Source organism: Oenanthe melanoleuca, chromosome 2 (genome assembly GCF_029582105.1).
Source record: "Oenanthe melanoleuca isolate GR-GAL-2019-014 chromosome 2, OMel1.0, whole genome shotgun sequence".
NCBI lineage: Eukaryota > Metazoa > Chordata > Aves > Passeriformes > Muscicapidae > Oenanthe > Oenanthe melanoleuca.
This window is the reverse complement of record NC_079335.1, coordinates 88,922,764-88,994,695: the sequence shown is the minus strand read 5'-3', so window position 1 is coordinate 88,994,695 and position 71,932 is coordinate 88,922,764. Positions and strand designations below refer to the sequence as shown.

Genomic DNA, 71,932 nt, shown 5'->3' with positions numbered 1-71,932 from the left:
CAGCTTGCTTCTGCCTGCTGTTGAGGCTCTTTGTCTAAACCAGAGCTGTCTGTTTCAAGTGCATCTTCTTGTGCTCATTGAAATTATAACAAGTTAAAACTGTTGCTGCACCTGCTCACTCCTGGGCGTCTGAAGACAATGTGGAAATGAAGTGACTCTTCACACAGAGTTAACTGGTTACATCAAACTGACATACAATGCATTAATGGTTTCAATTGGGATGTAAATGAGAGGAATAGCAGAAGCAGCCCTGCTGTTAAGAGATATGGAATGGGGTGCAGGCTAAGGAACAAAAATTATGCTGTTTCTGAATGTTGATATTTCCTCATCTTTTGTTTCAACAGAACCCATTTATGTTCAGTTGATGCATATCTTGAGATCTTTTGGCACCAAGCACGCAATGTTTACTGTCTGGGCAGGGTACATTTAGAAAACAAGGGTTGGAGGGTGCTGGGAATGGAAGTGTTTTTTCTTCTTCCCCTTCCCCAGCTGGCTGGAGATGGGCCCAAAGAAGGTAGGATAAGACGAGTGGGTGTGTCAATTCAATGTTCTCTACTCATAAACTGTTCTGTTGTGTATTTTTTTCCCTGTGTTTTTGTCTAACTTACAGTTTTCCTGGAGAAGAGCTTAATTTTTATGCTACTGACTTTTATGCTACTGAATCATGTGGTGTTGCATCTTAGGCCTGAATTAATAAAATGACCCAATTTGTGCCTTCTTCTATAAGAAAGAGATAAATAAACTATGAAACCTAGAGGCAAAAATCTCAAGTGAGGTTATCTGTCCAGACACTTATGTGTCACTAAGAAATTAAAAAGCACCAGGGGACTCTTCTGGACTTTGATTTTTTCTTTTTTGTTTTTTGACTTTTAAATTATTAGAATAATTGCTGGCACAGTTACAGTCCTGACTAATCATTATCCCAAACCAGTTCTGAGCATAGTTCAGGAATTGTTGCAGGCCCAGGACCATTCCTAGTAAACCACATGTATGTGGCCATTTTTTTTTGGAGGATATTATGGATTCTTAATTTTGACTGATATCTCCTCCGAGTTCACTCAATGAGTTATATTTTATTAGAATACTACACTTCAGCTCATGGAAAGAAATTTAAATTATAGTTTAATACCAAAAGAGATGGAACATTCCCCACTTTTTGGACAGTTTATTCCTCTAAATCATTTGGGCTGTTTTGAAGTACATGGCTCCAACTTCCAGTCACCGATTGTCATTTTAATTTTCTTTTCAGTACTTTACTTCTTTCTTCAGAAGATACTTATACAGTGTAATCAAACGTGATATTTATAGCAGATTGTGTTTTTCAGGTCTTTGTCCATAAAGCATTTTCTATAGCCCTGTAATAAATACTGCTGCTCTCTCCTGTGTCATTTTCAGCATCCTTTTAAATAATGATGGCTACTGAGGTTTTCATAGGATCAGAGAATGGTTTGGGTAGGAAGAGATTTTGAAGATCATCTAGATTCAACCCCCCTGCCATGGCCAGGGACACCTTCCATTAGACCAGGTTGCTCAGAGCTCCATCAAGCCTGGCTTTGAGCACTTCCAGGGATGGGGCATTGACATTTATTTCGTTCTTATTCTACCTTGATTGCTATATCTTCATTCCTTTTCCATTTATTAAACATTTATTTGAATACTGTCCATTTTTTTTTTTTGTTAATTTGAGTTTTTCCTTTAAAAAGCATTATTAATAAACTCATAGAATCATTAATTTGCAAAACACTTCCAAGATCATCAAGTCCAATCTTCATTCAGCATATATTTTAAGAGCTACTACAAATCAGATGCTTAGTGATGGAATTCAAGCTTCAGCATGGTTATTTTTTGGGGCAGATTTCTGTGGGCATGAATGGTTTCTTTAGATTAAAAAAGCCTCAGTAAGGGAAAGTCCTGAGGCAGTTTCACTATGAACTATAAGAGGAAAATGCCGAAAATGGAGCTATCTGGCAATGGAAATAGTATTTGAAAATGCAGACAGCATTGTGGAGAAATTTTTGCCTTTTATAAAGTATTCATCTAATTCTAAAAAACAATGTATTAGAAAGCAAAACCACTACAATTTTATCTAAAAAACGGTTGGTGATTGTGACTGGTTGTAAATCTAGAGTAAAGCAAAGGTTAAATTTTTTTTCCTCACGTGTTGTGATACACCAAACACTGAACAGAGCCCTCCATGAAGTTCAAGATTCTCAAGTTTCCCTAGGCCAAAGATATATATATAGTTTATAAAGTCAAAATAAACAATTAGCACAACTTTTTAAAAATGGCTAATGTGTTTATATGTGTTATTAGCCCAGCTGGTCAATAATTTGCTGAGAAGCCTGCTAACCATCCAGAAGTTCCTACTGTTATGCCCCTGACTATGGATAATGTACAACATTCAGCACTATTTACAAGAGATTTACACTTTAGCTGTTGAATAGGCCCTTGAAATATTTGCTTGGAGTAATAAGTACTTTCCTGACTATAGTTTCTAGCTTTTCCTGTTCACAGTCTTGAATTCTGACATGAACTTCAAGTGCTAGAAGGCGTCCAGTTTTACTTCTCACCCCTAAATAACTGGGGCTAAATCCTAAGTATTAGAAATTTGCACTGGAAAAGCTGCAAGCAAAACAATCTTCAAGTACAATTAAATACTTAGGGAATAATTGCTGGTCTTTCCTTATAACTATGAAGCAGTAGCTGGGTTTTTCTTGTGCTCAGGCTTCTCAGGCTGAGGAGTCCCAAAGATGATGCCAGAAACTAGAAAGTTATTCAGTCATGCATGGGACAGCCTCTGACACGTGTTGCAGAAGTACAGGATGGTTTGTTTATCTACAGGGCACATCCCTGCCAGCAAAACTACTGCAATTTGCAGATGTTGTACAACAGAGAGTTAGCACCTACTGAAAGGACCACACTTTCCAGAACAGTGTGGTTTTTGGATCCATAGCTTGTTTCAGAATTCTCAGTGAGCCGTAATATCTTGACATCACTAAAACATTTTAGTAACCTAGTAGTTTTATTTTTTTTTTTTTAACATCCCATGGGAATAATAGAATTACCTCTGTGTTTTGCAGTCTTTGCCATCTCCAAAAGTGAAGATGAATGCTACATCTGCAGGAATCTTGAAACAACAAAATTTAGACTTTGTAATATGTTTTTTTTCCTATTTTATGGTACCTATTTTATGTGTGAGAAACCGAAGAAACAGTTTGAGCAAGCAGTCAGCACTTAATTATCTGTACACCCAACCTGAGCTGAATTAGGCAGAGGCAAATTAGAATGGGAGTTGCAACATTGGATCATTATTTACCATATTGTAAATACCAGCACAGTCTAGTTTTAACCTTCCAGAGGTCTAATACAAAATTCTGGGATGCTTTTACCAACCTGTCCTGCCACTTCTATGACCAGAAAAATCTTGCAAGAGGAAGATTTGCCAAGAGGACAACCAACTTTGCTTTTTCTGCCTTCCCCTAGAGTCAAAAACAACAGTGTAGGGACACATTAAAAAGTTGGCTAACCCAATGGAAAGAGGAATCAGGGACTGCTCAGAGTCAATATACCTTCAGCAGTATTAATTCTCTTTTACACTCTGTTGTTTTCATCTGGACTTCTCAGGAGTCAGAGTGCCTTGTGGGGAGAGTCAGGCCAGCACAGTCACTGAGAAAGCTGCTCCAAGGTGGGTGAAGAGAGGGCTTTGGGAGATATGGGAGCTCAGGATGGAAGTCCTGAGTATTGCTGTGTTTCAGATACTGTCCCACTGCCTCTTCCTTTCCCTGGTCCCACAGCATGGGCGAGGAGAAGGTGCTTCCCACTGGAACAGCAGAGCTGCAACCATTCTTAGTCCTCTTCAAGACAAACAAATGGCTGCATCCATCTGTTTGCATGGCAGATATAAACTGCAATCCTCTATGGTTTGAATTTAAACCAAAATTATTACATGCTTGGTTTCAAGAGGTCAGGAAGCTCTCTAAAAATCCAAGCCCAGGCACCTAAAATCTGTAGTGACATTTGAAAAACCCACATAGCTGGAATATGTTGCCCATAGTGGCACTGAGCAGCAATCTATAAGACATTATCTGCAGTCTAGCTGGAGAAGATAAATTCAGATTAATCAGAAGCCTAAATGCTTCCTTACAGGGATAACTCAGACAAGCTGCAGACATTAATGGAAACTAGAGGAGTACAATAACTATGTAATGGTGATCCCCCTCCTTGTGTGCCTTGCCTATGCATGGGGTGGGAAAGGAGACCTTTCATTAACTGTACAGGAGGCTGGCACTGCAGCAGATCCATATCACACCGTGTCACACAGGATGCAATTTGTCAGTTCCTGTGTGGCGAATTGCCATGATATCTGTTTAAGAACGTGCTTGCAGGCAGTCAGCTGGCAAGGGCACTGCACCCTGGCCCATCTGCCACCACAGTAATTGGGTCATCCACTTCACAAGAAGCTGTTTTGCCCGTGTAGTGACAGAAGCAATGACCTCATGTAAAGGAAGCCTGTGCTGGACCAAGGATTCTAACAATGGGGCAGAGGAAAGAAAGTATTCTTATGGAACCAGCAGGAAACAGCAGAGCCCCACTAGGCACGTGTTCAGCTGAGGCTCTGGAGCAGGTCTGATTGCACCCCAGAAATGATGCTGTGGGAAAGCACAGAAAAAGGTTCTGAGTGTTATCAGTACCAAGTGGACTGCACCCTGCCAAAGAGAAGGTTGCCAGGACTAGCTGTCTTCTTGTCCAGCACCACAGATCACCGACTTCAGAACCTTCTGCTAACATCAGGTGCTGTCCACATGAAAAAAATGGTATTGAGAAAGAACTGGAAGGTATTTTTAATTTGTAGGTTGGCATTCTTGTTTTGGAATTTCCTATTTAATAAGAGTTAATAACAGAGTTGGTTTCAGATTTAAAGATAATCAGGATTGTGGTTACAGAGTTATAACTTCTATTTTACCTGTTCACAACAGGAGAATCAGTCCTTCTTCTACATTAACTATTAATTTTTCACTTCTGTCTCTCAGGGCAATTATCCATTAAAACATCTTCAATAGGACTATAACTCTTTTCTATCCCTAGCAATTTTAAAAGCTAGAGAATCTGCCTGCCTTAGACTCTGGTCTGAACAAGAAATACTTGTTACAAAAGGCTGGATTTACACGCCCCCCCTTCTTTAACCCCTAAACCTTTTAATTTTCTGAGACAAGCTCCATTACCATGTATACAGAATGAGTTTTAGAGAGTTCAGGCATCCATGATGCCTTGGCCACTTCCATAGTGTAAAGTTCTGTAAAAGCTTTTTGTAGTGAAACTCAACAGTTTCTCACTAATGCAGACAGGAAAAACATGCAAAGAAAACTGAAAAATTAACCTGAACTTCTCTTTAAATGTAAGGGAAGCAAGTTATGGCTATTATTTTTGGTGCTTTATCTCTACATACAGTACATATTTTCCAAATTAAGTCCAAAGCTAATTTAGTGTAAAGAAAGCTACAGAAGGAGGACAAAAGGAAAGATGAATCATTCTAAAATGAAGCTTGTTCAGACTTCATGACTATCAGGGTCACTTCTGGCCTTATATCCAGTAAATCTCTACCAGCAATATGTGAGGAGTTAAGCTTTCAGCTACATTAGCCATTTCCATCACTTATTTCACACATTTTAAATCCCACAAAGTATTTAAGAGAGTCATCACTTGAACAAGATAACAGTTACTGTAAATCAGTAATGTTTGACTTAACCTGGAAGAGTGCACCACTGCCAATCTACCCATTTCTTAGATGAGCTGTAAAATATGCAGTGGAAAACATTCAGCAAAGACAAGTTCATCACATTTCTGCCAGCTTAGGTAAAAGATTTCTTGCTAGTGGTAAGGGAGTGATTTTGAAATAGGAGCTAAATAGCAGGACTGAGGCAGAGAGGGAAATACTCAAACATCATTCCAACCTTGTTATACATGTAACATCAAGCCCCTCATTTGAAGGACTTTTGTGTACTCTTCTGTTGCACCATTCTGATGGCACTTGGAGGCCCATTTTTCTATGCATCATCTTATCCTTGTGGGAAATGCATGCTGTGCTATGAGATTGGTCTAGCTGGACCACTAATAAAGCTAAACTTTTATTTAGATGCCCAGCTTTATAGTAAGATAGATGTTTACTTTTTATTTTATTTTACTGCTAAGAATTTGTTCACTTTATACTGTAGGCATGGTGCTCTCTCTGAGCAACTGTTAAAGCAGACAGTGGCCAAATTAATTTTAATTGTTCTCCTTAACTATGCCTCCTTTTTAAAATAGAAGTAGCCTCACACTTATGAGACAGCCAGAAGGTGTGCCAACATCTATGATAGCTTTGTAAGGTATCTGCTGACAGATGTGATTGACATGAGACTTCGAATGTGAACATAATTTATCTTTCTTAAAAGTATCCACAATTTATTCTTTGATTATCCTGGCTTAAGGCAGTGACAAGAACTGATCCATCCACTAACAAGTGGCTGCCTTTAAAACAAACATCATCAGTGTTTTACAGATTGATCAGCAGGGGTCCTGCCTTTGCCATAATGAAAATACACCTAAAGATCTCATTGCTAATTGGGTCATGGTCACGTTCTTTCTGATTCAGGAGTTTACTGGGTGCTGAACCCAGACCTTTTCCCCACACATAATCCCAGCAGTAATATGTTTATTATGTTGTTATCACTGTGCCAAGCAGCTGCATTTATGGAGGAAGACCCTGTTTTGCTGAATGTTACACAAGCTCAGAATAAAGCAGGCAGCTCTGGCTGAAGGGGCTAATGATCTAAGTAGGAGGCAGGACTCAAAGCTGGATATAGACCAGCTGGCATAGAAGGCCAAGGAAACAATAAGACAGCACTAATCAGTGAATATGCTGTGATCTCAGCATAACAAGTCTCTGTTGACAAGCTTTCAGTAGAAAAGCATTTCCCCCTCCCCCTTGAAACAATAATAAGAAGAAAAGTTTTAAGAAGTAATTAAAAAGAGGATAGTATTTTAATCTTGCATGGTTATTGGGGTCAACTCCTAATTGTAAAATGGCAAGTTTAGAAGAAAACCCAAGTGTGCTCATTTAAAAATCTAACATAAGGGCTAACGCTTGTCTTGGGGTGGATGAATAGACAATGGGAACCTAGAAAAGGAAGAATGGCATGAGAAGGAGCAAAACAGAATTTGCAAAAATAAGAGTGATGTCATGTTCTAAGAAGTGAATTTGGAAAATACACTTTGCAGTGGCTTTCTGAAAGGACAGGGTCTGATTTGCCAGTGCTGGAGGAAAAGAGTTTTAGTAAGCACAACATGAAACAGTGAGAGGGTGCATGAGATTTTAGCTGAGCAGGTGTTAGCCAGGTCTCTACAGGTATTCCTTCAAGCAGGGTGATCAAGTACCAACTTAAAGAAGAAAAAGGCCAAAAAACGTTAAAAAACCTTTACAACTCAGAATTTCTTGTAATTACATAACTAATATATTAGTAATCTTAAATAACATTAATCAGCTTTAAACCATGCTTATCTCTAATTTCTTTATTTCTTCAGATGTTATTTAGAAAAGTAGTGACTATCCACAGCTAGAACAGTAATGCACACAATCAAACCTCTTTAACCATGTACTGAGGGACAAAGTGTTCAGTTAGCACTAGTATTACTAGATATCTTATTCAGGCTATACATGTTGCTGAGCACTGTTATCTGATACCATTAGTGGACAAAAACTTTGTAGATCTTGGCTCTCTTAATCTATGCACTAGTACTGAATGATTCCTGCAATGTAATTGAATCTTTTCCATGAGACTTTTAAGTACAGTTGAAAGGGCTTGTTTGATTATACCAGTTTCTTTTCTCCTTCTATAAAATTGTAGTACTACACCTACAGCTTTAAAATCTATTAAATATCTTTCTACTAACTCTAAGTCTTGACTGGTTTCAACACTTTTTTTTTTTTTTTTTTTTTTTTACCCACCTACTGTAATTACTTCAAAAAGGATGTCTGGGCAAAAATAAAAAAAGAATTTAAGCTATGTATCAAACTTTCTGGAAAAGTTAAATTTATTTTTCTTTGTGCTATACAATTTCTCCTCTAGATGGTAGCAGAGAACAAAATCTATAGGACCTCTACTGTGAAGACTGGGATGATATTAAATAAAAACCTGCTGCTGGTGAATTATGACTCAGAGAGGCTGAAAAGTCACTCCATAGTAAATTATCTTCATGTTCAGTTTTCATTTGACATAGGTAAGAAGAGTTAGGCTGGATACACCAGTGGTTCCTGGTAAACTGGAGTTTTGAAGGAATTTTATTATCAAAAACCTTAATGTACTATTATTTACCTTTACACAACTGTTATTAAAACCCTTCCTTAAAAACACAAATGTCACCATTTTAATAATACTAGACATTTTCTGTTTTCTTTGTAAAACCTTCTCTTGATTTCCTTAAATGTAGTTGAACTGAAATCTCTTGTCATGTCCAATAGTTACTGGATCCTGAAGTATTTGCATGAACAAAGGCTCATGCAAACTTCTTTTCATATTAGCAATGAATAATTCATATTAAACTTCAGTGTTTACAGTTTCTCATTTTGTACATCAAACAATACCCTTCCAGGTTCTTAGTTTCAAGCTGTATTACACAGGTGTCTACATCTTTAAAAGTTTTGGAATGAAGAGTACTAGACACAAAAAGATCCCATGTAAACCACCTTCTTTTCAATTCACTAGTAAATGACAAAAGAGAATCCTTCTACAGATACATGTGCCTGTCCAATGGCCACTGGTTTTACTCAAACAGCAGGAAGAGAAACTAGGCTGCAAAATTATCTCAAGCCTGGACATGTAATTGTTGGTAGAATGAATCACAAGCTAAAAAGTATGTGCAAGCCTAGTCATTGTCTTCTGTTGTCTTTTATTTCGCACCAACAGATTCAGGTTCTAATTCCCTATTATTTGCAGATATTAAAAATCATTATCCCACGACCTCTGAAGACTCCTTCAGCAGATAACATTCCTTTAGGATAAGGATTAGTGCTCCTTTGCAGCAGAAGAGATCAGCAGCAGCAGCAGGAAGGGGTGGGGAAGCTGCCCAGGTGTGCTCCAGCTGCAGCAGGGCACTCTTCAGACAGCCCTGGCATCCCTCCCTCTGTGAGGATGGTGGCACATTGCCCTGGCCCATCCAGCTCCTGGGCATCCTGCTGCAAGAGGGACTGTGACAGAGGGGATCTTCCACAGAGCTGCCTGCAGAACAGCCCTTTGTGGGCTGCTGGAGATCCTGGAGCTGGTGAAAACAAGCTGTGCTGCTGCTGGCTGACCTCAAGGTGAGCCCTTCTGACCTGATGCTGGAAGAGCTCCTTTCTGGCCTGGAGTCTCCAAAGGCTCACTGGGAGCCCTTGAAGGACTTTCTGCAGTTCCTGCCAGAGCTTCTCATGACAGAGCTCTAGCATAAGTGTATGGCAGCCATGCAGAGGAGCAGCAAGCAGGCACAGCTGGAGGAACAGAAAGCATGAGCATGGATTGCAGCCTGCTGGATGAGCAGGCACTGGGAGGGTTCAGGCACTGCCAAGGGACTGCATCCTTCAAAAATGGTGTTTCTGGTAGCTCACCTTTGCTGGGGTGGATTTGTGTGTTGGGGGAAAATGCATGGACAGCGAGCCTTCTATAACGTGGGCTTGGCTGGAATCAAGTGCTAGGAAGAAATGCTGGGCTTCCTTCCTTCCTTCCTCAAGCACAGGAGCCCTGATGGCTGGCTGAGAGCACCTGCCCAGCTGTGCAGCACAGCTGTGTCTTCGGTTGCAATACAGGATGTGGCCAGAAATGTGTATTCTATCACCATCTGTTGAAGCCGGGTGGGGCAGTGATTCCTCATCTCTGTGGTACATATTATCTGCTGATGGGCCATCTTTAAAGCCAGGTGGGGCAATCATCTTTATCTTTTCCACAATCCACCCTCTCTCCAGGAAGATATCATCTGCTAATGGACCATTCCCACTGTATGACTGATAAAATTACATCATCCCACTGGGAGATGCTCCAGCCAGGGGGAGGAGCCAAGCCTTTCCTACCTAGATAAAAACTGAGATTTTGGACAAGTTATCTGTCTTTCCACTGGATTCCAGAGGAAAGCCAGACCTTTCCACATCATCCCTGGACCTTCAGAAGAAACCTGCACCTTCTACAGGAGCACTGCTTCAGCTGAACCACATCTGCTACTGCAGGACTGTAGCCACCATTTAATGGGACTGCTACCAACACCCTGACTGACTGACAGGGTGTCAGGTTGTATTCTGACTCTGTCAGTGTTTTGGGACTGTTCTTTGTAATACTGTATTTCTATTTTAATTTTCCTAGTAAAGAACTGTTATTCCTAATTCCCATATCTTTGCCTTAGAGCCCCTTAATTTCAAAATTATAATAATTTGGAGGGAAGGAGTTTACATTCTCCATTTCAAAGAGAAGCTTCTGCCTTTTATTGGCAGACACCTGTCTTTCAAACCGAGACAAGATACTAGCTGCCTCCTGCCCCAGCCCAGCTCTGGGGTCAGCTTGGTGAACCTTGTGCTGCTGTTCTCTCAGTGTGGCTGAGAAGGCACAAGCAGCCACCCTCTTCCTCAGCCAGCTGCTGGCCTTCTCTCGGCACACTGGCCACAACACCTGCAAAATGCCTCCAGAAACTCTGATGCAAACCAGCCCAAGGATCTCCTCTGCAGAGCAGAGACAGGAGTGGGACAATCTCTTCCTGCTCCAGGCTGTCCCTTGCCTCCTGCAGACTCCAGCACTTCTGCTTTAGGCATCTCCAACCAGCCCAGAGACCATGGTTAAGCTGTCTGGGATGTGCAGGAGAACTAGGGAGCCTGTCAGAAGAAAGAAGGCAAAGAGAGGCAGCTTTGGTTAAATCAAGAGCTGACTGCAGTTGATCCTACCTCTCCCTATCTCATCCCACTGTGGGGTAGAAAGTTTTGTAGGCTCCTCACAAGAAAACAATAAGCCAAAAAAAAGGAAGATAAGTGAGTCCTGGACAGAGGAGAGGGAATGGCATCCAGCAAGGAAAAAGAGAAGGAGGAGGCTGAAACTAAGCACAGAGGTCCAGAATAGGAAGGGGCTCAGTTGAGTGCCAGGCTCTGCTGCCCATTTTCCCTGCTCTAAGTCAGTTCAGCTTGCTGGGCAGGGACAGCAGGGGTAGTGCTGCACAGTGTTTGGGAAGAACTCCATGGCAGCTCCCCAGGGGACTCCACTGAGTCCTGTGCCTTGGCACTGGGGCACTGTGCATCTCTGCATGTGCATGGATTCCTAAGGACATTATTTCCCATGGGATGAGGTGCTAGAGGCAGTCTGTCACAATGTCAGCACCAGCTCTCTCTTCTGGGCTGTAAAAGATTCCTTGTCAACCATGTTTTCCAGAGAAAGGGGATCCAAGGCATGCCATTCCTACCTCTGGAGGTTTATCTGTGCCTTCTGTCTCTGTTGTTGCAATCTCCTGTCCCTGGCTGAACCTCTGTGACCCCCAGGCTCCTGCACCTGATGTCCACCAAAATAAAAGGGGCTTTTCTCTCTCTCTGTTTTACTTTCTCTTTGCCTTATAATTTGTGCCTGTTGCCTCTGGTGCCCTCAGTGGGGACTCTGGAGAATAGCCTGGCTCCCTCATCTTCATTTCCTCCCAGCACATTTGGAAAGAAATATATATTTTAGTTTTTTATTTATGTTCCTAGAGAGATCCATATTGACAACATTTCACAGTGACAGAGGAAAGGTTTTCCCTGGGGAAGAGATGGCAGTGAATGGCTGAGAGGGAAGAAATCCTCACCACCTTTTGGTGATAGGTGGAAAGTTCTGCATCAGAGAGGAATTCTCCATCTTCCAGAGCATAGCACAGGTGGCTGTACCACAAGTGCTTTAAAAACCTGGCTGGTGCTTTTTTACACACCTGGAAGCCTGGAACTTAGCAGCACCACTTTTCTGGAAACCACCAGTGTTGAGGCTGTAACCTGGGAGGAGAGGAATTTAGCCTCAGACCAACTTTTTCATAACTTATTTTGGAGTACGGAGAAAGTAAATCCTTGGAAAATTCTTCTACAGAGGGAACTTGGATTAAGAGCTTTTCTTCACCTGCTGCACATCAGTGCTGGTACAAAAGCTGGGGTCCAGTTTGTAGAAGAGAATATCCAATCAAACTACTGTTAAAGACTTTTTAAGGCAGTGGTTTATACATTGAAATTCATTGACACTATTCAGAGAGTTCACAGTATAAATAGTATGCATAAAACTTGTGCCTTTGAAAATCTGTTAACCATAACATGAAACTATATGTTCTTGATATACAGAACTTGTTTTACAGAGAATTAGTTTCCTTCTAGTTTATTCCAAAGAACAGGTTTTTGAAACCTTTTTACAATTAAAGAGTGGAAGCTCTCAACTAATAAAACATTAATTTTTAATGAAATTTTGTTCCCACTGAGGACAAGAGAAAAGCAGGGATTCATTTACAAAATTGCAAATATTAGTGCTAAGTATCATCACAGGTGTAGCTGACAGCAAGAAAAATACAAACATTTAAAGGCATTCCTGTTAACTGCAGAGGTTAGAGCTTGTTGGAAGTCTGCCCACTACTTCAAAAAACCCCTTTGTTTAAGTCATATGTTCCCTGCACAGTAATTAATACTAAAGACTTTTCAATGTTTTGGTATCACCTGTGGTAGCAAAGATTGTACTTTCTGTCTTGAATATTCCAAATCCAGTCCACTTCCTTACGACCTGCATAGCCCCTGGTTGGTTTTAGGCCACTATTTCCATTTTACTTTGTGGCTTCAAGAATTCTGAGCTTGGTTCAGCAAAGCATCAAAGTGTTCTTGTAGCATAGTAAGATAGAGCCCCCTTTTCATGAGGTTAGTATTAGATTTAGGTATATTTTCTTGTATAATTATAGCAAATTTCAGCTACAACCAATAATATTTTCCCATGGCTAACATTATAAGAAGATTAAACTATTAATATGCACATGATTTATGTGCAGTGTGTGTGAGCACACACAAAAAGCAAATGCCTTCAGTTTCAGCACTCACACCCATCTCTAAGTTGATGGATACAAATGTGCACATGCACGAGGATCTGCAGAGAGCAGATGGCTCCACTGTCTATTGCTGTGTCCACAGCACTTATTTTGATTAAAACTTAGATTGAAGGCTGTCAGCCACCCAAAACAAAACATCTTTGAGTGCATCCCATTCAATCATCCTGATTGCAACTACTTTATAAACACACCCTTCCTGCAGATACTTCATTTGGTATTTACATTTATTATCTAGTGGTTGTTTTAATGTACATTTGGGGTAATCAATCAAAATAGCCCAGCAACAATCCTCTCCCTGTGATCAGAATCAAGTGATCAGAATACTCACACTTACTCTTTTATTCTTCTGCACACAGTTTTATTTCACTGTACTTTAGATGAAACTGAGTGGGGATTATATTTTCCTTATTTTCACCCATCTGTTTCCACAAATCAAATTTATTTTGGCTCTGACATGTCGAGGCACCAAATCATTAGTTAAAATTCAATGAAATCTGCAGTCCTGTGGGATTTAAACCTATGCTTTAATGCTTTGTTGAAATTAGGAATCTCTTTAAGGAGACATGTAGAAGTTTGGTAATTTTCCCAGGAATTGCCAGTGAACAGATAAAACTCACATCATTTCCTGAGTATTGCCTGAACAGTACACACATACCAATAACCCAGGCCCAACCTGAATTGTGACATTAAAAAACTCCCTGAGCAAGTTTAAATGTGCCCTTAGTCTTACATTTATAACTATGTATCAGCTAAATTGTCAACATATTTTCTTTCACGGTTGCAATAGGAAAACTTCCCAAAAGAAACATCTTTTTGGGATCTTTCCAAGTTTTAGTCATGGGAGAATCCTATCAGCTGCAAAATTGCCAGGTTTATAAAGTTAGTCACCCAAAAATAGATTTACTATCAAACAGACCTTGATATGTAAGAGAGTGCAGGAATATCTGTATGCTAGTTCTCTTTAATACCAAATTAATTAAAAAATAAAACTAAAACATGAAAATAGCTGCATATAACTTTAATAACATTAGATAAGCTTAACAAAATAATGTATTTATCTAGTAAAACTGAGTTAAGCCATCAAACACAGCAAATTCAGACAGAGAAAATGTTAGCAAGACCACCTGTATGTTTCTTGCCTAATTTCTAATTTTAATTCAGAATTATTTGTTACTCATTAACAATTGATTTCACTAAAAACAGGAACCTGATATAAAATTCATGTTGTCAGTGTTGTTAAGGTGAATGATAAAATTGTTATACCTCTATTTCCAAACGGTCTGATTTGCTTTTCTGGAGAAATATATCCTGTCTTTCTTGCAAGGAAACAGAGGCGGAAACATTTTAAAAGTTAAGTAACACTCACAGTGATTTCACATTCCCATGAAAGGAAATTATAATATTGGACTGTACTAGAATTTAGTGTAAGCTCTTAAATTACTCTTATTGGTGTTTGTGAGCATGGAAGACACACAGAAAACTATAGTCATTGTACAGAAGTTATGCATCACAAATCTATTCATGTTTTCTAAACATTAAGAGTGATCCTGTCAAAAAAATATATTTGTATTTTCAGATACAAGAAGGGGTAAGGTTTCACATCTGAAGACATTAAATAATCACAGAATCACAGGAAATGCTTCCCCCTGATTTACTGGATGTATAAAATAACAGAAATAAAGGATGAGCATAAAGGTTGAATTGGAAGTTAATGCAGAGAAACCTGTCCTGTTGAACACCTTAAGTTTTTGGAAAGGGAGACAAGAAGACCAAGTTAACAAGACATGAAGTAATTCAGCATATTCAGAGCTTTGTTATTGAGCTGCAACAGATTTAACAATGCTGTATGTAGTGCAATTTAAAGAGTGTGAACATTTAATATTGGTAAATGCAAGCAGGAAAAAGCAAATCTTGATCATATATATGCCATTAAATTACCTATTACCTCTGAGAAAATAGACTTTGCAGTCACTATGGATGATATTAGAGATTCTTGGTAAAGGAATGAAGAACAAAATATTTCATTGCTGCAAAACTTCAGTCTCTTCCTTTCAAAGAAAACAGAAAAGAGTGGAAAGGAAGGACAAAGACACCAATAACTTCCACATAATGAGATATTAACTAGAGTCCTCAGTGAGGACAAGAGGCAACTCAGGGTATACGAAGTTATGAAAAGCATGGGGAGGTGATTAAGCAATGATTACTTGTTTATTTCTCAGAGCACAAGAACAAGACAGCCCTCAATGAAATTACAAGGCAGCTGCTTTAAAACAAACCAAGGCAAGTACTTTTTCATGCAGCACATAATTAAACAGCAGAACCCAAGGGATACTGTGGCGGTCAGAGAGATAAGTTAATTCAAAATGTATTAGAAATGTAAGATAGGACTATGAGTGGCTATTAAACATGATATTCCAGATGAAATTTCCTTCTTGGAAGTCCTCATGGCTGGCTGCAGTACAAGGTAAAAGGATTGCTCTGTTCCTTTGTATCTGTTGCCAGCTTTGCTCTAGCTCCCTTCACTGGGCTCCTTGTGCTAACCCACTTTAGAGTTGCCATCTCCTTCCTTCTTGTGCTCTTGTGCCTGACTTTCTCCATCTGCCTTTCCCTCCTTCCAGCTGTTTTCCAGATCAGCTGTTTCCAGCACTGCACCAAGCCCAGATGGCTGAGCACTGAATACAGGGACATGCAGTTCCTGTGCCTGGAGCTGTGTGATATCCCAGTCCTGCTCTCATAGTGGCAGAAATAGGTGGAGTCCAGTCACACAGAGGAAATATGCTGATGGTCTTCAGAAATATTATGTGCTGACCCCCTGAGTCCACATGGATTATGTGTGGCTTTCCCCCCAGAACTCTGGTAGTTGATGACTCTTGGGCAGTTTCACAAACACAGCGAAAGGCATTTCCTTGATTCCAAAAAAACTACCATGTCTAAACTTGAAGTCACCCTCCCAGAGGTACTAGGTTTCCAGTGAAAAGAGCTTTGATATTATCTGTGCTGTGTGTGTCATAAATCACTTTTATTCTGTTCCCAAAAGCAGATCAATGTTTTTAGCCAAAGCTCAACAAGCAGCCTGCTTTGTGGCAGACACAGCCCATGGAAAGTTCCATCCGGACATTTTCAGGCTGGCAAATACTAAACTGGAAAGAGCAACTTATAATGGAAAACGTTAAGAACTCTCATGCGTGGCTATCCAGTTCTTCCAGATCTCTTACTTTCTCCACTTAAAGTACATGTGTGCATGTATGTATGAATGTATGTGAAAATATACACAAACTGGCACCACTAAAATGATGCTAAAAGAATGTTGTTTTTGTAAATCTTCCCCACTGAACAACCTTTGCCTGGGTTTTCCAGCACAGCACTCCCTTGCTCGGCATGAGCAGGGCATTTGAACATGGCACAATACCATTTCAAGCCACTATTGCAGTTTCAGCTACCACACTTGGCAATTACTCGAAGAAAAGAAAACGACCGGCCTATTGAAGAGTGTAACCGAGCCCGCAAGGACCCTTTGGGATATTCCAGGTTCCGAGCATGGCAGCAGCTGTGACTGAGCAGAAAGCTTGCAGCGCTGACCGAGCTCTCCTTGCAACACAATACCACATTGTCCGGGGCGAGCGCAAGAACACTCCTCCTGCAGATAAGACCAGTTGGCAGAAGTACCTTTTTAATGGCCACATCTCACTCGCAAGAGGAACACATCCCTTAAAAATTACTACTCATTTTCCCATTTTTCTGTAGAAATAAATAAGTAAATAAATACTTCTTCCTGGGACTGTTTTGGCCGCGACACCCCCAGCTCTGCCCTGCTTGGGGAAGCTGGATTTGCGGGTGCTGGACTAGTGTGTGCTTTCGGCAGGAGCCCGGGGCTGGGAGACTCCGCTGCGGCAGCGGCTGTCCGTGCGGGCCGGGCGGAGCCGAGCCGAGCCGGGCCGGGCCGAGCCAAGCCGAGCCGAGCCGGGCCGAGCCGGGCCGAGCCGAGCCGAGCCGGGTCACCGCGCCAGGGCACCGCGCCCGCGGGCGGCGAGAGGCGGCAGCCGCCGCCCGGGGGACGGCGAGGGCTCCCCGCCGCCCGCCCCCGGAGCCCGTCCCGCCCCGCCCCGGCGGGCGGCGGCCCCGCCCCGCGGAGGGCCCGGAGCGGGAGCGGGAGCGGGAGCGGGAGCGGGAGGGGCGCGCAGGTGGCGGCGGGGCCGTGCGGCGGCGGGACGGGGGGATGCGGCATGGCCGAGCCGCCCGGAGCCCCGCACCGCACCACGGGCTCCACCCTGCTGCACCCGCTGAGCGCGCTGCTGGGCATCCCGCTGGACCAGGTGAGGCTGCGAGCCGGGCCCGGGCGGCGTCCCCGCTGCCAGCCGCGCTGCCCGGGGCTCGGAGCGGAGCGGGGGGAGCGCGGGCGGGCGGGGGTCGCGCTGCTGCCGCCGGGAAGCGCTTCGTTCTTCCCGGCGCTGTTCCTGCTCTCGCAAGAAGCCGCTGCTGGATGCTGCTGGATGCTGTCAGCGCGGTGCTGGGCTGACTGCGGCAGCGTTTGGAATGCTGCAGGAGCTCGGGTGCTGGCCCACCTCTGGAGCTGCCTGGGGAGATGCGGGGTGCGCTGTAGGGGATCCTTACGTTCAGGCGCTGCTTTCGTGGTTACGGGACTGTAGAAGGGAAGCTCAGAAGTCACTTCCAGCCTAGTCCAAGTGCCTGATGGAATTGCGAAGTGCATATATGGAGATAGGCAGAACACACAGACACACACAAGTGTTCTTTTGGGAGGGAGAGTTTGCATTGAATCTTTAACAGCATCATAGATTTTTGACTGAGGTGGTATTTTCTAATTGTTTATCGTCTCCTAGTTAACTCTATCCCTAAACGTTGCTCTCCCCCACCCCCTGCCTTTTATTGTCTCTCAAGCCTGCATGCACCTGCTGCCTCCCTGCATTCTTTCAGCGACAAGGAAGTTGAGTCTGGAAGTCTGTGCTGACCAGAAAAAGGTTCTACCAAGCTATTGGGAAGTTGAGCCAGCGTGCTCTAAGAAACCAGGGCAGCAGAGGTGTGCTTGGTAAAAAATCAACAGAACATTGAGGTTTATTTGCCTTCTTCTGTTTGCAGAGTGAGTGGTGCTATGTGTCATTTTTTACTACTGTTTGTTTTCAAAGCTGAGTAAGGAATATGTCATTTCGTAGATTAAACTTCTTCATCTAGCTATGCTAGTTTTCCCTTTTTTGACAGAAAACAGGTTTTGATGCAAGAAGGGAGATCTGTTGCTCAACACTAAAACAGTCAAACAATAAGGGCCTATAATTATCTGTGAGCTATTAGTTTAGTAGAAGACAAGTGAATAGTGATAGCCTTTTTTTTGAGGTATTCCATGCCATGACTGATGAATACAGAAACACCAAAGAAACCAGGAATAGCAAACATTTACTGTTCCAGCTTGTTTGTGGTGCCACAGCATTAGTCTGACTCAGTTCCCAAACAATGAAGGCTTGACAGACAGCAGTTTTTCTTTCTAAGCTTTCAAAATCTTCCTCTCCATTCAGCTGAGGTGATACAATGATGGTCTTGTCTGTGGAGAAGATTCTTCTCATGCTCTTCTGGACCTGATGATGCTTCACTGCATCTGGTTATGTGCTGTGTTTGTCCCTGGGCTCTGGTCTTGTAGGTACTGGTGGTGGGCACTTCTGTGTGTGGTGATTTATGTCTTGAGCCCACAGCAGTGAGCTCTGGGGTCAGCAGTGTGGCTGGGCTGTGCAAGTGTGTGTGCAGGTGTAGGTGCTGTCCCTGCCCATGACCCCGCTGGCTCCAGTGGCACGGGGCAGTGATGGGCCAGGAGGAACCTCCCCTTACTGGGGTTCATCACAGGACTGCAGCACAGCTGCAATGAAATAGAGCTTTCCTCACCTGAAAATCCCCCTGTTTAATTGTCCCTGTGAGATTATGCCATCAATACTTTTTAAAAATTTCCCCCACTGCTCTTGCCCCACTGCAGTGCTGCACCAAGCCAAGCATCAGGGATTTCTGCTGTGCTGGAATAGGATGTACCCAGACTGTGGGTATGCATGGAAGCACTGTGCCACCACTGTTCCCTCAAATCACATGAGTCTCAACTCTGATCTGCAGTGCTCAGAAGCAAAGTAAAACCTTTTCCACATGGCTCTTCTACCAGGTGGATTGCTTACCTTCCTCATAAGAATGAGTGTTTTGCTGAAGCAAGGAGGAGTTCAGTCACTTGCTCCTCTGCACAGAATGGAGCTCTGTGTATGAAAGACAAGTTTGCCAGAACTGAATCCCCAGGGACTGGTTTTACATGAGCTGCTTACTGCAGTGCTGTCAGGGTCTCTGTGCCTTCTGCTCAGTGCCCAGGCTGCAGCAGGGGGATATCCCCAGTTTGCCCCTCTGTGTCCACATCACTGTGCTCAGCCTGCTGGATGGTGGCAGCCCCCATCTCCCTCTGGTCCATGCAGCTGGCAGCTCCCTGTGGCTGGTCCTGAACCTTCAAAAATGCCAGGAAGTGCCTGGAGAGCGAGGGGCAAAGGTGGAGTTTAGACCCTCCAGGTCACTGTGGTATGTGAAAGCCAAATGTGTCTGTGTTAAGTGAACAGAGGACTTGTCCCTTATTTTATAGAGATGGTTTTCCATGAGAACAGTGCTATGAGAGAGATGTCACTCTGTGTAAAAGGCCAGAAAAAAAGGTTGAGCTGAAGGTCTGAGAAATGAAGGTTGTGATCATTGCCCTTTCATTGCTGGGTACTAATGGTACTTGGAAAATGTTTTGTCATCTCAGAAGCAGCTGTTGTGTCACTCACTGTGGGAAGCACAGATGACTATGAAAATGTCGTTTTTCACATTGGTGGTTTTCTAAAGTGAAAAATTGCAGCTTGGGTTTGAAAGCATTCCAGAATTACAGAGGATGGAGTTCCTATCTGCACTGTGTACCTGGCAGACTGCTCACATTCTGTTTAGGAAACAGTGCACTGCATGAGGACAAAGCAATGTTTTCTGCTTTAGACACCTTTAGCTTTCTGCTAAAACAATCCTGATGTGTCAGCATGTATCTGCATGTCTCTTCAATGGATGATTGATCTTTGAATTTAGCATGGAAATATTATTTTTTAAGAAGTGCTATATGTGGTAACAAGATTAATGATCTTGAAAGAGGATGAAAAGACTCTCTGTCTTAAATTAATTCTCATATCTCAGGAAAGCAGACTTTGAAGTTCAGCTGACTTGTGTTCTAAAAATATCTGTCTAGGTCAATGATACACCTTCAGCAGCATTTACAAAAGAATTTTGGGGTGTTTTTTTTTACTTCCATATCATGTATTCCCCAAATCACTGATGCTGGAATGTCATCCCTCCAGTTTACTTATACAGTGACTTTTGGCAAATTATACACTTTTTTGTTATATATGCCCAAAATCACCAATTTTGGGATATAATTCTCTACCATAAATCAGTGAGATTTGGGAAGTTAAACATTAAGCTCTTAATAGTGTAATTTATGTAAACAAAGAATGTGCATGGAAAAATGCTGTGAAGAAATAAGTATACTATTTCAAGCTATATTAAAAGTAAATTTAATGGTGTTGTTTATTCATATGCAGTTTTACCACGTTTTCCTAAGCTCTAGGCATCTCTAGAAGTAACTCAGGCTCAGAGGGTTAAGACACATGATTAAACAGTTTCACTTCTCAAGGTTATTTTGTAGTACCCTTGTTATGCCAGGTTACCTTTTGTTTTAGAAGTAGCAACCCTAGTGCAAATGGTCAACTGCTGTACAAAAAACCCTTACATTTTAACAGGCCTTGTTACCCTGAGCTGTTGTCAGACAGTACCAAAATTGTTAACTTGAGGGAAAGGTGTTCAGAGGAAATTCCCTCAAAAAACTGTATGAGCATCTTCTCGAGTTTATATCAGAGGGATTTTAATTTCAGTGTTTTCCTTGATGAGGCCAGCCATGTTTCCCCAAAGAGGGAAAAACAAAAGTTCACTTGAACTTAATTTTGGCTTTGTCTGCTGGTGGGAATGAAAAACTCCTCATTTTAATTCTTTCATTGTAGGTTATCTGCATATTTGTATTTTGGCAGCAGTTTAAATAAAAGACCAACTGTGGAGGGATTCCAGGACATGCCTCTGAATCTTGGGATAGTTGGGGTATTAAAGATGTCTTTCCACCATTCCTTAAGTTTCAATAACTCTCTGTGCAAAGCATTTTGGTGGACTGGTTTAAAAAGGAGAAAGAAGAAGTTTTTTAACCTTTACAAAAATCAACATGTATTCTGATCCCAATATCAGGATGGTTTTCTTGGCTTTTTTTCATTAACGTTTAATTTTATTTTATTTTTTGCTTTCTGACTTCAGTTTTACTTCTCTGCTTTCTGATTAAACTAGTCAGATCTGTTAGTCCCCAAGTCTCTTTGCATGACTTTTCTTATCCACTTTTTGGGCAGTGCAGAGTCAAATAAAAAACTAGCTTTCTAGGAACTTAACAGACTTTAGTCAGAGAACTTTGAGGATCCTTTAATGATTTTCAATAGAGACATTAGGAAATGTAATGCTGAGAAAAAAAGGGTAATTTGTTACAGACCAAAGTGAGATAACTGAAGATGGAAGTTCATTAAAGATTTAAGTGGGGCTAGTATCAGGTTTTTAACTGAAAAAAGCTGCTCTGAAGCACTGGCAACAACCATCATGGTTGGTATGAACTGTGCTACATTTCAATTTCCTAATGCCATCATTTTACAATTGAAAATTCTGCATTTCCATTTTGAATTGCAGCAGTATTTATTACATTAAATGCCTCCCTGCCTAACACACTCAACTGCAAAAAAATAAAGCCATGTAAGTTTTAGTTATCTGAGGAGCAATAAGAAAAAATGAAGTTTGAATTCAACACATTTATAGAGAAATATTACTTCTATTGCCAAAACCGACTTTAATTTTGATATTTTCTGACTTTCTAGTAGCTAGATTTTGTAAAACTGTTTTCCTTAAAAGAGACCATTAGCTTTTTATTATAATGTCATGAAGGACAGGGCATGATCTAAAGAATAGAAGAAGAATCTTGCTGACCATTATTTGGGTCTCCAGCTAAACAGATGCTTGTGAACAAGGCAGTAAATGTGAACATTTACTTGTAAATGTTCATATTTACAGTAAATCCAGTCTCTAACTTGTTTCACTCACTTGTGCAAGGTCCAGGATTCTGTATCCTCCTGGTACAGTCCTGGGACAGAGGTATGGTATTTTTCTTCCAAAGATTAAGGCTGTCTCCAAAGCATTTTTTCCTGTTCTGGTTAACTATCACTAACAATTGCAATAAATACATGTTCTCCTCTGCTTTGGAAACATTTGCTGCCTTTTCCAACGTGTTCTCACTGTGTTTGGCACTGTAGTCTTGAACCTTATGGCTGATGTCTTGATACTATGAGTGTAAATATTTCCACATCCCTCATGCCTTGAAAACAAAGCCTGTCCTATTAAGTTTTTTATTTGGCCAGGGACAAAAGTGCAACTGGAATCAGCTGCTTACAATTTTCCCCCTTTTAAGCACTTTCCTTCTCATCTGTGTTAAACAAGATCTGGAAAAATAAACGCTGAAGGGCTGCATAAAGTTCCCTGAAACCTTCTCTGCACATTAATCAAGCCAGCACTGATTTTGTGGTGCTCTGCAGCTATTTTAAGAAAATCTGAAGTAGTGATGAAGAGTCTTGGGCTGCAGCCTAGGGGTCTAGGCACTGAGCACAGAGCTGGCTCTGTGTTTTTGGGGAGCCCCTGATGCTTAGGGCTTTGCTGTGCATTTGCCAGCCTGGCACGGTGTTTAATGCTCTGGCTGCTCCTTGGCTCCTGTTACAGCTCACAAGGATGGACAGTGCTGGAGGCAGGCTTGCCAGACTGCAAAGTGGTGCTGCTAGTCCCTGGGCAGGGCAGGCTGCAGCACTGGGCTTAGCATTACTGCAGGAATCCAACCTTTTGTACTTGGCCAAAATCAAATAACATGATCTTTATAACGTGTCAATGGGCCACGTTTTATTTTGGAGTGAAAAAATCCCTCTCTATGTGATTTAGTAGTTACAGACAACCTTGAGGGTACCAAACCTCATCTCCTGGATGCTTGGATAGTCTAGTCAGGGTTGTTAAGGATATCTTCCTGAAACTTAGTCCTGCTCTTAAAGGACAGCCAGATGCAAAAATTTCTACAGTTTACTAACAGTGGTGAGAATGTTTATGTTAATATGTAGTTTGTGTGCCTTGGGAAGGAATCGCTTGACTGGCCCCCTTTGGCACGCTTTGGACACAAAGTGGCCCTGGAGCATCCCCCCAGGGTTCCTTTCTGAGAGTGTGAAGCCAAAGGGAGCTGCAGTGAGGGCACACAGCGCTGGAGTTCAGCTCCTCTGAACCAGGACCCTCTGGACAGCGAGTCACAGCAATGAGCACCTCACTTTGCTCTTCAGTTCTGCTCCAGCTCAGCACTTGCTGAGATGGACAGAGTGGAATTCTTCTTCAGAGTGCAGTGCTGGTCAGGCTTGTTGGGTCACTTCTGAATAGGTGGAACCCAGCCCTATGTGCACAGGGCTCAGCTGGGTCAGCCAGGGCTGCCTCTGCCAACAGAGAGAACAGCCCATGGAGAGAAGGAGCCAAGGGAAACCCTTTGGGTGGTCCTTTCCCAGAGCAGGATTGCATCAGTCTCCCTTCTTGTGACCTTCACTGGGAATGTTTCTTTTCACCAGTCCCCTTAAAGCATTTTAAACAGCTTTTGCAAAATTACAGGTAAGCACAGACACAAAAACAAAAGCACACATTCTGACATAAATGGTTTTTTCTGTGGTTTTTTGGATGGAGCCTACTTAAAGTATGTTGCATCCTTAATGGAGTCGAGTGGAAATAATTTTTCTCTTGTGTTTTGGGCTTCCCTCATGATAAGAAAAAAAAAAAAATCTTAATGATGTGAAGAAAAAACCCTTGTAAACATGTTTTTGAATAAAATATGTTGAAGCATTCACAAATTTCCAAAGAATTTGTTCTCAGTCATTCCTCTAAGTGTTAGCAAAATATCCAAATAGAAGGCAATTTAAAAAAACCAAAATCCGAAGTATTAACTAGACAGTTTTTCCAGCCAGGAATTATTTTAATTCTTTTCTTCAACAGGAAATTGTACTCAATATTCTGAAAACTTTGAGGAAAGTTAATCAATCAGTCTGTAGTGTGAGTGTTGCCATGCTATCTGGTCTGAGGCAAAACAAATACTAAACATCAGAGCAATTCTTCATTTCCCTCTTTCTGGTTGCTTTGTCCTTGTGAGATTTGATCACTCTTAGCATTTACTTGGTGTTCACCTGGTGACAGACTGGCTGGATAAATGGGAGTTTTGCCTCATGTTATACCCTGCAGTCTAGTGGGTGAGAAGCTGTCTCAAAACATGTGAACTGCCTACCTAGGTGACTTAAGCAAAAAGCAAATAGACCCGAGTGTGTATCTGGCTGCTAAATCCCAGACAAAGACCTGGCCACCCTCTGGAATAGCAAGTTTAAAATTTTTTTATCAGGGAGAGATTATATTCTCTGCTCTTCAAGTTGTGTGTCAGGCTGGGATGGAAAAGTGAGACAAGAAAATCCTCTTTTAAATAATTTCTTTGGATTATGTGCAGAATATTAGAAAAACTACATAACAATTTCAGGCCAAGAAACAGACTTCAAATGCTGAGAGTCATGAACTGGGTGAGTGTTTGCTGCTTCCATAGGCCCTGGTCTTGTGACAAAGTTCTAATTGGACTAGAACAATTTCTTCATTTGTGGTTTCAAGTGCAATTTGGCCCTGCTATGCAGATAGGGTAGGAATGGGGAAGGCAAAACCTAAAACAGTTGAGAACCCCTTGCTTTCAACATTTCTTGAATGACTCCTCTACTTGTTTTCATGTTCATATTTTGGTTTTGAGTAAAATGTTTTCTTTTTAAAGGACCACTGAGTAGAAAAGTTTTGAATTCTAACTCTAACATCTTAAATGACATTATAAACTGGTGAAAGTAGCTTTTTTCCTGTTACCAGTGTTATAGAGAATACAGTATTGACTGTTTATCTCATGTGTGCACACACTGAGGGCAGGTTCAAATCTCTGGCATTAAGTATTTATATCAGCAAATTCCAGCTGATAGATCAATAATTTATCTGTTTCAGAGAGAGTTTTATAATTACTCTGTTCACTCACAAGTGGAGTTTAAGTAGTCTGACATTTACACTTCTCATGTGTCAAGGTTTCTCAGGATATTTTGCCAGCTATGCTGTATTGAATGTGAAGACAGCATAGACAAATGGAGACAGTGGCTGAGAAGCTAAAGTTCATTTTTTAAAAATAAAATTCATTTTTTGATGGCAGCATTAGGCATCCAGTTGTAGTTGTAGGCACTGTTAGGACCCACAGCTGTCTATGCCTTGGTGTGTATATTTGAGCTCATGCTAATTCTCTAGAGGCAAATGATTGTGGTCTGTAGTTGCCACAGCAACAATAACACTGCACTCAGAGCAGGGATGGGTTTTCCCTACTTTGTACAAGTGTGTTGAAAGTGTAGGCATATTGCTGTGAGACACTGTGAAATATGATAGACTCTTGAGAGAGAAAACACTTGTTTGTTTTCTGTTCAGAGAATATAATTTTAATTTTGTGCTACCTTTATTGCCACTTCTCTGATAGGGTGTAATTTCCCAATTTGTAAACCTAACATTGCAGAGAGGAAAATGGGCTCAGCAGTTTGGAAGGGGGAAGTTTCAGAGGTGTTCTGCTGATGCTAATCAGTAAATAAAATGAGGATTAGAACAAAGAATGGTCAGGGCAGAGTGACATAACTGTATTTCTGTTCCATCGTGGTTGGTTTTGTCAATGAAAAGATGATTGTAGCTGTTCTTTGCCATGAACCAGAATGAAAATTTGAACGAGATAAAACAGAAAAAAATACAGGGTAAGCTTATTTTCTTAAACCTGCTAAAGCTAAGTGAAGGAACTGAGAGGTTTGCTTTAGAAACGTGACTTTAAGAGGGGTCATGGTGAAAATGTGTGGCCATATTACTCAAAGCCCCACTGGCCTGGAACACCTCCAGGGACAGGGAGTTCACAACCTTTCTGGTCAAGCAAAGAAGGGACTTACTCTCTTCTGTCTCCCAGGATTTCTTCACATTCAGAGAAACATGTGATAGGCTGCAGATTCAACAGTGATTAAAATTAAGGTGTTTTTCATGTAATCCAGACCTGCCTGTGAAACTCTTTCAGCAGGAGACTGAACTTGGCCAGAGCCAGAGTGGACTTGAATGTTTATATGAAAGGCGAGCTTCTAGGATAAATGTAGCTTAAAAGATAAAGCTTTTGGAAGTACCTGTTCTTTTTCTGGCTCCTTTCAGGGCTTGTTCCCTCTGCAGGAACTGGTTTCTGTCAGCCCTGCCTCTGGTGCTGCTGCTGCCTTTAGGATCCCAAAGTCCAAAGCATGGCTACTTCCATTATGGGCATCCCCTCCCAGACCTTGACTCCATGCTGGATTTATCACTTGAGTTTCTTCACGTGGTGATAATGTAGCAGGAAGCACCAGAGCTCTGCAGGGAAGATTAGCCAACGCCCAGGAGAGGTCATTTCTCCCACATCCCACTTTCAGGCAGCCCCAGCTGCAGCTGTCCTTCTGTTTATTAGTTTAAATAAAAAGTAACTGGCTTCTTATATGGTTTGCAATGTATTCCCCTGTTGGGTTATCCTCTTACTTTTCTGTTCTGATTTTTAACTGCTGGGGGATTTTCTGTCCATATGCTGAGCATTTCCTCTCTGTTCAGTTCATGCTGCTTGTCTTTAATGCAGTATTTGATAGTTTAGTGATCTGCATATATTTTTTAAATAGGTTATGCCACCAGGTGTCTTGTGAAGTCTGCCTTCATCCTTGGATAGGGTTATGACATCCTGATCTGTAGTCTCTTATCTATCTGTTTATCAGTCATACATTTCTATGTGCACCATTACCTCAGTTGCCTAGGTGTCTCAGATAGAATTGAGCTCAGATACAGATTCTGTATCAGCCTTCTCTCTTTCCTTTCCCTGTGGCACTTCAGTTTTTGAGCACAGTCACTAAAAAGGATGATGCACCTGTCCAGTTTTAGAAGACCCTAAATGGCAAATGTGCCAGTTTGCTGTGTCTAGGATCATGGTTTTGCAATTGCTTGGAGAATTTCTGTCTACAAGACAGTGGCCTCATTTCTTTGCTGACAGGTGGAACTGGTGGCTTGTGCTCTGGAAAAGCTTCAGGTGGTCTCTGGGGACCCAGGGCTGTGGTCACCTCCAGCTCCCAAGTCTCCTCTCCCTCGTCCCATAGAAATTCCGTGCTGCTCATTGCTCGGGTGCCTCCAAGAATCAGAGAAAATGAAACGCTCCCCAAATCTGAATCTGCACCTCGGTGCTACAGTAACACTGGGGAAAACACCATGTGCCTTTTGAGATAGCAAAGTTTGCTAAAAATCAAACCTGAAATGCTTTCTCAAAGTGCCTCTGAGATATCCAGATGTTAGTGGCATAAAACCTTGAGATAGAGGTGGAAATACATTTTGTAAGCCAGCTGGACAGATTGTGCAATGCCCTAGTTCTTTCAAAGCATGTTGTTTTAGGCTTTATGTGTAAAGTACTTGCTTGAAAGGGAAATTATAATTGTTTATGCAACTTAAAGGATTGTTGAGTTTCTTTTCCCTGGCTATGTTCAAATTCTTAGGGTATTTTGAGAAGAGTTGACTTAGAGTTTTTGGAATTTTGTTGTTGCACTTTGTTTCTTGGATAATAAGTTGCCTGTCACTGCACAATAGGAGCATCACTGTAATAATTTTAAAATGTAAGAACATTCTTCTCTTTTTTTCCCCAACCGTTGAAGAGGAAAAAGTGAGACTTATTCCTATTCCCTAAGAAAAGCAAGTTAAGTTTCTGCTATTGCTGACTCATTAACATGGCAAGAATACAAAAATACCATGATTAAGCAAACATGAGTGAGTTTCTTCCTCCTCATATCGCAGTTATCTTTGAAAAATATCAGTGTTAAAAACCAAAGTTCTGCTGTACTGCATGCAAATAGAACTATAGAGCTCCAGTGGGGGGATATGTAAAGGAGGCTATAATGAGGCAAGGAAATGAAATTTTTTTCTTCAAATAAAATTAATTTATAGCAAAAGCCAAATATCTCTCTTGGTTTGTTTTTTGTTTTTTTTTTTTGCATGTCTTTATTCACCAACTGACGCTTATTCATGCTGTGTGTTTTCCTGTTAGTTTTTGTTTTGATTTGGTTGCTAAGTTTGAAAACTAGGAAATGTGGTCTTTTTTGGTTTTTGTTATTTGTTTGTTTAATTTGAGGGGGCAACCCCTCAAATTCCTTCAGAGCATGACTTTTTTGAAAGGTACTGATGATTTCCAAATATGTTAGTTTAGTGGTGGTTGAGATGTTTGACTTGTGCCAAGTCCTGAGTACTTGTCATCTCCAAGTTACTTGTTTTCAATAGTGTCTGAAGCTGAGTGCCTAAAATTAGACATGCTCCAAAGTTCAGCTTTCAGAGATATTTGCTGGAGATGTAAGGTGCTTGTAACAGGCATAACTAAACAGCTGGGGTTATGTTCTTGTCTTTTTGCATGGTTCACTATCCAAAATAAATGATCATGGAGCAAGTATGCTGCAAATTCTGAGCAGAAATAAGGAAGGAGGAAAAAAGCCACAACAGGATATTGTCACTGTGCATGTTTTGTTGGTGTCTTCTCTTCCTGCCACGGTTCTGAAGGGATTAAAAATAAGTCTGCAGCCCACATAAATGAAGGTTAGATAAACATGTCATATGTTGAAAAGCACAGAGAAATAATTTTGCTTTTAAACTGCAGAACAATAGGAAGGACCAGTATTTTGTGGTTGTGAAAGTGAGCATCTGGAGCTGGCAGTTAACAGAGGTTTGCTGATTCTACATGGTCACAGTAATACCAAAGGAACTAAATGAAGATAACTGTTCTTGAAGTGGAAAAAAAAAAAAAAGCAGCACATACACAGCTCTTTGGAAATAGGCTAAAAATGAAGAAAATAGCTATCTAGAAAAATCTGCTGGCCAGTAGAATCAAGTCCCTTGGGGGAAATGTGTGACTTGGCAAGCTGCTGGAAAATATAAAGTTTTCATTGTTTTTGGAAGCAAAAAGAGAGAGTTTTACTATCTCTTATGTTTGCAAATATAATTGTCTAAATATAAACTGATTTTCACAATTAAATGTTTTTGATTAAGGTTTACTGCTAAAATATGTGGTTGTGCATATATTTCCTGCCCTTGTCCTATGCTTCTTTTTTCCCCCATGTGAAAAACCTCTCTATTGTACATCTGGTTGAGCTGACTGAAAATTAAAGAAAAAAAAATTCTCTGCAGATTCACTGTGCATTTTTCCTGGCCTTTACTGCTGGTTTCCCAAAAGTGTTGTGTGTCCTCTTCTGCCCAAGAAAGGTAGCTGGGAATACTTTCTGTACCTCTTTCACCAAATTCTGTTGACTGCATTATTGGAGAGGGTATGGTCTCCCTTTATTTCGCTAGGTTGGAGCATAAGACAGCAACATAGATCTTCACCTTTCCATGTTGATGTACCCCAATATTATATTTTTATGCTTGTCTGAAAGAATTTGCTTTGTTCTTCACTCCATCTGCAAGTGCTGTTCCTGTGTATTTCTGAGACAGAAAACTGCTTAGGCAAGGAAGAGGACAGGAAGAAGTGAGATTTGTAGCACCTGCTTGGGGAAGCAGGAAACCAAGTGTGTTTGGCTACACCCATTGTGTGGGAGAATTGTTAACCTAGAACTCTTCCACATATATCTAGCAGTTTGCTTTCCTCCTAACTGGCACTTTTTTTTTTTTTTTTTTGTTTTTTTTTTGGTTTGGTTAGTTTTAGGTTTGTGCTTTGTTTTGTTTTTTTAATTCCAGTTCTGTTTCAGGCACTTGAAATTAGAGTAGAATACCTGCTTCTGGAATACAATAACTTTTCATGGTGTCTTTCAATGTTAAACCAAAAAAACTGAAGCATGAGAAACTATGGGTCATTTTTGAGAACTTCATTTCTTACAACTAAATTAAGTCCAGCTTCATAATCCAGGGATTTGTTTTTGATTCTGTCAAAGTTAGTGTGTGTAGTTTAAAAAACTGTTTGTAAATCTGCACTGTACATTTCTGCATCTAAACTTACTTGTCTAGAGTACTTTTATAGTAGAAGGGCCTGTTTTAGAGTTATGCTTTAGAATTTGGTTTATTTCAACATAGAAATGCCTTTTTTCCCCATTGAAATGAAGAGATTTAGATGGACTAGCTCTGGTATTGAGAAGAGCGTTAGGACAGATAAAATCTATCCTTTTCTCTAGCAAAATCTCTGCACAAACTTTTTAACCACCTCCTAATACGCTAATTTTTACAGTGCCCTTGTTTTAAGTTACTATGAACATGACTGAGCATTTAAATACAGGATGTTCCAGATTTTCTGTGTTTAAGTGCCTAATAAAGTGTTACATAATACCACTGTGATGTCTGAAAAGTTCAGTCTTTGATCAAGCCACTAATTCCAAGGATAATGTGCTTAAATTTAGCACAGTGCTGACAGTTTCTACAGTGGGGAGAAAAAACAACTTTCTTTTGGCTTAGAATAACTTGTCAAGTTGGCACTTTTTTCCCCTTACTGATATTTGTTTCTTTCTGTTGTGTGCAGTTACTGGGATATCACTGGGATAATGTGGACAAAACTACTCTGTTTGTATTGGTTTGTGTTTTTAAAGACCACTGACATTTTTCTATAGAAAAGGAACTGAAAATAGAATTGCACAGACATTGCAGCAGCAGAATGGGGCAAGTTATTTTAGATGTGCCAGTTCCCATTCTAGTGACGGATTGCACTTTAAGCCTACTGTTTTATTTTTAAATTGATGGATATGTGCAGGCTCAAGGCTTTCATCTGGCCTGAAAGTTAGGTGTGTTTCTGAACTGGGGCTTTACAAACATTACTATAAGGATCCTGCCATTCCTGTGTTCAGGCAACCCCACTGGTATTTGGGGAAGATAATTTGCATTGAAGTCACAGAAAGATCTGCTAGCAGGGTGGTTGGGTAGACAAACCCAACCATTCCCACAGGGAATTGTCTGTATTCCTTCTTTGTGTTTTGCATAAATCAACTGCTTACTTATCAATTAGACAAAGTGAAAAGGTGCTTGACTTACTGTGTTGTGTTCCAAGTTTTTAAAAACTAAACCTTTAAATGTAGAGGGAGAAAAATGAGGTCTGTGTTGATGGCATTCTTAGCACTGCTGCTTTGAAGTTATTTAACTTAGAGTCCTAGGTACTTTCAGAGAAGGCTTTGCAGAGACTCAGGTGTCTGCTTTGTTGTATTTTACTCCCCTGGACTTGCTGTCTTCCTTGTTTCTGTTGATTTTCACTTAAGCATCTTTCTCCCAACTTTACATATGCTTAAATATGTAAGCCTTCTGAGCATACCTGACAGAAGAGCTGGAGTGATGGAGTAATGTGGTGATAAGGTCTGTTTTTTCCCTCTTCAGCAGTATGAGTCTGTGCATAACCAAGGAGGGCAGATGGTACAAGATTGCATTTTTCCTACCAGAAGTACTTGATCCAAATGACTCTTTTGAGAGGAAGGAAATCTGGTAGTTTTGGTATTGGGCTTTTTTGCTTGTTAATTTTTTTTTTTTTTTTTTTTTTTTTTGGGTGTGCCAAACTTCTTGTTTGGATAACAGCACTTCACTCCTCTTTTCCTTTTCTTATTAAAATACCCTCTATACTCTGAGCTGCTGGCTGTAGTTCTGCTTTTAGACATGGCTGACATGTAATACTGTGCAATACTCCACCTGCACAGAGGTATGCCAAATTATTCTTTTAAAGTATTTTTTGGAGTTAAAGGTACTATAATTAGTGTGCTGCCTCACTGCTGAGCAGTCTGAAGAAACGAGACAGATCTAATAACCTAAAGGCATTCTGGTTTAAAAGAACCACCAGAATGACTAAAGGCTCCAGGTTGTTTGATTTTGCTGCTGTTCCTATTCCAGGTAGGAATTAGTGCTGACTATCTTAGATACAAGGGAATTTCATCATTTGGCATCACTTGCTGAGAGAGCAGTAATTAATGAGGTACAGGTAGTGGCAGAACATTGCTGCACATAAATGATCATTGCTTAAACATCTGTTCAACACACAAAGTCATTACAGCTCGATGTGAGAGCTGTTGACAGCAAGCTAAAGCTGTTTTTGGATCAGGTCCATGCATTAAATTTATCAAAGGTAAGTGTATGGGAATGTGACTTAGCATTATGATGTAGATTTGACTTCTCAATCTTACTTTCGATTTAAATGTTTTTCTTTTAAATTTTTTGATGACTCAGGGTTTAATCTATAACTATATTTTGTGTTCTGCTAGTGGTTATTCTGCTAGTGGTTTCACAGAGGTAATCCAGAAAGAACATCTGTTTCAAGTTTACAGTCTAAATCATGGAAGGATATTTGACCCTGTAAGTAGGGAAACAGAATTTACCCAGGAAAACAGCACAACAAGCCAAAATTCTGTCAGTTTTGTATATTCTACTTCACCAACTCCATTTTCTGCATGCAAGTGCAAAAAAGCCACCAAGGCTATGACAACTTAGTGCTGCTCTGAAGGGGACAATAATCTAAAATTAGTCATGCATATACAATTTTCTCTCTCTGTCTCTCCCATGAGAAAAATTCTGTTTTCAAGCCTTTGCTTCCATCCCCCCAAAATCTTCTATAGGACTCCTACAACACAAAGTCAGAGAAATAAGTTGTTTCTGTATAGTACTGGAGATGTGACATGTCAGCAGTGGAATCAGTATTTCCCCAATAAAATTAATTATTTTGTCTGCTCTCTGATCCATGCTGACAAAATACAGCATCCTGCAAGTGACAGCCAGTTCTGCTTCCTTTACAATCATCTGTTTGTGCTGGCTCTCAATGCACTGAGTTCTGTGCAAAGCAATACCACTGTGGGCAATAAGGGGAACTGCACAGATGATGTTACACAAATCCTTTTCCTTCCTAGAAGCCCAAGTCAGGATTCCAGCAGTGGGAAACTTGATATGGTCTCTGTGATATTGCCCTCCTTTTTGGAGGTGCTTGTCTCCTCCCTGTGTAGCTCTAAGTGATCTCTGCAGAGAATATTTGTCCTTATAGTTCATAAAAATAGTCTGGAAGATCAAAATATTTTGAGAAATTTCAGCAAGTATCAGATATCTTTGGGATCTGATTAAAGACTATTCCACCTCTCATTCTTAACACGCCCCTTCTAAATATCACACTTTTGATGTTACAAAATGCTGTAATAACAGCAGGTCTGTTTTTCAAGATCAAAGTAGAAATGTCTCCAGCAAAGTGAACTTAAACATGTTGTTTGCCAGGTGTCTTTGGTTATATGTGTAAAATATTCTTTCAAACAGGAAAAAAAAATTACTGCATTTTTGTAGTTCTTGCTTTATTCTTTGTGAGAAAGGCACCACCCTGAAGGATGGGGCTGATCTCTGGTAGAGTTGAGTGCTTTATTATTGCATCCCCTTTCCAAAATACTGCCCAAGTGCTGTTGTACTCCACAGACAGTAGTTTGACTTGAGAAGTTGCTATTGCTGTCAATCATTTCTGTTAGCAAGGTTCTTTATGCTTTTCCACATACTGAAAACAGCTGTTTGGTCATCTGTGTAAGTCTGTGAATAGAGGAGAAAGCACAGTTTACCAGATAAAAGCCTTATAGAAGTCTCCTAAAGTAATGCTCAAAAGCTCATTAGTACATGGCAACAAATACAGAATATCTTGACCATGAGCTGTAACTTCATCTTTATACTGAACCACCATGGAAGGCATCTGTTCTTGTACTTCTGTTCAGCAAATGAAATGCAGATTTAAACCTTTATTCTCTCATTTGGCTGCTAAGCCCAAGGCCTGGAATAAAAGTAGAGCTATCTTCTGCTTTATCTATAACCTGAATGTCACATCATCTGCTACATGTTGGAGTGGACATGGACCTGGATGCTGCCTGGGAATATTCTGATAGCCTGGCTATGCTCATACACCCTTGTGCCTTGGTCTGTGAATGTGCTACATGCCTGGTTTTTATCCAAAGGTTGTGTGCTCTTGAGGACACACCAACACCTTGTCATCCAACAGGGGCAAGTTAGCAGTGTGACTGCTTGTAGTGATTGCCAGAGTTGCAGCATTAATAGGAATTTTGCTTACAGAGGATGGTTTGGTTTGGGTAATGGACTTTATTGCCATTTGGAGTTTGGAGAGAACTGCATGGTCAATTTGTTATATCCTCGTAGATTTTTGGAAAGTGAGATCAGATTTTCTGCAAGCCTAAGGGAGGAAAAATGTAGTAGAGGAAAAACAAAGTATTTTTGTGGTCAAAACAGAATGCAGGATATTTCCTTCTGATACTTAACTGTAAGGAAAAGGCTAAAAGCACTAAAATAAGAAGCTGTGTGTTTGTACTTAACTATCTCTTCCTAGAGTGTGATCTAATAACTCTCAAATGTATATTGCCACTTTTTTAAACAGGGAGATTTGCAGATGCAAGGCTTGTAACTTCCTGAAGTGGGTTATCAGTAGCCTACCTTCAACTACAAGAAGCAGTGACCAAGACTCTGTAATAATTCAGCTTAAAGATGTAGAGCAAGGATTTGTCTCCTCTCATATTTTCTGTTTCCCATCTCAATAATTTGCAGCTATTAAAAGAATTTTCTCTTTTCTCCTTTTAAGATTTTTGTGGGATTTTTTTCAGTAATTTTTCAGTGCACCAAGGAACATATTTACCTCTCTCTTTGGAAAATCTCTATGGCTCTATGGCTTTTCTGTTACAGGGATTTGACAAATTACTACTTTTGTTTGAGATTTTTTCCCCTCCCCAGCCTTTACCAGCTCTTTGCTCTCAGAACAAAAAGTGATAATTACTCCTATTCAGTGTTATTAACACCAGGCTTATGTCCTCCAAAAGGTGAAATTTTTACATGCCAGGTATTTGGAACCTTTGTTTTGTGATTTGCCAACTGGCATTTGCCCTTAGAGGTGACCACTTGCAAATGGCTAATTGGAACAAATAAGATACTGAGCAAAAGATTTTATGGATTTCCTCTGAGAGAGGTAGGAAGTTGAGGAGATGACTTTCCTATGTAAAAGGCCCTGCCTGTTGATGGAGATGATTGAGAAGGTGGTTCCAAATCCCTAGGCATTAGAGTTTCCCCTTTGTACAGTACCAGTGCAATGTTTGCCAAGTTTCACCCTGTTAAAAATGGGAGAAGGTGCAAAGGCTCAAGACAGATGGGACTGACTTTTTATGTACTTTGAGGGCTTGGATTATGGCATAATCCAATAGGGGGATCTTGAAACCACTGTGTTTGGCTCCTTTTGCATCAACATCACGGGTGCTTGGTGGGTTGGTTTGACCTGATTGCTAACTTTGTGTAAAACTCAGATTTGCAATCTAAACATCACTGCTGAGTTTCATCACTGCTACTACAGAACTTGAAAGAATAAAGGGAGGAGCTACAGTTTATTTTTTTTTTTTCCTTCCTTGTTCATACCTGCTGTGGATCCATCTAGCCTTTCAAAGTTGAGACTAATAAAGAATTAAATGATTAATTAACCAGGCAACAATAATGATCAACTCTGTTGCGCTGGAGCTGTTCCAGATTTTCTCTCTCTCTGAAAGTGCAGATATCTTGTTTCTGTATTGCAAGGCTGTCTCCAGCTGGCTGTGACTCAGATACAAGTCTTCCAGATGTCTTTACAGAATACTGTGAGGAGATTGCCTTTCTGTCTTCCAGTGTTTAATCATGGAAAATGAAAGGAAGATACTGTCTTCTTTTGGCAGCATATCATGTGCTCTGATTCCTAATTTTATTACATCTTACTCTCTAGAGAATGGAAGAAAGTGACTGTAAAAAGCAAAGGTGTTTCCTTTCTGCTAGCAAAGTTTAAACCAGATGTGCAAAATTTTGATGGCAACATTGAGTAAATGTGACTAGCTAAAAACACAGGTGAAGTGACTTGCGATGCTGAAAAAGGTTAATTTGAATATAATTTTTATTTCTGTGTTATTTTTGCCTGGACACCATTCATTCAGAAGCCCTGAATTTTCTGTTTATAAAGTGTTTTTAGCAACAGTGGAAACAACCAGAAGGGAATAGTATGAATCCTTTTCTCTTTGGAAAGTGAAAAAGGAAGGAAAGTGTGACTTAGTTCACTTGTGATGCAGCACATTTCTTAAATTATTAGAGATCTGTTTACTTGGATGCCTTAAGTATGTAGAATGAAGAATAAAACTAATGTCAAGTGGAATGCAGTAAAGTCACTGTCAGATGAACTGTCAGCCTTTGGGTGTATGCATATGAACACTGCATGTGTTTAAAAAGGTACATAGAAATTACTAAATAGAGGTGGTTATATGAAAAGCTGTTGTGTCCCTCTATTCCAGAGTGTAGAACAGAGCAAGTCTGGTCTATTGCCAGATTATTGCTTGCTGAGTGCATTGGGTCTGTGATGTTTGGCTGCTCTGCAGAAATAACCCTTATAAACTGAAAACTGATTGAAACATAAGGGCAATGTTTTGGTATGAGGCTTTGCACTGACCCTTGCAGAAAGAGCACAGAGTCTTGGTGAGTTGTCTTGGTTAATTTGCACAGCAAAATGAAGGTTTTGTTGGTAGCACAAGGTAACACATGCTCAAGGGTGAAGGCAGGCAGCAGCACGGGTACATGAGGCTGCTGAGCTGTCCTTCACTGGATGTTAGCTTGTGATAAAGTTGCTGCCGCTTTCTTGCTGCTGCTGACACTGAAATTCACTGCCCTGGCTGTTTAAATAATGTTACAAGTGCATCTGCTCTGGGATCCTGCACTTTCCTTATGCTGTGTGTGTGAACCTCTGATATCTCAGCATCCTTAACATCTCAAACTGGGCATACAAGAGCTGGATGAAAGTTAAAAACAAATGCCTGCTTATGGCTTTTGCCATAATGGCTTTTACTGGTGTAAAGCTTCTGTGAGTGACACTGCACAGAGGGGGGAATTGTCTTTGAAACAATCAGTCACTTCAGTTTCTGGGAGTCTTTGCACTTTCCTTCTGTACACCAGATCAGAGAAGCTCTGCACGCCACAGAGCTGAGCTGCACTGGGTGTGCTGGTGTGACCCCAAGCTGGAGCAGGATGGGGGGCACTGAGGTTCACTGAATTGTCACTGGTGAGTTGGCACCCATCAGTCTTGGGAACTTGCTTAGAAAGGATGCAATCAGAGCAGCCCTGCAGGGGCTTCAGTGGTTTCTGCTGCACCTCTGTCTGTGGAAGGGTGGGAGCAAGGTGTCAGCATTTTGAATATAACTATGGTAACAGACAAGTTCAGGATTTCTACTACAGCATCAGGGTTTTTTAAGACTAGTGCAGTTTTGCTCTTTTACTCTATAGATCTTGCACTAAAAATGAGAATTGCTTTGCTTATAATTCTGTGATACTGTTTGTTATAAATGCTGATTGCTTGCATGAACAAGAAATAAATTGATACTGTCTCTGCTCCAAAGAACTAAAATTCAGCATAGCTAAGTATTCAAATTATTGCATTATTCTATTGCATGATTGCCTGCATCACTGAAATAAAGCTGCACCAATGAAGCCAACAAACCTTTAATGAAAGCATTTTCATGAGCAGCTAACACCATGTTGGATGTAGTCCACCAGAATAAAAGCACTTTGGGGCTATAGTATCTTGTTAAACACATTGTAAATGTTTTTGACAAGAAGCCTGGCAGAATCCAACCACCCATGGACAGCCAACATGTCAGAGCATTTCGAATGAGATGTATTATCCTGTCCTGGACTGATAGCTTTGGATAATCCTATAATCCAAATGATTGCTTAAATTTTGCAGCCTGTTTAGTTTTGCTTGGTCTGGGATGACTTGCTGCTGGAGAGCTCAGGGTGAATTAAAAAAAAAAAAAAAGAAAAGAGAAAAATAAAAAAGGACTGCAACACTGCAACTGAATAAATGAATTTACCTCCAGCTGTTTAGGGTCCAGGCTGAACTTAAGGATGTTGTATCCCAGTGGTGTATTTGCTCTGTTAGAGACAGCTCCTGAGTTCTGTTTTGACTCTGATCTGTTTTTCCTCTGACTTCTGGGATTTTTGCTGAGGCTGTCAAAGAGAAGGTGACTTGAAGAAGGCAGCGTGATGTAGGTTTTGCTCTGGAGGACACTGAAGCTTTTGCTTGTCCTTGTGTCTGACAAGAGTAGCCTCTATTCCTGTCCTGTTTGTCCTCTGCATGTCTTGTGCTCCCACTGCCATCACTACCTCCTTGCAATGAGGCCAGACTGATTTTCACATGCAGTAGCCAAAGAAAATTTGTGAAGCATATTCCTTTAGGTATCTGCTTGATGGTAGAGCAAAGTTGTTTTCTTTGCACTCAAACCACAAAAAAAGTGGGGAGTCAGAAGCATCTGTGTGGAAGATGCTGTGAAGTGGAGGAATTCAGCTAAGGCAGCTGCCCTGTTCTCATTTCTAGTGAACAGTGTCACGTTAGGATTGTAGATTTTGCCCATGTCTTGGGGTGGGGAAAAGTCAGGTCCTGGGGTAATATTTCAGAGTCCCAGACTGCTTCCAGGCCCCTGCCTCTTGCCAAGAGGGCTGAGAAGGGGAATGATGTGCCAGGCACCTGGGCCAGGCTGGCAGCAGAGCAGAGCCTTCCTCCAAGGAGAGTGAGAATGACCAGAGCCCCACCTGTACCCTGGGGTAGCTGGAGCCTGACCTTCCTGCTTCTGGGTGGCTGTGTGCTTGTTTAATCCCAGGAAAAGTTACCACAGGAGTTCACAAGTGGGAATGCTTAGAATCAAAAGATTCATAGCTCACTATTTCCCTCCCCCTTTTCCTACTCTGCTCTTAATGGTCCTGAGAACAGAGACAATCCTTCCCTTCCTCCTCCAAGAATCAAAACAGTTTTTTTGTTTTGCTTGTGTTTTACAGATCAATTTTGTAGCCTGTCAACTGTTTGCACTTTTGGCTGCATTTTGGTTTCGTATTTACTTGAGTCCCAGCCATGCCAGCTCTGCTGTTCGCCATGCATTTGCCACCCTCTTTGGAATATACTTTGCTGTCTTCTGCTTTGGGTGGTGAGTATTTAGTCACCATTTAGACAAGCCTTGGGTAAAAAAAAAAAATTTAAACTTCATATCATCGTTTCTGGATTACATCTTTTTAATTTGAAGGCTTTTAATGCTACCTTAAAAAAATATCGTAACCAACATAACTGTTCCAAACCCTCAAAGTAAAGTGACTCATGAAAGTATTTTTTAAGTGAAGTATTTAATTTAATTTGTGATGGTTTTTTTTGGATTTTAAGGCCACACCAGTCTGCTTTGAAGATATCTCTTCTAGAAAATATATATCCAACTCCAATATGCATTTGGAACCTGGCTACTCTTTCAGTTAAACATATGGATAATATCTTCTAAATAAGTATCAGTCTGTGTTGGATAGTCAGGCTACAAAGATGTTTTGGGGTAATCCAGGTCCCTGATATGACATCACATTGATCTCGTTTGCATGGAAAAATATTCTCTTGCTCTGAACTGCCAGCACTTCCAGGTAACATAGAAATTATCTAAATATTCACTTTGTTGTCTTCAAGGTATTCCATTCATCTTTTTGTCCTGGTGATGATGAACTATGGCATTATGAATTTGGCGAGTATTCCCAACATCCACAGGTGAGCTGATGTGGCTGCAAGTCTGCAGCTGCCCCTCTGATAACTTCTCTGCTTTCAGGGAGAATCATGAGGACTTTTTAGAACCACCTTCTCTTTCCTTCTTTTCTTTCCCTGTTACTTGCAGGACCTTTCTTCATAGAGTTACAGAAGCAGCTGTAATTTCAATTTGTGGGTTTTTTTGGGTTGATGTGTTGCATTTTCCTATGAAATTGCTGGCCTTAAAATTTGACTTTTGCAGGCATAATAATTTATGGACAAACCTTTGATTTCTTAAACATAATGAAGTCATGTTCTCCTTGGTCTTGTATTCTTCCAGATTGCATTTGATAATCCTTTTTAATGTGTTTTCCCTATTGGTGTTTGGCCTTTAGGTATTTTCCACTTATTCTTGAGTTAGGTCATTCAAATAAGGTCATTGAGGCAGCTTAGCTTAGTGATCCACAAAATGAGGTCTTGCTTTTGGTACTGGGCTTGTAAAAAAACAGAAAATACCAGAACTGTTATTAAAGTAGAAGCTTATGGTTTGGGTGTGTGATAGGTGTTTTCTGTCTCTGTACTGTCTGGCTGTTTCTGTAGCTGCTGCTGAACATTCAGAATCCACATAAATCTGGGCTGGGGAATAGAAACCTTTTCTTCACTTGCCTTCAAGGCCAGGGCTGTCTGAGAATCTGATGATCAGATAATCCTCTGGCTTTCCTTTTGTTCCTTCCTTTTTTTCTCCTCTCTAATATGTAAATGGGAACCCTACTTATGGTTTTTCTAAGATTATTAGAAATGTGAACTGTAAAAAACAATCCTGCCTACAGCAGTTACCAGCAAGATAGGTATTAAGAGGTATTTTTTCTACCCTCTCACAGAGTGCAAAGCCCAGAAGTCTAGAGGTAATTAAGAATGTCATTTTAAAAAAGGTAATTGGATGATGTTTGTTAAAGAAATGCCATCCAGAGACCAAAATAAAAAGGTATCAAAAATTGTATTATGGTTTCCTGGTCATTGTCCCTGCCTGTTACTTGAGGGAAATGCAGGAGTTAGAAGTTCAGAGGAAACAAGTCTCCAAAGGAATCATCCACTAGTTATTTCCATCTTCCTAGACAAGTTGAGGTGATGATAAGGAAAAGGACTCAGCTTCAATGGGAAACCCTCTTACTCTTCCTCTATAGCCAATTAGCCACAATGGTAATAGCAAAACAGCTTTATACTGAAACACAAATCAAGCCAGTTCATATAATGTTGCTCATTGCTGCAAGACAGTCAAGTGATGATTTGAGTCAATGTGGAATGTCAATCCAACATGCTGAAAAACCTCAGGAGTTCTGAGGGAGGATTGGGTTAGGATTTTTCTATTGTATTCTAATAGCCATAGCAGTGTGACTCAAAGCACTTCCACATTGTTAATTTTGGCAAAGTAACAGTGCAAACCAGTTGAGAGTAAGCTTGAACAATGCCACTTTAAAGTCTGGACCTGTTCATACAGGAGAATAGATCCTTCAGAGTGGGGCTTCAAGACTTGGCTCTTTATTCCCCCAGAAAAATGCAGTGGAAGAGAACAAATTAAATAAACTGCATGATTTAACCTTCACTCTCTCTTCCTGGGTTATTTTTTATTAGTTTGCTCTCTGTTGAAGCTGCCAACCTTCAAGGCCTATAAATGGATGAATTAATCCAGCATCAGAGATGCTCCCAGCTGCAGCAGCAGTTCAGTGAATCTCTCCCTGCTTGCTCCCCTTTTCAATCCAAGTGCTTTACATCTCAGCATGGAGGCATATGTTAGATCCTTCATCCTGTCTCTTGCTGTTATGTGTCTGAGCTGGGTGATTTGCCTTTGGATGGAATTCTTGCCATTCTCCTTTGATGAGAAGGGAATCCAAGGACCTTGCTGAGGCAGGACAGGATGCCTGACCCAGATAAAATATGATCAATTCTGCTCTGAATCTGCTGAAGAATCTGTCATGTCCCTTCAGTCTGCCTTTCATCCAGCTGTTTGCTGTGGGCCACATGACCTGCAGGTTGCCTTGTGATCCATCACTGTCACTCACACTGCTGTTCATTAGCCCCCAGGGAGGAAAAACTCATTTCTTTTAAAACCAGCCATAATTTGACAAAGGCCTGGCTCTTTTTCTGTTGTCTGCTGACTGATCCTCTTGTCTGATTTCACCTTTAGTTCTCCCCTGTGGTGGATGCTCTCATGGGTCCAGGGAGACCCTTCCTGGCAATGTGTGCTTATCATCTTAGTCTTTGCCTCTTCTCCCCTCTGTGGATCACCTCTGCTGTGGAGGACACTAGACCTGGTCCTAGCCTGTCCATTCTGGTGTCCCAGCTCTCCATTTCACTGTGTAATTTGCTTCATGTATCAGTCTGTCTCCAAACACCCATCAGCTTCTTTCCTCCCCAGTATCCTCCTCCTTGCTCATGTAAATGCAGGGAGAAGTTACTTGTATGAAGGGCTGCATCTGCCCATGCAGATGCTGCAACTTTCCCAGACTTCAGACTGTTCAGCTGTTAAGATGAATCCTACTACTGCTGTGCCCAGCAGAAGTGTGCTATCAACTTGGAAAACAGAGTGAATTTGCCACATCTTACCTAAGGAAAGCTTCTTCAGTTGGATACTGAAGTGATCTTCTAGGTCCTTTCCAATCTATCTGATTCTATTTTTCTGGAGGATGGTGTGCTTCAGCATGGACAGCTGCAAAGATCAGGCTATGTGCCATCATCTGCCTTTATATAAAATCACAAGAGAGAGAATACCTTAAACTTGAAATATTTTAGTCTTTGCTAGATCTGAGGAAGAGTTGTAAATAAGGAACATTTACAGATGAAAAATGCAGTGGATAGCTTCAGTGACTAACATATAGTATCATCTGGTTTCAAATACTTAAGCTGGACAGAAATTTCAAACTAATATGTGAAGATGGGAGCTTTGTAAACTGAATTATGCGACTTGAATTGATCCTATTTCTTCTTCCATTTTCCCCCCACCCCTAGAGTGAGGAGATACCTCTGTAAGGTCTCAGCTGGGTACAAAACCATCAGTCCCCTTTGAGAATTTCTTCCTGGTCTTGCAGCACAGCTTCACACTTTTTAACAATCTGATTTGAGAAAATCAAAACAAGCCCAACCCATTCTGAGTGACTGTAGTTCTTGTTGGTACTTGTGTTGGTAACTGTGTGTTCTGTGTTATGTTTTTAGGTACTCCTTTGTCGTAGCTATGGGATACCTCACACTGTGCCACATCAGCCGAATATACATATTTCACTATGGCATTCTCACTACAGATTTTTCCGGGTGAGTGAGTCTGCAAACTGGTTCCTGTGTCAATCAGGATTAGTTGATTTCAGTAAGTTGTAAGAAGAATTTTTATGTTATCTGTGGAGCACCTGTAATTTTATTTTCCTTAAGCATTTTATGAGGCTTTTGTTGTGATCTTTGGGGTTTTGTTGGGGTTTGTTTTGTTTTGGGTTTGGGTGGTTTTTTTTTTTTGTTGTTGTTTGTTTGGTTAGTTTTTGGTTTTTTTTGTTTTTTTTTAAAAAGGAACAAGCACTGTATGATTTTTGCACTGACTCATTGTTTCTACTGTTTTCTTGCTAGAAGCTGTGTAGTTGGGAAGGTAGAGCTTAGTTAGCTAGCTCTGATTTCTCTTGAAGCCCCAGATGGGAAGGTGTTCCCCAGCCCAGGCACTCCAGAGTGGGAGGGCAGGACTTGGGCAAGAATGAGCTGCTGGTGGAGCTGGGTGAGTAACCCAGGCAGAGAGACAGGAGATCAGCTTGGGTTGCCAGCACTGGTTCTCTCATAGGGCCAGCTTGTGGCTGCTGCTTAAACAGAACAATTTTTGTATGCTGTGATATGTGTGAACCAGTTTTCATACACACTGTAGTCTCTGATTTCACTCAGAGAAGCAGTAGAGGATGCTTTGCAAAGATAGAGACAGCTAACCCAATGTGCTTTGTTTGTGGGAGGAAGATATGCTTTTGCATGATTTTAAACCAGCGTGCTAATCTGTATTCCACTTGTTTAATTGACTGTCTGAAGACAGAGTAATTAGTAACATACTGTGAAAAATTTCTGTAAACTTGCACAGTAAGTTTTGCACGCCTCTTCCAAGTCTCTTTCATCTTACAGGCACAGAGTAGGAGAATGAAGGAGAATTTTGCTGCATTTGTGCATGTGTCTCTCTCTTTGAGGTGGTGGGTTTCAGCATTTAATTAAACTTCAGGTGGTGGAAGGGAAGTTTCTCTCAAGCTCCTGAGGTGCTTTTTATTAAGGAGGCTGCAGTTATGGGAACTTATATGTTTAAAGAAATTGAGCTCTGTAATTTTTTCTGCAGTTCTTTTAATACACAAAAGTATGTCCTCAAAAAGCATGACATACCAAGAAGCCTATAAATGGGATTGGAATGCTATAGCTCAGTGTGTGTAAGAGACAGAGACAGTGAGAGAAATGTGAGAGATCATGTTTTTCTGAATACTGTGTTCAGAAATGCACTGAGAGGCATATTAGCTCTCTCTCTCTCTGGATACATTTAATAAAGATCCAGCTGAGACTGGGGGTGAAAGAAGAGGAATGGTGATTGTTTGTTATAGACTAGGTAGTGTTCTCTGCTCCCTTGATGAAAAAGTGACTACTTTTATTTAATTATGAGCTTGAGGATAATAATGGTAGGGAAAAGATAATGCTTAAACTTACTCTGTTATCTGATTTTAACTTGGTGCTTTATGATACACTCCAATTCCTAAACTTCAGTTGAAAATAAAACTACCAAGAAGTAAACAAGTGTAAAATGTACTATTTTGTGGATATGATCTGCACCTTCATGGTATATTTTAAAAGCTAAGAATACATAAAAATACTATAGTGGTATCAGTAAAAAGTAGGTGGTATCAAATAAAAACACAGTTTTACCATGTATGAGCAGCAACTGAATCTCCTCTTGCTCATTCTTCATATTTGATGGGTCCTCATCTGTTGCATGTGGTAATAGGGAATCATTAGGATAGGGCTTGGCTGGGAAGATGGCATTAATTTCTCCCTCAGGGTTTCAGAAATGAGTGAGACAGAACCATGGAGCTGTGCCCATCTCCCTCTGGCCTCCCACCATTTTAGGTGAACGTGGCTGGGGATGTCTATTGAGAAGGCAAGGCACTGGATTTGGGGAAATCTTTAAGATGCAACAAAAAACCCATCGTCTGCTGACTTGTGTTTGAGGTTCCAGTACCCCATGAGTCTGGTGATATCTGGTTGCAAGGAGGAAGTTTTAATCCCCATCAGATAGGCACACAACCAGTTCTATTGCCATCAGCTTTCCAATGTCACTTCCCTGAAGTGATGAGCCACTTCCCAGCTGCAGTGATGACAGCCAGCATCCCTCATTTGCCCTCCTGACCTGCCTTGTGCTCTTAGCAACTTGCACTCATAACCCTTTTGAAGTGTGCTTGCAAATGCATTTTGAGGCCTTTTTAGTGATAGTTGGTTGTGTTATTTTTTTTGGAGCCCTCCCAGTTTGAGAGCAGAGCTTGTAAAGTGCAGGTAGAGATTGAGAGAACAAAGCAACTTTTGAGTCAATATTAAGCAAACTGGAGAATGAAAGATCAAGCTGTGGCACATCACTTCCAGGTTACAAAATAAGAAACAAGGGACTTATTATCTGCTGGTGACTAGTTAATTCTGAACTCCTGCAAAGGGAGGGTTTTGTCACTGAGTCCCACAGTCAGAACTGTATCCAAGCTGCTTGCAGCTATTTCTTGATTTACAAGTTTTTCATGTATTGCATAGTACTTAAGGAAAAAGTCAATTTTTTTTTTAAACTACTGCCAGGTTTTAAGGAAAACAATTTCCAGCTTGCTATAATTACTTTTAAAAATATGTATGTATTTTATCAAATTTCTTTCAGTTATATTATTTCTCAAATAATTTAGGAATTTTCTCTTTACTACTTCCTCAAAAACCCTATTCATTTTTGAATGCTAATTGTACAGTAACTAAATCCTGTGCTTCCCCCTTAATACAAGTCAATCTTTGAGAGAAACATGCATGTTTTATTTTGCTTGGTTTGCCATTTGTACATTTGTTTGTACATTGTACCTGAAAAAATTAAATCCTAACTCTTTCTCTCCCTTATTTCTTCTTCTTTATGCTAAGAGGATTATGCTGGTAAGTTGCCTGCCTATATGACTTTCTAAAAACAGTAATAATATCATACAGTTTGTGTTTTTACCCCCTTTGTATCACAGGCTCAAATTGAGTATAGCAATATGACAGCTTTAAGGAAAATCAGTTTTAAATAAGGAATCTTGATTCTGATTTTTGGAAAGTGGTAATAGATAGGGTTTCAGTCTAGCAAGCTTCATGACCAAATGCCAGATGCATATGATCATCCAGATAAAATTCAGAAGGTATGTAGCTTGTGTTTCAATCCTTTGCTTGATTAGGACCACAGAGCTTTTTAGTTTCCTCTTTGATTTCTTGCATTGTCTGAGCAAAATCTCCTAATATTGCAGGTTATTCAGTGAAATGTCATAGAATAACCGTGCATATGGGAGTTTCTTCCATTTTTGAGTAGTGGCTGAGAGAGCTGGGGCTGTTTGGCCTGGGGAGCAGGAGGGGCCTTATTGCTCTTTACAACTGCTTGAAAGGAGGTTGTGGCAAGGCTGGGGTAAGTCACTTCTCCTATATAACAAGTGACAGGACAAGAGGAAATGGCCTCAGGTTATGCCAGAAGAGGTTTAGATGGGATTTTAGGAAAAGTTTCTTCATGGGAAGTGTTTCCAAGCATTAGAACAGGCTGGGCAGGAAAGTGGTGGAGTCACCATCCCTGGAAGTGTTGAAAACAGATGTTGTTATGGCACTTGGGGACATGGTTTAGTGGTAAAGGTGGCAGTGCTGGGTTAACAGTTGACTCAATGATCCTAGAGGTCTTTTCTAGTCTTAATGATTCTATGATTCTTGCTGCCATTCCTTACAGAAGAGAAACTCAGTTTGTGAAGACCACCACGCACACTGGCACAGTTTTCAATCTTCTGTTGTTCTTAGAGAGACCATAGCTGAAGTATCTGGGAGATTTGAGCAGTTTTCCTCCCCACATTTGTCAAATCTGTAGCTCTTACACAAGTGCTTTGGTGGACATCACTCTCCAGACAGCATCCTTGTGTTCACCCTATCCCAAATGCAGAGCAGCAGCATTCTTCAGTAACAAGTGTCACTTCAGGCAGTGGATTTTTGCTGGGTGATTAGTGATTTTTTGCTGTTTTTTCCTCTCAGTGGCTTTTCGTTTCAACCACAAAAGGAAGGAATAAAAGTGCAGCAGCCGTTTTTCACAGAGGAAATACATTTGCTGATGAAAGCAAAGATAGATGTACTCTGTTACCATGTTAAAACACAGAGCAGAAGTGTTGTCTGGTCCTGCACGTTCAGTAGGTCATTTTTATTTTCTTGTCCTCTAACTGTATGACATGCAGTGCCTTGCTGCAGTGTCTGCTCCAGCAGTGCTGGTAACCTTGGTGTGCAGCTGGTCCCCAGAGGCAGTGCAGCAGCACAGGTGCAGGGTGAGTAAGAGGGAGGCAGTCTGTTTTCCATGCCTGTTTGCTGCTTTGCTGCTTGGCTGGGTGCTTGTCCGCTGGAAACAGCCCTGAGATCACTTGCCATTGATACACAGGAGCCCTGCAAGAGCTGCAGTGTGGGAACCTGGCAGAATCCAAGCAGGCAAGTTCTACTAGAGAACTCCCCACAGCTAGTACATCCCTGAACACTTCTCCAGAGGTAAATACTCTTTTAAGTGAGATGCTTCTGCCATGAAAACTTAAGAAATGCTGCTTGGGAGCTTTCACATACACACACAGGAAAAGGCAACACATCACACAAAGTTGCTTTGGAGGTGGCAGGTGTGTTTAGTGAAGTGTTTTTCCTCTGATGTGCTTCAGTACTTCTTCCTTTTACTGTTGAAAGCAAAAGTACGAGCTCGCTGCCAGCTTGGCCATCCCCTTGTCAGCAATGGTTACTGTCACAGCAGGGTGTGACTGTGTGAACTTCTTGTCATGGCTTCAGCTGCAGAGGTAGCCCTGAAAGAAATGTTTTCTGTTTTGGAGTCTTGTCTGCTATGAGCCTTTTGACTCCACCTCCTCTCTTAGTGAAATCAGGTCAGTGGAAACTATTTCTAGCAAGCGTGTGCCAGACTTCTCCATGGGATTACCTAAGGTCAGGCAGAATGGGCTTGGAAAATGTCTTTTCTCTTGCAAGCATCAAAGCTTGCTCAGTGCAGAAGCCAGCCTGTGATGCAGTGAGGACCCCCATAGCAGTCTGCAAACAAAACATCTTCACTTCCACTGGCCTGTGCTTCTGGCAAATTTATTGTGTTGGGGCAAGGTGTATTTAAAAATTACGTTAACTGATATATTTTCATTTGGAAGGTTTATTTAGGGGAGTGAACCCCTCTACTGAGCATTCTCTGTAAATGGTTGTATTTTAGTCTTGTGTTATTTTTCAATTCAAAGCACCTAATGTGAGGTAAACAAAAAAAAAACCCCAAAGCTGTCTTTCTTTATGTTAGATACCTTGAAAAATAAAATTGTCCCTGGGTAAATACCTTGATTTTTTTAAAATTTAATTTTACGTTGGCCACTATGGTTTTTGTGTAGGAGGTACTGCACAGCTACAACCTAAGATTAAACTCATAGCCAATATATAAAACATGGGAAGGGGGGAAAATCACACCACACATAAATCAGATTCTGTGTTTCTGTTGTAGTTTGTAACTGTAGTGCATAATAGGACAGGTGGAGAGGGTGTGGGATTGCAAGTTGTTTAAACTTCTAAATGTGTTTTATTTCAAAGGCTTCCTTCATAGGGGTAAGTCTTTGTGCTTCATCTGTAGGTGCAAGTATGGTAGGTAGATTTTCTTCTTAAATTCAACCTAATTGCTCCCTTCCAAAAACCTGTGCATGGCAAAATTTGGTAGTAAGAAAAGGGATTGGGAGCTTTAGAGTTTTGTTAACTTCCCTTCTTATTTTTTAGCACTATTGAATTTTTCTAGTAGAGTCTAAGGGTTAAAGCAGTATCATGTTGGAAACAGTTGGCTACATGTGATATGGTGCTGTATTTAATGTAGTAACTTACTCAATGTTTTATTGGTGTTTAGAGCTAGAGCTAGCCTAAAGGGTTGAACAGAAATGGCAATTCAATACTCTGGTATTTCAAAGTTTTAATAATCAAAACTCACATGTTTAAGAATTTATGATTCTTCCCTCCTCCCTCCCCATTCTGAAGGGAGAGTTCCAGTAATGTCATTATTTTGTTGTGCTCTGCCTTTTCCTGCACCAAAGACGTGGTCCCCCTGAGACCAAGTCAGTGGGGAATGATGGGCAGGAGGAGAGGAGGGAGGAAGATGCTCCTTGTTCACCTGAAACATTGCTTACCCTCTGTGAAGTGTTGACTGATACCTGACACTGATCTCATGAAAGATTTAGTGTGTGTCATCCCATTGCCACTCTACAGCAGGTTTCCACATTCCTGAGTAGGGTAGAGATCATGGAATCATTTAGGTTGAAAAAGACCTCTGAGATCATCAAGTGCAGCTTATGACTGATCACTACCATGTCAAGTAGACCATGTGCTATATCCAGTCATTCCTTAAAGGCCTCCAGGAGCAGTGATTCCACCACCTCCCTGGGAAGTCCATTCCAATGTCTAATCACTCTTTCTGTCAAAAATTTCCTCAGATGTCTAACCTAAACCTCCCTTGGTGCAGCTCAAGAGACTGACTCCCACCTGGCTATACCCTCAAGCAGTTGTAGGGAGAGATAAGGTCCCCCCTTATCTCTTTTCTCCAGACTAAACAATCCCAGCTCCCTCAGTCACTCATCACTGGACTTGTGCTTCAGACCCTTGCCCAGTCCCATTGCCCCTCTTTGGACATGCTGCAGCCTCTCAGTGCCCTCTGAATTGAATTGAACACAGGGTTTGAGGTGTGGCCTCACAGGGCTGAGCACAGGGGACAATCCCTGCCCTGCTCCTGCTGGCCACACTGTTCCTGATCCAGGCCAGGATGCCACTGGCCTTCTTGGCCACCTGGGCACTGCTGGCTCATGCTGACTAGCAACCCCCAAGTCCTTTTCTGCTGGGCCACTTCCAGCCACTCTGGAAAATATGTATGACATGTAACATGATGATGTCAGAAGGGAGAACAGGAGGTATTTAATGAACTTTGTGGCCCTCCTTCCCACTTGCCTTGTCAGACGGGTCACCTTTGTTCTCCTTTGTCTCCTCTGGAGCTGGGATTTGAGAGACACAGACTCTCCATCTTTTCTGATTAAAGTACAGGAAAGGCTGACTTGTTCTGCTGGCTTCTGCCATCAATGAGGCAATGAATTCCTAATATAGATGAGGAGAATCTCTCTCCTCTGTGTTTATATGTAGTATGACTTCAGAGCACGCTTTACTCCTGCTGCCCTGGGATTGTTTGCATTTTGGTTCTCTCTGGCTTACCATGGTGGCCTTGTCTAAGACCAGTGTATAAATTTAGACACTTGGAGTCATATAGTTTTGGCTCAGAGCCTGAGGTTAAAAGTTACCCACTTCAACATTGGCGTGAAGTGCTTGCTGTAAGAAACATATGCAGCAAATTGGAGCAATTTGAAACAAGTCTTAATGTTCCCCCATAAAGCTAAAAAGGTCAAACACTGACCAAATAAAAATTTGTGTTTATTGCAGTAAAACTGCTTGGTTAAGTGACAGCCTCTGTCTCTCCTAAGGATTAAAAAAATCTGCCTTTTCATATGCTTAAAAGATTAGGATTTATGTATCTTTGAAAGCAAAGCTAAATTTTGTCTGGGAAAATCTACTTTGAGAAACAGGATGTTGAAGATAATGGTAAAAACAGCTTATAAATCACTTTTCTTGAAAGATTAATTGGAATAAAGTTTAGAATGAATGTTTGACAATCTTACTGGAAGGTGAAAAGTCATTGTTGAATTTGTCTATTCCTTAGCTACTATCAGTGGTCTAGGTAACCCAAGAAGAGCTGCTGTACAAACCCCTCTGTTACAATTGTATTCAAATTCTGTGTATATTTAAGCCTGTTCTAAATTTTTTGTGCAAACTTTTTTTATTGACATTTCAAGTAGAGACTTCTGAAAAGATAATTAATTGGCTGATATTGCACATTCTGATTTTGGGTAGAAAATGCAAACTACCCATACAGAATGACTTGTGGACTCTTGAAAAAGATCAACCTTATTGTTAAAAAAGAAAAGACCACTTAGAATGAAAGAATGTCTTTTGCCAGTATTTGTGTATTTACCATGGTCAGCCTATGAATTATCTTGAGAATCTGTTTGATTTATATTAGTGGGATAATCAGTGGGTTGTAAATCTTTGCCATTGGGTATACATTTGATTGTAACCAGTAGGTTGATTTAGTTAAGGATGATCCAGAATCTCTTGAAAATCTCTGTAGAACATAAGAATTTGACTGTTATGTTAGACAGAGACATTACTGAATGCAAGTTCCACTTTTTTTTTCTTTACCTTGAGAAATCTGTGGGACAAAAACAGTGCTTGAAATAAAAAAAACCAAACCCTCAATGTTTTTCTTTAATTGTGTTCCATAAAATATATTACAATGCTTAAAATGAATAGGTGTAATGTTTGATGTAATCATCTATGTCTCTTAAAAAAGTTCCATATACTGATCAAACTGTGTAAATAGTTAAATAAATGTGTACAAACTCGAGTTTTCATTTCCAGGTTGAAGACATCATTTGTGTTCAAACAGAAACCTCCATCTGGTTAATGTTGTTAATTTATTCTCAAATGGAGAAACAACCCATTGTATTAATCCTCAGTGAAGACAGATCCCTTTTGTGGGACTGGTTTTACAAACAGTCACCACAACTAGTGCTTTTAAAATAGTGGCTATCCTCCGAACCCATTCCCATCTCGTGGCTACTGTGGTTGTGAGACACCTGGGCACCCTGTGCTGGTGTTCCCAGTGGCAGGGAGATAGGGAGAAGCAGTGGGAGTGGGTGTTCATCCCCAGTTTGTCTACCATGGGTCCTTCCAGTTTGCAGATGTTCAGTGCCAGGTTTCGGGTGCCACAGCCAATGGAGGAAGTGATCAGTTGTCCCCATGGTTTTACTCACATTTTTCCTCTTACCTTCCTCTAAATACTCTTGGCTGTGTCCTTTATCCTTGTGGGAACCAGTTTCTGATGTCACCAAGCTGAGTTTAGTCTTTTCCCCATCCCTTAGCTGCAGCAGGTCACATTTGCCTTCAGTGCCAAGAAGCTCTGTAAAGCTGGATATGGGAAGTATGAGTGGCCCTACTGGGAACAGTGGCTATTTCTATGCTGCATGTTTAGCTAGCACCAAAGCTGCTGGGTGGCTGCAAGCCTGGCTCAGGTACAACCAGCTGCTGTTTCCAGGGGCTCCAGACCCCACATGCCCATACACTCCCAGCTGGATGGTGTATCTTGTACAGGCTGTTCACAGTGCAGATGTGTGGCCAAGAAGCAAGTGGGAAACTGCTGTGCTGACAGCTCTTCTGGTATTTGCACACAGTCCTAATTGATAGAGCTATTCATGTGGGGAAATAAGCATCTGTATCAGCAGAGTCAACATTTTTTTAGGGGACTGAGGAGACAGACAATAGGAGAGTAACAAACAGTAAGAAGAGCCAGAGTTGGGTTATAGCAGCACTGCTGTATTCTAGTGCTGCATTGTACGGGGCTTCAGTTTGGTCTTTGCCTGAAAGGAAGCTCAGTGGGCTGCAGAAGCTGGTATTTCCTGGTGGTGTGATTTCTTCTGAACTACAATTTGCACTGCTGCACGATAGGGAGACATAAAATAAGGCTTTGTGTGCACTTAGCAATTAAAAATTCCAGTGCAAGTTACTGCGGGGTTGTTTTGAACCCAGGCAATTGTCTTATGCCTGAGTGCCTCCTTCAGCTTTAATTGGATGTTTTCCACTTGTTGCTAATACAGTTATGCCTTTTAAAGGCATAAAGGCATTCAGTGAGAAAGTTGGGAATAATTTGTATTACAAGACATGTAACTGTTGTTTCTGTCTTTGTTGTAGTCCGCTGATGATAATTACACAGAAGATCACAACACTTGCATGCCAGCTACATGATGGTAAGAAAAGGAATCTCTTCCCATGTCCTGAAGACAGCCTTTTTATTCCAGTGCATTCTATGGTTGATTTATGGAGTGAATGAATGTAGTTCAGTGAGTTGTTCCAAATGAAGAAGAAAAACGCTTTGTGGAGCAAAATGAGAAACTTAAAGTTTTGATCAGTTTTAAGGATCAAACTGTCCTTTCAATTTCAGAGACAACTGTTTCATCCTCTGAATATTCTACTTCCTTGGGGCCCAATTTGGATTTTAGCTAGTACCAGTGTCTCCTGTTTAGATGCTACAGTGCATATCCATTAAGTTCTCTGAAGCTGTTACTGATTCTCAGAAGTCAAGAGTTGCGTTTGATACATAGGCTCAGTCATTAATATTAATTTAGCAAAAAATATGGTAGTACTGATATATTCAGTGGTAATATACTCCATGAATCATGAGAGATAGAATTCAGTAGCTTTTCCACAGTGCAGAGAGAAGCCCAGTTGCAAGCAAAATAACATTGTCTTCAGTCTTGCTGTGTGCTGTGACAAAGAGCACTATTATTTCCCAGTAAAACGCCTGTGTCTAGTGCAGTGCAAAGGCTAAAAATGTCACTTGTCATCAGCAGCACTATTGCTTCTGCCTACTGGTGTTGCAGTGCGAATTTCTGATGCTCTGAGGCCCACTGCCTTATAAGCTGTGGGTGACTGAATTAGTGCCTTGCTATGGGGTTGTGAGCAAGGATTTAGGTGATGGCCACACGGGGGTCTGGCATTGTTTGCAAGCCAGGTTTGCACAAGCGAATCTAATGCTTTTAGCTGGCTATAATAGGTACAGCTGGAAGCTTGGCTAATTGACCATGATGTTGGCACTCATGTTGCTGAGGCTTATCTGCTTCTGGAAGTTGACTCAGGTCAGGTATTGCTGCAATTCCACAGCAATGTGCAGCCAAGGTACACACCTAGGATGTTGGAAGTAAATGAACAGACAGAAAGGAAAAAGACAAGAGCAGAGGCAGGAGCTTTTTAAACAGACCAGATATCCTACAGATTAATGATGGTGGGAAAGGCTCATTACATTGCAAACATCCATATACGGAGCAGTTGATCAAATGAAGGCAGCTTGCAGTTCAAGCATCAGTGACGAATTTCTATTTGTAAAAATTTAACGCGACAAATTTCCATTTGTAAAAATTTAACACAGCTGTCAGTAAATGGAAACAGACAAATAAAATACCCAGTCCTTTAAGTAATTAAGTGCTAATTGTTTCTCTGAAATTCAGACCCTCCCACTATTTACAAAGAGTGGAGAGAGAATGGAAATGAGCAGCTTATCAGCAGTCCTTGTAGGATGTGGGTCCTGTGTGTGTATTGGTAATTATGGCCAGTATGTTTAGAACAGCAGAGTCAATTGGTGCCAAGCCCCTGATCTTTTGGGGCTGTGGACATGGAGCTGTGCACATGCTTCACATCAAGTGTGTGACTCATCCTGTGTGGTTGTGCTGTAGCCAGTGGGATTCCCTGCAGTATGTGCAGCTAAAGCTTTAGGGTGAAGGTTTTGAGGTATGTGAATAAGCAGCATCTCTTTACCACTGGCCGTGACACAAGACTTTTCCATCATTTTCCTGGAGCATTGAGTCTGTGCGCTACCTCTGGCCCCAAAGGTCTTGTGCACTCAACAGGAGGCCACCCTTCCAGTCTGGACCTTGTACAATTGCAGGCTATTACTGATGTGTATGTTTAGGCTTGCTCCAGCAGCAGGCAGCTGGGCTGCTCCTTCACACCATGGAGCTTCTGTTCCCTGCACGCCTGTTTCCCTTCCCCTGCCCACTCCTCCTGCTGTGAAATGCTCCACTTCTCACCAAGGAGCCAGCGGGAGGCTGGTGCTTAAATGAGCCAGCAGCTTCTGGCAACAGAGGTTTTTCCAGCCCAGGACAGTTTGTAGAGGCTGTTGGGGGTCGCTGCCAGTCGGTGGCATTGCCACTTCCATTGTGTGTGTGGGAATTCCATGGATGCTCTCCCTGACAGTGTAGCTGGGGTGAGAAAGGGGGAATGAGGTAAGGGGCTGGGTAAAGAGCTAGAGTAGAACTTGACATAGAAGTTAAGGATTGATGTATTAAAACCACCCGTGACAAAGAAATTTTGAAATTATGGCTTTAGAAATTTTTTTGGGGGGTGCAAGCATAAGGCTTTGGGAATAGCTTTTACTATTTGTCTTCTGGAAAGATCTAATGTGTCTTTTCTTTCCAGGAATAGGGAAACAAGCTGAGGAACTCACTGCTGAGCAAAATCGGCTTGCTGTAAAGTAAGGATGTAATTCTCTGAGTGGTTTGTGTCTAATTTCCTCCAAAGAAGTTGAGTGTTTAGGTTGTTTGTTATTTGTTTTGTTTTCTTTTCTCCATTGCAATGTCAGGGACAACATAGCAGCCCAGCCATGAAAATGTTTCTGCTACTTTCCAGTCCATGAGATGCCAAAAGTCCTACATGCCTTTTCTATTTGCTTGAGCAGTTTTGTTTTAGTAATGCTGCTGTCACTGGCCTCCTTACAAAGACATTACCTTCTCCTTTATATTCCTTATTTCTTCAGTTCAGGACTTCTGCCTTTATCACCCTGTGCTGGGCAGTAAAGCACTGAGGTACTTGGCAGTATCTCATTGACTTAAATATATACGCATTACTTATAATTACTTATACTTGTATTACTATACTCATTGTTCTCATTACTTTAAATATATACTCCACATGCAACAGAACAAGTCTTTGCTGAATTAACTCTTTTAAATTCAGGCTAAGACTCTACTGTACAGACTTGTTGGCTGTTATCTTCATCTGATCTGTGATGTGTTATTTTTCCAAGTAAATACTCCTCCCCTGTCACCAATCCACTCCACAATAAAAATCCATTTTTTGGTTTGAGTCTGACACTTCAAGTGCTACTTTTCTTTGCCATCATTTTTGAATGGTGTATTTTATTTTTTTTGGTCTCCCTCCATAATGTTAATACTGTTAGTTCTTCACATTATGTAACTAGTCTTCTTATTTTTCACGTGTAGAGAACATCTCTTTCAGCACCCTTTTTCCCCCCTAGTTGGTCTCTCAATGCAAGCATAACATGGAGATGAATTTGTTGTTTGTTTGGGTTTTTTTTAAAATGAAGAATTAGTGTTACAGAATTACTCTTGGAACCATAACTACTTTTCACCATGATATGTTTGTTTAAGGCCAAGGAAATTATTTCCTTCATTTCCAAGGTAGAAGATTCAGCCATCAGAACTATCAGAACATCAGCCTATGAACTTCAGAAAGTAAGGGAGTCATTTCTTGAAAAGCAAAAATCTTGTAGGTAACCTTGTATAACTTTTCTGTGACCCAGTGGTATCTATTTTTAAAGCTCCCAGCATAATTTTAAATTGCACTTGGCCCTTAATTCTAGTCAAATTCTCACCAAACAGTCTTGGTTATTTTTCTTGTACAGTAGATGAGCTCATAATAGAAAAGAAGATGCCAATAGCTTAAGCGTCAGTGGCAGACAAGTCACAGCCAAAGAGTTTTAAATCCCCTTTGGTAATTCAGCCTTTTGTCTTCCCTCCTGTTCTTGGTCTGCTTTTGTTTCTCACTCATTCTCTGTACATTCCTTCATGCATTGCTCATGTCTCCCCACCCAACCATGTGCAGAATCCAAGCTGAAACTAATGACTTTATTTTTGATCTTACTGTAGAGCTAGGAAGCTCACATCATGGACCTGATTTTGAAGGACAGAGAGATGACCCTTACCCCAAATAGTTTGCTGCTTCTTTCTGTGAAATGCTTTCACCAGAGAACATACCATTCAGGCACTAACATCTACAATAACCACTAGGGTGAATGCAGAAAATCCTTGCTAATCTAACTGTTTATTCAAACTAATTCCACTTCAGAATAGAAGTAGGCAACTGAAAATGTTTAACTGTTGCTTAGTTTTTCTGCTAGAAATTTGTTTTAGTCTTAAAGAATTTTAAGTGCTGTTTTGGTTATGTGTGTCCATCTGTGTCTTGGGCAGAGGAGCCCTCAAGTACTGTGCCCAAGTTTGTGCTCTCATCTGAGGCCTCCATGTTTACTTGAATGGTGACAATTATGACATTTGTGGAGAGCACTCACTCTAATGCAGTGCAGAACACAGTGCACAATTTGGATGTTGGCATTTTCTGCCACATAAAAACCCTGAGCCAAAGAATTTACAAATTGCCTCTACTGCTGAGAGGTCTCTGCATCTTTCTTTTTCCATCCTACTGATCTGTAGAAAGGACAGTGGATCTTCTTCATTTTAAGTCAAATGTACTGCCCCAGAAGGAATTGCTGGGATAAGCACTTGCAAAATGGAAAAAAAAAATATTACAGACTTTCTTTGACTTTCAGCTTTTGCTGTCTTTCAATTTATGTGTTTTTTCCCCCCTTAGTCCCTTTTCTCATTCATGATGCAATACAGGCAATTACTTCCTTTATTTGAAGAGTAGGAGAGAGTGCCTCTTCATTCTCTTCCTGTATGTCTCACGTGACACTTCCCATTTTTCAAAAGGCTGGGCTGGAGGGTGGGTGAGAGCCCTGGTTCTAGAGACTTCCTGCCCTGTGGTTTGTATAACAGGGCAGTATGGTCCCTGACATCCTGGACAGATGTCCAAAACCAGTTACCAGCTTCTCATTCCTGGTACTGTCCAGAACAACACATTTATTGCTGTTTTTAGCTAAAAAGTTTCTAAGATTGCAACTTTTCAAATCATTAGCATTAGTTCACTTGCAGTTTAAGCACTTCCATGTTACCTTTGCTCTGACTGCCATCTACCAGACATCACCAGAATGTGGCAGGCTGTGTTTCATCTTCCCCAGAACAGATCTAGAGAGCTTTCAGCTGGGGGGAAAGAGATAGGAGACAGGTGAGGACTGAGGCAGACAGTGCAACAAAAAGCATTGCTGTGTTTTACCTTGCTTTGTTTCTTTGTTTTTTTTTTTTTTTTTTTTTTTTTTTTTTGTTTTTTTTTTTTTTTTTTTTGTTTTTTTTTTTGTTTTTTTTTTTGTTTTGTTGTGTGTGGCTGATTTTTCACAGGTCAAGACCTTCTTTACTGGAGTATTTAAGTTATCTCCTCAATTTTATGAGCATCATAGCAGGGCCTTGCAGCAATTACAAGGATTATATTGCCTTCATTGAAGGGAGGCATGTGCACATGAAACTGTTAGAAGTGAACTGGAAGCAGAAGGGTTATGACAGACTTCCTGATCCTTCTCCAACTGTAAGTTTTAAAGTGACAAAGATTGATTGCAGGGAGCAGGAAAGTACAGCTTTGTACATGATTCTCATAATTAAAAGCCAAGAAGAAAAACCAGTTTTGGGTTATCTTCCCAGTAAAGGTTACAGTGAGGTTTTTTTCTGTGAGTGGCTGCTGTTTTTATCACAAGGTCAGGGTGAAGGGTCTAGTGAATTTGCCAAATGGGATTGGCATGCAAAAGAGTCAGTGTTAATGGGTGTCCTTTGTGCAGGGGTGGAAATGGGCTGCAGGTTCTGACGATGACAAGCTGCAGTTCAGCTCCAGACAGAAGAGGAAATGTCAGAAAAACCCCAAAAAATCAAATTTCTCCCATAGTGCAGGAGATGTTAGAAGTACATCAATCACAGCTAATCAGAAACTGTAGCCTGTCCAGGTGATTTGCAAGAGTATCTCACATGCTTTAAGATGACTCAAGAAGTCATTTTCCCCCATAGTTTTAACACTAATTTTGTTTTATATTTTTTTTAATATTACTTAAAACCTCATTATAAAATAATCCTTTTGGAAAGTAGGATAATGTAGTGTGAGGTCCAGATTTCTCTCTCTTAAGGTGACAGAGAATATGTAACTATGTGAATGTGTGCAGAATGTCTCCTCTGAAGGTGAGCATGCACTTCTGCATAATGATTCATGTTGCACATAGTTGTCTTTCTACTGACTCTAGTGGTGTTATTTCTGATTTACATTAGTCTGACTGAGGTCAGAATAAGGTCTATATTGTGGAAGATGCAAGTGGGGAGAGAGTATTAAAATCTGCATAAAAAGCAATTTCACATTACTTTATTCCAGAATTTGGAGAATGTAGAAAAAGGCATCAAAAATCAAAAGGGTCAAAAAATACATGGTTGTTTTAATAGTATATTGCATTTTTATTAGCCTTTTGAGAACATGAGTCAATTTTCACATGGTATCCAAGTGCCAGATTATTTTTTAATTCCAACTGGATCAGGAAGGGTTTACTCATGGTGTATATTTGCAAACAAGCTTTGAACTACTGCTGTGGTTGTCAGTAATGGTGTGTAGGAAGCTAGGGAGCTGGAGTAGAAAATGTTGTGGCAGAGCACATACCCTGTATCATGGGTACAAGTGTGCTTTTCAGACAAGTGAATTTTCCAAGGTTTCTGGGTGGTAGCTGGGTAGTAAAACCTACTGCTGCACTGAATATCAGTGATTCTGGCTTCCAGGAGGAGCCCAGTCTTTAGTTCCAGGAGAGGACAGTACATTTAGAGAAGATTTCTGGTTTCCACTGTAGGCTTGGTTTATTTGCTTCCTGTCCCATTTTAGAATCTCTGCACACTGATGTGGAGTCTGTCACGAAGTTCATAATTGATTTTGACTTGTGCTTGTCCTACCTATCTCTAGGTAGTTCAGTAAACCAAATTAAACTAGAGCCGTGACTCTGGCCTTTCCTTGGTCACCTCTTCTAAATTCATTAATATCAACTTTGTCACTAGTAACTGTAATGGTTTGTGAAGCCCATTGTTTTTGTATGTCATGAGCACTGCCTTGTTCTACCCCTTAAGCAAGTGTTTCTAATGAATGTTTCATTGTTTGTGCTTTTTAGGGAGCAGTGATGTACAAGCTGTGTATCACACTAGTATCTCTCATTTTATTCTTGACGCTTACCAAGAACTTCCCTATGGCATATATTATTGATAACGAATTTCTTGATAAAACTCCCTTCTTGTCAAGACTTGGTTATCTGTATGTTGTGACACAGGCAGCAAAACCAAAGTATTATTTTGCATGGACGTTGGGTAAGTCTGGCTACATTATGTACTTTTGTGTTTAGCAAATAAGTTCCTAAATGGGGGAGGAGGTCTGAAGCCTGGGGTGGGGGAATTAAATTGTTCCTAGGTCTGTAGTTCATGTGGGAGATGTTTTCTTTTAGGCAGTGGACCCTGTGCTTGTTGGGGGGCTGATGCTAGGCCTTGCCTCTGGAGCACTGTGGGGTCCTGTATACACCTTGGCTTTGAGCAGTGCAGAGAACAGATTGGAGAGCCACAGGCAGCAAAGGAAGTCTTGGGAAGGACCAAAATCTCTACAGGGAAAAGGGAGAGGAGAAGTAAGAGGGCTCACTAAAGAGGGAGCAATTTTTTTTTAGGAGCCAGCTATACTGGTGGTCAGAATAATATTTTTGCATTTTACCTTCTTCTTTTACAAGTCATGTTTCACCATCTATGTGTGAGGAGTCAATCCTTCATGCCAGGCTGAAAATATCCTGGATTTTTTTGCTGCTATTACAGGACATTGTGTGTAGGGGAGATTCTGCAAGTCCAGCAGGCAATGCATGTACCTTGAAGCTGAGCAGAGTGTCACTGAGCTGGGATGGAAATAGCCAGGGAGATTCATTGCGAGGCTGTGATTAATCTGCTGGGAATAAAACTGTCAGATTCAGGGAAGGCAGCCAGGACTGGCATGCGTGGGATGGGAAAGGCTTTGAGATAAAGAATGGCTTGCTCACAAACTTACTTTTGTGGGATCCAGTGTTAAACTGCTGCCTCTATTTTTTTCTGGCATTATAGTTAACTGGAAGTCCATTACTAAAGAGAGAAACTGAACTTGCATTTGTGACAAGACCAAGCTGTAGAGGCTGTAGAAATGTCTTACAAACGAGGCAGCTCATGGAAAAGTATGCATGGTATAGTGGAGGGTGAGGCCTCCTCTATTCACATCCCAAATCCAGGCAGCAGAACAGCAGGCACTTTATCCCTTTTTTATCCTTTCCCAGTTTTGCTCCCAGTGTCATGGCTCAGGGCATTATGCTTCCCATCCTCAGGACAGGACAGGAACAAGGGGAAACAAATCCAGGAGTCCATTGCCCTGCAGGGATGATTATGTGCAGCTCCAGTCTCTGAGATTGGGCAAGATCCTGTGGGCCAGCTTCAGGCAGGGTTGTTGTTTATTGTTTGAGGGTTTTTTAAACAGGGAGAAAATTAAAAGTATGGAGAGCTTTTTTTCCATCAATAAAATCTATCTCATTTTGGAAAATGGAAAACAAAGCAGAAAGTTTCAGCTGATAGAAAGCTGCTTGTTTATTTATTGTTAGCCTTGTTGCTTATAATTAGGTTTGCTCCCTAGTTTTGTGCACTAGGGCTTCTCCTGGTGAGCTTGTGCCTGTACTCACGGCATTTACAAAGTAAAATCAGTTTTCATTCCTGGGGAGGAAATGCTGACCTTTTCAAAGAATAGCCAGGCTTGTATTTTGTAAATGACCTAGAAGGAAAAGCCTTACCTGTATTTGCTCTTCCCTTTTTCTTCCAATGATCCTCAGTGTTGGCTGCAACTAGTGATCTAGAGACAATAATGAATTCTCCTTTCTGTTTTCTTAGTCCTCCAAGTAGATTTTTCTAACAGGGGCCCATTGAAATCTTGAGACCCAGTGATGAGGTGACTCCCAGGCACTCTGAAAGGGGAAGTAGTTGACAAGAGTGCATCAGTGTGCAATGCCTACTGTTATCCAAGCTTGCACTTGCTCTAAAGCAGCCAAGTGTGTCACTGAAGTTACTCAATATTTGGTTCGTAGAGATGTTGGGGCACTTTAGTGAGACACTCAGCAGCAGGACTAGCAAAAGGCTTTGTCTGCAGAATTCTGAATTCTGACAGTCTTAATTAACACAGCCATGTTGGAACCCTTAATAGAAATAATAAGCATGTCTTTGAGATATTGAGGGTCTTTTTGAATTCTGGAAAATGCTGTGACATCCAGGTGCCCTTTTGAGAAAAATGCTCATTCATTTTATGGCAATATCTCTCTCAGATGAATAATAAAGCCCAAATAATAGGAAAAGTGATTTATATTCTTTGCTACTGTATTATTTTATTTCTTCTGCACAAGGAGTAGCTAGTCTTTCCTCTTGAGGAAATGACTCTTGTGTAGCCTTATAGTAATGTCCTTTTGCAAAGAAGAAGCTTCTCCTAGAAAGAGACATTGCTAAATCCTACAAGGCTGGCTTGAATGTTTGTTTAGTGCCATACTGACTTGTAAGAAAAAATGTCTCTTCCAGCAGCATGATTTTGACCTGTTTTGCTTTGACATTGCAGCAGATGCAGTCAACAATGCAGCTGGTTATGGATTCAGTGGAGTTGATGAGAGAGGCACTTTCCGCTGGGACCTCTTGTCCAATTTGAATATCTGGAACATTGAGGTGAGATAAAGGAGTGGCTGCAATGGCATAATTATACAGAAATGAGCATGATAATGGGTAAAGGCTTTACTGAAGGGAAAGTAAATCTATGCTACTTTCAGGCTGCTCCTCTTTAGCATGAAGAGGTTTTGTATTTTATCTGTTGGACAGATAAAATGTGTCTGTCTCACCACCCTCCTCACTCTCTGTATTCAGGCTGTATTTCTAAATAGTTTAGTCAGGGCTAATAAATAATTATATCAGATATTTAATAAATGAGCAGTCAATCACTGTAGATTGTGGCTGAGCTCAGTGGGTCAGTAAATTGTTCTCAGCTATGATTCTTCACCATCTGTGGTGTGTTCTGTTTATTTACTTCTAACCATCTTTCACTTTTGTAGCCCAGTTGAGATGAGTGATGGTAGAGAAAGAGGCTGCCACAAGTGGCACAGACACGTGCAAGGGCTGAACTGCCTCTGGTACATGGAGAAATCAAGGGTAGGAGACATAACAGGTACAAACCAAGCAGTGGGAGCTGACAGGGGCACACAGAGCTCAGATGGGTGCTGATCTGGAACACCAAGCAGCAAACTGCTTCTCACATCTGTCACTCCTTTCTTGTGACTGCTGCATACTTTTGATATCCACTAGCCTTTTGAAAACTATTCATGTTTGTGTCTCTAATGCAAAAGATGGCCCATATAATTTGTTTGCCCTGAAGAATATTTTATGAGTGCCAGTGAGATGTGGAAATATTTATGTGTCTGCGACTGCTTTCTAAAGGCTTCTTTTTTAGAAATAGGAGGAGCCTCCCTGTGTAATCCTCTAGTTGTGATTTTAAAAGTAATCACAGATAAAAATAAGTTGACTGCTTTATTGCTGAACAATGTGTGACTAAGTGAATGTGCTGTAATAGCTCTTCTCAAAAATGAAAGAGCCTCTGTAATTCTTCACTGATGATGCCAAAATTGGAAGTCTCATTATACATTCCCTTTCTCTTTTTCCTTTTTGACCCTGATTAATCCTTGATGTACTCCTTGATGAGTACAAGATACACGTCCCAGAAATGCTTTACACTTCTTGATGGCAGCAGCACCCTAGATACCACTCTGAGAGCTATATCTGATTCAGTTTTGGGGCAGGAGATGATTCTTACTTTGATAAGATCAGGCAACTTCTGTTTGAAGGAGGAAAGTAAAATGCAGCCAGTACTCTTCAGTCAAGCCAAATGAAGGAAACAGGAGACTTTGCTTCTCTCTGCCCACTGAACTGATTGCCTCTCAAAACTTACTTCCTTTACTGGTCACACAGGCAACAGAGATCAGAAATTGTTTCCAAGAGCATAAAATAGGGTGCTGCCTGATTTGATCACGTGTGCAATGAGAAAAAGAGAGGCTACAGAGACCATAGCTTTGAGTAAGCCTTGAACCATCACTTTGTGTGCCAGCAGCAATGCCGGGAGTTGATTGTACAGTGTATACAGATACAGTCTATATGTTCAGCAGATATAGCCACCTGCATGTGTAAAATCACCTCAGAGCTGGGAACTTGAGTGCTAAGTGTGACTATCTGATCTGTAGAAAAGATAAGCACATGGAAGGAGTTGTGTGGGCCTTAAAACATGACAGGGGCTAAGCACACGTGGGGACTTGAAAGCCTTGGCAGCGTGCTTGTTTTGACAGCCAGCAACTACTTCCTCTCCTGGTAATGTAACAGGGGAACTTAAAGGAGGCCAAAAGAGAGTGACAATATTAGTTGGAAGAGAAACTGTGTTTTTCTTGGCTTCTCTCGGTGCAGTAATGCAATTAAAATGTGGTGGTGCTGCATTGGGAATTGCTAATCATTTTAACCCTTTAAATGCAGAGGATGAAATGCTAGCTTTAAGGATTCTGTGTGGAAGTGCAAAGATATCTGCACATTCCCCTTGGAAGCCTTTGCCCTAATGCATTTATTCAGTGTGCCTTTGGCTGATACAGCAAAATTGTGGTGTCACTGAGTCATGTCCCCACTTGGCCAGGGTGTCCCTGGAGGATTCTGCCAGCAGGCGAGGGACCAAGGTGGAGCTGGGAGGTGAAGTTGATCAGCAGTAGGGAAACCCATGCTGAACAATGGAGTCCAGCAGTCCCTTAAAGCTGGGGGAGCTCAGAGGAGGAGGTATTGGTGGTTCTCTCAGGATACTGGAGTTCACTCTGCTTTCTCAAGCTTAGCAGTGGGCTGAGAATTGGCTTCTAAATTTAGTCATCTTTCTGCCCATGTTTTTCACTGTGGCCCCTTCCTTCTCCAAATACTAGTAATAATAATGATAATGATAATAATAATAATGCTTTTAATAACACTTTGTTTTAATAGTACTGTAGGGAAGTCCAGATTGCATATTGGGTGGCAAGACACCTCTTCCAGAAATAAAGCCGTTTATGAACTGAAAGGAAGGCAAAGCATAAAAACCAAGAAAGCTTCTTGGATTTCCCATAATTTGAAAAGTAGCCAAACACTGTATTTAATTATATGAAACAAAGTGAGATTTTAGAGCAAGTGCCAAGTGTTAGCAGTGAGCCATCAGCCTAGTTAATGTCCCTCCCAAGTCATGTTAGTATAATGATGGATTGTGGCACAGTCTTCATAAAAGTTAGCTGCTAGAATTAATATTTTCCATGTACCTTCTCACTACTTTAAAATTGCAAGTAGTATTTTACAGGCTTCATTGCTAACATTTCATGTGAACTTCTTTCTTAGACTGCAACAAGTTTTAAAATGTACATTGAAAACTGGAACATTCAGACAGCTGCCTGGCTGAAACGGTAAGAGTAATGAAACAGTTGTGAGATCCAAAAGCTCTCCAGGGCCTGGAAAAATGCTGACTGGTGACTCTCATAAATGCATAGCCTCTTGTTCTTCCTTTGTTTCCTGTGTCTGTAATAGTTGGTGCAATACAAGGGTATTTGGTGCTGTAAAGTTTTATTGCTGCTAGTGTAAAATGCTCCTATTTTATATATGAGCAGCAAAGTCATAAACAAATTGTTCAAAACTTTCATAATAGAAAGCAGTAACATTTTGTTGTTTCCCTCCATTATCTTTCCTGTACTGTTTTGCTTTGCTGTGTTTCCCATGCAGAGGTGAGTCTTGCTGTGTCACTGGGGTCCAGAAATTCAGTGAGAAATAAGGTCATAATCTTCAGAGCCCCAGTGTAGTCTGGTTTGGAGTTACTCTAATGCTTGCCAGGAAGTCCTTCTTTAGGATATGGGGAAGAGACTTATAGCACTGAGATGATCTGATTTTAACCTGTGACTGTTAAGGCACATATTAAAAATACCAGCATAAGTCCAAATTTTATAGATTGGGCTGTGCACTCATTGCTCATTTCACTTTCTGGTGTGATTAAAGCTCAGCATACAGTCAACATAGTGTCTGAAATGCAGGCACAGATTTATTGCAGTTATTGTAACTACAATGATGGTAAATCTCTACATCTTTGAAGTCTGTGTCTACTTTTTTTCACAGTTGAAATGATTCCTGGTAAAAAATGCATTATCTTGACTCGTTTCTGTGGAGCACAGAATTTGTTTTAAACTTCAGATAGTCAAATGTTGTTTTCTTGAACTGTTATCCTTGCATCTTGAGAGTAAGATTGCTGCTGCTAAAGTTAGCTGGAATCCCCTGTTTTGCAATAGTTTATGGCACTCCCTGTTGTTCCCAGCATCTGCCAGATAACTGTGCCTAAAAATACTTCTCTTCAGTAGAGTGAAGGGTGGGGTCACATCTCTCTGTCTTTCAACTTGCTCTTGATCTGTCATCAGTTTGGAAGGGTAGTGTATGATTCCAGATAGAGATGTAAAAGTGAGCAAAGTCTTGCCTGCCCTTTTTTCCGTTATCAAATTTAAATGCTTTGAGCACCAGAAATATTTGTACAGGCGTTCTTTGGAAACTCATTAGCATATAAGCATGCTTCCTCATTCCATTAAACCTCTATTTAATTGGAGAGTGCCTCATGCCCGAGTCTGTGACTGAACCAAGATAAGATCCCCAAGAAAACAGAGTAAGTACCTTAGAAACTGAAGGATTTCAAGGCAGTGGCCATTGTTCAACCTCTTCTGCTTTGTTTTCATTTTTGCAGTGTCTGCTATGACAGAGCCCCCTGGTACCCTACAGCTTTAACATTTATCCTGTCAGCCCTGTGGCATGGTATCTATCCTGGATATTATTTTACGTTTCTCACTGGAATCCTTATCACACTCGCAGCCAGAGCAGTATGTACCTTTCATTGTTCTCTTCTAAGGCCCCTGCTAGACACTATCAGCTGTCAGCTGCACCCTCACATGGTCCAGCAGCTTGTCCCTGCTGTGAGCCCTCTTTCATGCCTTTGCAGGCTTGATGTTCACTGAAACTCTGTTCTGTATTGATGCTAAGTGCAAAGTACCCAGCACTTATAACCCATCAGTTATAACCAGCACCAATTCTGGATGTGATGCACTGCTGCCCCTGGCTGTCAGAAGAAGTGCTGCTTGAGGATGTAAAGTTAGGGGTGCCACCAGCTATGTCCTTGCAGTCAAATAAGCTTGGGGTTCAAGGTCATGTTGGATTCCAGACTTGTGCTGGGTCATGTTGCCTGTATGCTGGCTTGCAATTAACTCTGGGCCCAGTCTTGCACAAGAAGCTGCTGTGGATTGAGCATTAGCCCAAACTTGAACAATTTGTGTGGATGCAATTGATGCAGTAAAATGATGTCTGTTTTTGTTTTGTGTAGAGTCACCAACAACACAACAGGGTTCATGCCTCACTGTTGTCTCACTGATCTTTCAGGCTGTACCAGCCACTTGTGCAGGGCTGGGAAGCGCCATTGTTGTCTTTCAGAGTTTAACCACAGATAAATAACCAGGTTAATCTGAAAGGAGAATTAAACTAGTGACCAGTAATAACTACTATTTCTGGAGCAGGTTGCTGAACATGTGCTTTGCCTCTCATTTATGCAGTTTTCACAGAAGTGAAACTAACTTAAAATCTCTGGGGAATGGCACACACTTGTAGGTATAAGTACTTGTTCATTTAAAGTAGCTTTGATTTACTGTTGATAACCAGTAAGAAATGCAAGCCAGGAGGGAGGAACAGCTTCCTTCCCAAAAAATATTGTGACAGACACCCAGAATGAGGGAGTCTACACTCTGTGGTTATGGCAGAGTAAACTGGGGGCCACATCTCTGTTTGCCACTGGTTGACTGTGAGATCTTTAATGTGCCAGTCTGTGCACATCTGTATTCCTGCCCCCAGTGCTTTGTAACTGGTGTATAAACCTTCCTGTGATACTAATGCTGTTGGTAAGCAGAGAGTCGTGCACTGCTGTGTGTCCGTGTGACTTTGCCTAAGAAATGAATTGATATCATTTTCTGCTTACCTTTCCCTGACCTGCAGATAAGAAACAACTGCAGGCATTACTTCCTGTCGCCAGTGCCTCTCAAGATAGCCTACGACATTGTTACCTGGGCAGTCACTCAGCTGGCTGTGTGCTACACTGTGGCACCGTTTGTTATGCTGGCTGTGGAGCCCACCATCAAGTTCTACAAGTAAGTCCTCTCCCCTTGACTTTCCTATCCAGGGTGGCATAGACTTTTGTTAACTATCCCAAACCATGCTGAAAGGCAGCTAGCATTCCATCAGATTTGAAAGGAGCTCAGTCAGGATGCTTGCTGAAGTGTGAGAGGTGATTTTTGCACTCCTGTAATGAGATTATAACAATGCCAAGGCAGAGAACATTGGTTGTTCTTCTCGTTCTGTGTCCTTACGTGACATTTCATATTCTCAAGTTTCCATTTGCAAAACAGTTGGATCTCAACCATTAGCAGTAGCCAAGGCTGAAGAGGTAAAGAATAAAGCGAGTTGGCAGTAGGAAGGAGGTGCTGAGCAAAGACCAGGCTTCCAGCTGCTGAATGCATACAAGAAGAGGTGTGGTCGATCAGCAGGAGATATGGAGGGCTCCTGGCAGAGCATTGCTCCTTGAAATGAGTATGCTTTTCATTACAAAAGTATGCTACTTTTCTTACAAAGTCAGTACTTCCCCAGATTCCTTAAAAACAAGAAAACGCTGGCGTTGCAGAGTACTTGGAATGTGCTCTTATAAAATCAAGTTGAAATAGAGAAAATAAGAAAATAATTAGAAAAGGGAGATAGGGCTAAATGGCTTTACTCTTCTTTCATTTTACTGTCAATATAGACTAACAGCTTTTAGTTCAGAAGAAAGACAATTCCCTCCTCCAACATAAAAGACACAAAACTGGTAGTCAAGACAGCTGCTGTCTGTTTGCAGGAGGTTGAATTTCAACATTTTCTATTCCTGTGTCTTGAAACATTTGATTTCAACACAGAAAACTTGCCATGGAGTGAAAATTACTCCAAATCTTTCTTAGCTTCATTTCTTAATAATTTTGCCCTGGTGAATTTTGCCTTGGTTAACTTTGGACATAGTTAACATTTAAACTTAGAGACTCATAAGCAAGGAAATGTTATTCTTATGGACTAGAGCATGAATTTTTGGAGCACTTCACACCACAAGCAGCGGTCTTAAGCACCTTACAAAGATATTAAGAACTATAGTAGGAAGCATAAATGAGACCACAGAAATGTGCATTGCTATGTATAACAGCTGGACTATACTAGTCCCAAACATCATCTTCCCCAAGCTGCCAGAACCTCATCTATTTGGTTTAAGTATTTTTTATTTCTCTTCAACCTTGTGTATACTGAATTATTTGAAATAAAAATATTTGATGTTTAGAAACGTACCAAATACAGATATCTATGAACAGTTACCTTAAAAAATGCAAGCCTTCTGTAAAAGTCATTACCTGACCTTCTCCAGTTAAAAGATGAGTGTTTTGATTTATTTCAGATCTCAGCACTTTGATTGAATTTTTTTCTTTCTGTCACTTTTTACAATTTTTTTGAAGCATGAATGATATTTCTTCAGAACTTGGCCTTGTGTATTCTGACATTAAAAGAGAGATGGACTGAATAAGTATAGGGTTGAATTACATGGGTTTATCTGAGCTGTCAGACTTTGGATTCTAGGGTTTGCTGATGGTTTCCTTGCCTCATTATCATCCACAGCAGCATTTTCATCCATGCCAGCAGACACTGTATTCCAAGACTGTGTGTAATTCAAGGGTATATTTTTGTGCTTTCTAGGTCAGGTTCATACACTCTGCATTCATCCCTTAGCACTAAATTCTGCATATTGGCTTTGCAGAATTCATGTTATTCCCGACAAAAATATAATATTCTTTCTGCTTTTCTTCCCAGGTCTGTGTATTTTCACATGCACATTCTCAGCATCCTCGTGTTGCTCCTGTTCCCAATCAGACCTCAAACCCACTCTGTAAGAAGAGCTCAGAATCAGGCCATGCTGAACTCTATTAAAAGCAAAGACAAATGATGCCTCCAAAGAAAACTGCCAGCATTGGGAAATCAAACTGTGGTATTGTAAACAAAAAAAAGAGAAGAAAAATGGGTTGCAGGAGGATCGAAGTACATGACAAGTGGCATTTCTGTTGGCTATCTTAAAATCTTACTGGAGAGGGCAGAGAAGAGCCTGAATGACTGTATTTCAGATTATTCCAGTTAATGGAGATTTTACAGGCAACGTTTACAGGCTCATGGGGCATTTCATTTTTATAATAAATATTTTTATGAAGTGTTTTTATATATTTAAACTTTTTCACAGAGAGGCATTTTTTTCTCTTTTACAGAAATATGCAACTATTAATCAACAAATAATCTTGTGATTAGAGAGAGGGACAGAAAGCAGCTAGTAAAGAGTTAGACCAGCTGTCTGATAGCCTGGTGCTGTGGGCAGCTGTCAGGGGAAACTTTTCATCTCTTGGCTGTGGAGAGAGATGGTGCAAGTAGATGACCACAGGTATGGGGTTGCTCAAGGTGCTGGCACTGACTTGTGCCCCAGCAGGGGGAAGGGGGAGTGGGGCTTTCCCTGGAAAACCCTGGAGCAGGGACTGCAGCCTGAGCTGGGCAGCAAAGGTACTTCACATCCTTCAATGTGACACCTGCTGGTGATGAGGGCAAGGCAAGTCCCTTGGGAATCAGTGTTGGGGAGCAGTGACAATTGGCTAAGCCAAAATTTGAAACCAAGTAAAAGAAAAACAAAAGGCAGAAGGGGGAACTCAAATCTGGAGTAAAAGAAGGGACATGCAGCCTGTGGTTTGTAGAGTTGTGCTTCTTTAATGATGCAGCTGGTGCTCATTGCTACATCAGCCTTACTATGTAGTCTTAGTGATGCAGCACTTCCTTTTTGGTATGAAAATGAGTGAGGAGTCATGCAGGGTTAGTGTTTTAAAACTTGCAGTTATGGGTTAAATCTGAAAAAGCTTTGTAGTGAATCAGACTGGTCTACTCAAAATCATCCCATCTTATGGTTACATTCCAGCAGATAACACTACTAGGAAACCTGAACAGTAATTATCACAGCAATAATAAATAATTCTCTACAAAATATTGTGATGTGATATGATATGATCACCACAAGAGTCAAGACTGAGTCCTTGTGTGATCTTGACATCTGACTTAACTGCTGATGCAAGTTTCCCTGCTTGCAAAGTCCTTGACTTACAGGGATGTTCTGAGGCTTGATTCCTAAGTGCTTGTTGTGCATTGAGATAACCTGCTGCAAAACGCGGTGTCAGGGTTTTATAATATTTTTTTTTTTCTTAAATCCACTTAACCCAGTAAAATAGATTGGTACCACACACCAAAGCCAACTGAAACATTTTTAAAAAATGTTTTCCAGGAATGGTTTTATCAGGATTTTGTAGAAGCAGTTCCCTTGTTAAAGTATTGATATTACTTTATCAACATTTAACTAATGTGTTATTGAGGAAAGAATCTGCTCTTTACTGCATTCTGATTTTTGTGTCAGATTAAAATTTTGCAGAATCTTAATGTTTTGAGAAGAAACAAATCAGTGAAACCAACATTAGTTCCAAAAAAGTGATTTTTTTTCTCTGATGGGAATTTTTTGTCCTGTGACCACATTATGATTTAGTACATAGTTTGTGGAAGAGTTTATTTGCTAATTTATTTTAAAGGGCAAGATGGGATTAAAAGATTGATCTGAATAAACAATTTGCTTTGTGTCACCGCCTGGCATTATTGATCACTAATGTCTAATGTGAAAATGGGTGAGTGGGTGGGTGAAATCACACTTGTGAAGGAAGACATTCAGGTCTGCTGGATTTTACACTGAGCTTTCCATCCTGCTCCTGCTGAAACATGGTGACCCCTGTCTGTTTTCCTTAGCTGGGACAATCTTTTTTGTCCTCGTGCCTGTGCTCTCCTTGTGGCACCAGCCTCAGGTGCATCTTGGGCATCTAATGTTTCCCTTGAGGTCTGACTGTGCCATCCCTGTTTCCTGCGGGAGGGAACCAGAAAGGGATGGGGAGCTGGGTGCTGCTGGCCCTGGAATCCTGTGGGCTGAAGCCAACCTGCAATTGCCTCCCAGCACCAAAAGAATCAGTGTGAGCTCTGGAAGAGCCAGCAAAATTCTCATCTACACTGGGCTTGGCAAGACTGCAGAAGGCAAAAGTTC

The 71,932-nt window shown here is 40.9% G+C and overlaps 1 protein-coding gene across 1 annotated transcript; it reads left to right on the top strand.

Moving 5' to 3' along the window:
• Nucleotides 1-17,238: 17,238 nt before the first annotated feature.
• MBOAT1 (membrane bound O-acyltransferase domain containing 1) lies at nt 17,239-71,483 on the top strand. Its single transcript, XM_056485180.1, has 13 exons — nt 17,239-17,393; nt 39,091-39,236; nt 39,755-39,832; nt 43,019-43,114; nt 52,892-52,947; nt 55,172-55,226; nt 58,003-58,186; nt 59,787-59,979; nt 62,267-62,370; nt 65,083-65,147; nt 66,461-66,593; nt 67,753-67,904; nt 69,637-71,483. Exons 1-13 carry the CDS (start codon nt 17,304-17,306, stop codon nt 69,767-69,769), a joined length of 1,485 nt encoding a protein of 494 aa, XP_056341155.1. The 5' UTR covers nt 17,239-17,303; the 3' UTR covers nt 69,770-71,483.
• The last annotated feature ends 449 nt before the right edge of the window (nt 71,484-71,932 follow it).

Bases quoted from the DNA above. Each gene is read 5' to 3' on its own strand.
- MBOAT1 (XM_056485180.1), top strand. From the start codon at position 17,304: ATGGCCGAGCCGCCCGGAGCCCCGCACCGCACCACGGGCTCCACCCTG. The intron at 43,115-52,891 runs GTGAGTGAGTCT...TCTTTGTTGTAG, and splicing joins CTCACTACAGATTTTTCCGG to TCCGCTGATGATAATTACAC. The intron at 59,980-62,266 runs GTAAGTCTGGCT...TTGACATTGCAG, and splicing joins TTATTTTGCATGGACGTTGG to CAGATGCAGTCAACAATGCA.